Raw genomic sequence first — 72,089 nt, 5'->3', positions numbered from 1 at the left:
GAAAATAGTGTTCTTCTGGAAGATCCTAAAAATAATACTAATATAAGACGTTGTCATGTAGATCAACTGAAACCATATATTGAATGTAATTAGTTAGAAACCAAAATGCCATTTGTAATTTCTTCTTCTTGGGGAATAAATAAAAGAAACAAATTGAGTTTTTGTAAGAAATTAAAGGAGGAAGAAGTTACAAATTAAAATTAAATGGGTATTATAATTTTGTAATATCAAATGATGCTGGTAATTTATTTTGTTTCCTTCAGGAATATATCCTGGAGATTCCAATTGTGAAATGGAAGAAGGAAGACCGTAGCCATAAAGCCTTACTCCAAAATCGACAGACATGGAAAAGTCGACACCTACCATCTATTATACCATCTGTCTGCGATCAACAATAAGGGCTGGCAAGAAACGATTTACACTTCCAATGTTATCCTTCCATTATTAAGTTTTCATTTGTGTTTGTATATTTTTTTTTGTTTGAGGGTCTCGCCCGCACTGAGTCCATGTTTTTCTGATTTCACATTTATTTATTTATTTATTTATTTATTGAACTCAACAGGTACATACCTAATTACAGAGCCCATATGAAGGGGGGGAGGGGGAAGTGTATGGACCGTAGTGCGCGCGGAGCCGTCATTTTGTTTATTTGTGTGCCAGATGGATGGAATCTTCTTAATTTTGCCACCAGAGGGCAATAGCATCGGTTACGCATTTTGGATTCTGGCCCAGGGAGAGGAAGTAGTCTTTCCTCTAGACAGACACCAAGGCTCCTTCATACATTGACGAAAACGCGCAGTGCAGACGTTCCGTTTTAAACAGATTTTTCAGTTACGAGCAAAGATAGGATCTCGGGGTTTGTTTTCTATCCTTCAGAAAATATGGCTGCGTAATTCCTACAAAGCAGAAATTTAAAAAAAGACCCTGCTTAATAAGTAAATTGGGCATAAAAATGGGAAAAACCGTAATTTTCACATGCAATTATCTCGTTAACCACACAAGCTTATGGAAAACTGTTTTGTTGGGGCCATGCAATGTTCATTGTACTTGACATTAACATCATCACTCTAGAAGTCAGTTTTTCTATTTTGAGACTGTTTGAGGAAAACGAAACCCTTGCAATACGTAAAAGTGTCCCTGCACTGTGGCGACATCTCGTGCAGATAGTTAGAAGCGTTCTAAACCCCACCCACATTAGAACGCGGAGGGATACAACAAAATAGCTCGTGAAGACAAAACACGATCGCAAGAGACAGGGAAATGTGCTTGCGTCAACTGGACGTGTTCAATTGCAAAATATGGGTGACGGCAGCAAGTGTGTTTGGCGTAAGATGTGGGCTCCGAGAAAATCGTCTGCTGCAGAAACAACAATGAAGTTTCAAGCGCTACAAAATCGCCGGCAAAATAAGGGTTCAGAATGAAATATAAATAATACCTATCCGTTTACTACATCATCAAATGGGGAAGTATTTATCGGTTTCCATTAGACGTTTACATTGTACGTACGTAAACCAGTAACGTTATTTTGAGTAATTCAATTAAACCGGTGTCCTTGGCAAATATTACGCTATAATACGCAGAACAAGTTTGCTGGGGGTCCGGACCCCCCGAAAGGATTATGAAGTACTAAAATTAAATAATGTAAATATACTCCTTTAGCAATTTTTGCATATTCGATGGATAATTTCCTCTGAACGCGTATTGGAGGGAAGGATTATAGCTATAAATATAATACGGCTTTGAAGTATAGCACCCAAAATACTTATCAAGTACTACTAATTTTACTCTGAATATTTTGGAAGGCAATGATTAGGATTGAGATCATAAGGCTTTGAAAGACATGAAGGATTTATTTAGGGCGTCTGGACAACCTCCCCCAAACGAAAAGATTACCAAGTAATAAAATAATAACAATACTCGTTTAGCATTTGTTGTATATGATGGTTGTTAGCTTTATCTGAAGAGATTGAACTTATTGGAAGGCAAGGATTATATTGGGATAGCACGGCTTTGAATGATATTACAAAGAAGGTTTATGCATACTACAACTCATAACAATATGTATACAATATCTATCAGAAACTTCACTGTATCTAACATTTATTTCGTTATGCAATTATCGAAATTAAGTGTCCCTTTTCTGTCAAACATGTAACACCTGCACATGCCATCAAGACGAAGAGAGTAACTTTCTGGAAATTTGACGAAGAGCTTAACGCCAATATCGTGAACACCACACATAATTACTATTACCACGTGTAGGGTAATAGTAATTATTACACGGAGAAGGTACTGTATCTTTGGTCTGTGGACACAGAAAGGTGTTAAAATAGAATACATCCAGAGAGATGATCAATTCTGGAAGAAGAATATGGAAACGCAGCTACAACATTTCTATGTTGAGTGTCTACTACCAAAACTTGTCTATCCACGGCACACATTTTCAATGCAGATCCGAAATCCCACGAGAATAATCCAAGCCCAAAATAGAAGGGAAGAAAAAAAAACCAGCGGCAAACTGATCAAGAAGGAGAATCTTTCTAAATGAGGTAACCTTTGTAGGTAACGTATGCACTCTTTGTGGCATAGTTGGAAGTAGTTATTTCTGGGAGGCCTACACATAACGTACAGCAACAGATTTTACTATAGTAAGTATTTAGAGGCTAATTTATTCATGAATTTGATCTTATTTATGTATTGCAGTGCACAGGAGGCGTTTTGTATAGCAACAGAGAATATGTTTACCTTTGAGACTGATTTTGTCATATAAATTGTTCGCAAAGTATTATTAGCTTATGTAACGTAATGTACAGAAACACAGGGCGCTTTCCAATTATTGTGAGAATTTCGTTGTCATGTATTTGTTCTTATTGTATTACATAGTGTATCTACGTGCACTGCTGTTCATGAATATTTAAGAAGCTCATTGTTTGTGTCCGTGTATGATTTTTTTTATTTTTTGTAGCCCAGTAATTTTTTACCTGTTTGTCCGATTTTTTTCTTTTCTTGTTATTTGTACTTCAAATAAGCAAAAATTGGAATAGTATACAGGGTGGGCCAGATTCAATTGGGCAGTTTTCGAACATCAGTAACCAATAAATCCAACAGCATACGGAAAAATTGGAAAGTACATTTTGTTGTCGATAGATGGCTGCATCATACGGTATGCTGTGAACGAGGTTGATCGCTGGATTGGTCGTCGAGGGCCTGTGGACTGGCCAGCCCGATCACCCGACATCAACCCACCAGATTTTTTCCATTGGGGTTACCTCAAACACAAGGTGTACGCTAATCCCATTGACAGTGAGCAACATATGCGTGAGGTAATTGTTCAGGAGTTCAAGAATGTTCAGGTTAACATGTGTAGGAAGGCGTGTGAAAATGTTGCTTTGCGTCTACAAGCCTGTGTTGACTTAGATGGTGCCCAGGTCGACCACTATCTTAAAAATCAATGACTTATGTGTGTGTGATTCCATTTTTGTAACAATTTTGTAGCCGTTGGAATTGTTAACATTTGTCAATAAAAATAAAATGAAGAAAAAATAAAAATAACATCTAATCAAAAGCTGCCTAATTGAGTCTGGCCCACACGGTATATCTACATAAGAAACTGTTACTTAAGCAAGAAAAATAAATGTACCTCGAGAAAAACCAGTCTCCTCCGTTCCCTGCGATGTAGATGGCAATGTCTGTTCTCATCATCCCATTCATTACTCTTCACCACGAAATAAACTTTATCTGCAGAAAATAATACAGAAAGACTACTAATTCAGTAACGCACAACTTTGCTCTTCCAGTGTGAGCGTTGTTCGTTGTAAAAGCAAAGTTGTAAAACTACAATTTTAGCATACGTGTAGTTAATTGTACATGATCAGAATGATATGTGTATATCTTATGGAACACTGTCCATTCAATGAACCTGTTGTGATCACTGACTGGGCAAACTGAAGAAATGTTTAATTCGTGCTCTGTTTTAAACTAACTAGTGTCACACGAAAATATAAACAGTTCATATTATTAGATTACTATTGTTAATAAATGTTATAATAAAAAAAATGTATTGCCGGCTCCCGTGGCGGAGTGGTTAGCACATCGCGCTACGACGCCAGGGGTCCCGGGTTCGAATCCTAGCCTGGGCATCGTTGTATGTGAGCAGTGGCGCAGGAACATTTTGCATTTGGGGGGTACAAATTTCACCCTCCCCCATATATATATATATATATATATATATATATATATATATATATATATACACACACACACACACACACGCACGCACGCACACACACACATACTACTTCAAACCAAGTGTCACAATAATAATTATTATTATTATATTTAATTAAATTAAAATATTAATTAAATATGTAAATTAATTAATAATGAATTATTATTACATGAATAGGTAAAATATAGTAAAATAATATAGATATAACAGCACGTATTCATTATCTAGCTTACGTGTAGTTAAGATCAACAAGATTTGCATAAAAACAAGTGCCCTGGCAAGGAATTTAATGTCAAATAGAAAAATAATAGAATATTTATTAAATAACAAAAAAGGAGTTGGATCCAATTAATGAAAAGTAAAGTTCCTGATTAATATTTTATGGATGATATTAGTAGTGTCCATAAATGTTTGGAACCCTTCAAAGCTGTATGCGTCAAATTCCTTGCCTTCCAATAAGTTCAGCGGAAATAATCATCGAACAAAATCTAAACAATATTTTGATTATTTACTTTTACTACTTGGTAAGTCTTTCGGGGAGGGGGATCAGGAACCCCCCCTTAAAAACGTCCTTGATATCTAAGTATAATGTGAAATATTATATTTTAGAACAACACACACGAATGTCCTGTTATTTAATGCATATTTTGCATAAATATTTTTTCTGTTTTTCTTAGAATTTAAAAAAAAAAACAGATTTTAAAACCAGATAAAAATTCTGAAACATATAAAGCTCTGGACCTCGTTCGGAGTTTGTTTTAATTTAACGGAACGGAAAATCAGGAGTTTTAACTGTGAAAATTGCGAACAAAGATACATCTATTCATTTTAATGCAGGTTGAGATTAAAGGGGATGAGGAGGATCTTGGGCCACCCCAACCAGAAATAATCATCTCCCACCCAATGGATATAGAAATTACATTATTAAATATATAATACTTATGGAGTTCCACTTCAGTTCTTTTCATTCTAATTTTAAAGTGCCATAGCTACGCATAAAAATATCTTAAACAATTTATGGCAGATGTGTACCACATCCAATGCCTTTTAGAAGCCATGTATTTGGTATTTTCTCAGACACCTATAGGGCGTTGTATTAAAAAAAGAAAATAAAACTCGAGTTGAGATGGTTCCCGATCAACTCGTAAGAAATTTGAAATATTTGTGAAACATTTGACAAAGCATTTATTTCTTATATAATTACAATTAGCTGTACCTAATGACACTCTACAAGCACTTTATCATTACATATACAAAACCGAAATCCTTCATATCTCAGAGGAAACAAGGAAAGTTATATGCTCAAGACTTTTTTTCTTCTTTTCAATCGTTGGTGGACAATATGAAGAGCCGGGCAAGGTTTCTTTTCGTATGTAATGGTATTAAATGCAGGTACATGCGTGTGTTTTTGGGTGACATGTCAATTTCTCGTTTATGTGAAAAGGTAAACTTTAATGTAAGCAAAAGCATGAGCGCGTCACAGTTAAAAATTTTCGCATCTACAGAGAAAATCCAAAACGCATTCCCACCTCGCCGGCCTCCGTGACGATGGGGGTTAGCATAGCGCGCTATGACGTCAGAGAACCCAGGTTTGAATCCCGGCCTGGGCATGGGTGTTATTTGTGAGTGTACATCAATTTCATCATATCATCACTCATCCTCATCTTCGCGATTAGCCAAAAGTGGCAGAAATGCGAAGTAAAATAAATAAAATAAATGAATCAAACACCTTGTGAATCCATCCAATCCAAAATATACCAATAGAACCTGCAGTGAATCTCATTTATGTCGTTCATTCATCTGACTAATGTAATGTACAGTTTGACTTTAGGGTTTAACTTAAAATGGCGTTGTGTTTGTGTTGCATTCGATATCACAATTAGATTATAAGCAATTAATATCCAATTATAAGTATACCCTAATACATAGGTAAAAATAAGTCCCCCCTGATAAAGTAGCAAATTTCATCCTGTTTAAATGTCTAGGAAAAATTTAATTTCACCTAGGAATGATATCGCTATGCGATGAGTCGAGAATTGTCACAGCCTCATCTCATCTCCTGTGTGGTGAGGTCCTTCTCGTTCTTGTTTGTGCTTATTTTTGTTTCGGTTTCCACTCTGAAGTTATTAAAACTTATTCTAGATTCACTTCATGCTCAAATAGGCTAATCGGGACTATATTTCCAAAAAAATATCTTAAAATATAGGTTTAAGTATAGTTTTCCGTACACCATCTTACAAAGTTATGAAAAATATGGGTGAGGTACAGGAGTACATTGTACCCCCCAAGTTGGTCTGTCGTGTCTCGTCTCGTTTATGTAAATATTTCGTTTCGAAAAATTACATTTTAAACATTCAAAAGAAAATGGAGTCAGTCATATACTCTTCTGATGAAGATTTGTATCTTATCTTCGAATCGACAAGACCACTTCTTTAGAATTCGTCTGCAGCATGATTTTCTGAGAGCAAATATGGTTCCATCGTTCCACACACATTTTAAACAATTTTCATCTCCTTAAGGAGGTTACCAAGAACACAGGTCAATGAACTAACTAGTAGCAAGCACAATGTAGTAGAATAAGTTTGCAATGAATTGAATTTCTGTGGTAAGAAAGATAATGCTCATAAATTATAAATAATATACACTTTTTTTATTGGGTGAATTGAAAATAGGTTCTTTTAACAGTAGCACCTTCCGTCTGCTGTAAAATTACCAAAAGGGGGTACAACTCGATTTACTAGGGTACAGTACCCCCTTTAAAAATTTGGGGGTACAATGTACCCCTGTACCCCCACCCCCGTTCCTGTGCCACTGTATGTGAGTGTTCATTCATCATATCATCACCATCTTCGCAAATTAGCCAAAAGTGGCACAAAAGGCGAGGTAAAATAAAGCAAATCAATCAAAAAACAATGTATTGTTATTATTACTATAAATACTAAAATCTTAACAAACTTGAAACACCTCGCGACAAAATTCTGCGTACGCCAATTATAGTTACAAAAATTGTCATTTCTATTTAGGAACTGTAGGTACAAAATAGGAACAGTTTTCTATTTGTCTTTCATTGCTCTTTATGGAAGATTAAAAAGAGAGAGAGAAAGAGAAAGAGAGAGAGAGAAAGTGCCTTTTCCCCTCCCTGCCTCTCACACACAATGATATATCCAAGATTCAAGACATGAAAGCGCGGCTGTGTTTACTATTCCATTTCATGAATGTTTGAGAATCTTTTGTCATCAAATTACGGATTTACTATCCATGAAAAATTCGTTACGTGTTAAAAGAACGATAATTCATGTTTGCTTTCTTCGCTCGCCTGCGCGCCAGATTGTCAACTGCTTCACAACAAACAAATTCTCGTCCTTCCACCCTTGCAAGCGATTGTGTTTGTTTCTCCTCAGGTACCCCCACCCCACCCCAACTGCTCTCCCGTCAGCCGTGAACAGTAAACAACGAATGACTACCTTCAACGATCTCATATGAAGATCTGTTTCCATGTGTAGGTAATCTTTTATACTTTTTTAAAATCATTTCGCTGTTTCTTTAACATAACTTGTGTAGGTTCGTTAGGGACCATTTACTGTGTCGGAGCTCTACGAGGAAGTAGAAGCTGAGACCCAAGCAAACTGTGAAGACTGTCAATCTCGTGACGTCCGAGATACGTTACAGATTAAGCCACGCAAAAACCAACCCACATGACCCTCCTTTTTTCTTCTTCTTCCTCAGATTCGACTTTCGTCAAATGTATGAAGGAGCCTTAAGAAGGGGTCCGAGAAACCACGACATGGGAGGAGAAGGATAAGTACTTTTAAGTTTCGAATTGGCACTCACACACCCAAATTATATTTGTTCATCTTTCTCGTCCGTTAAACTCCGTGGAGAATTGACTTGACTGTAAAGGAATAGATTTAGTTCATCATTATTAATTATTTAGTTAAATTAATATCCATCCAACTGGCACAAGTGATACGACATGAAAATGTTTAGTTCAGCGAGTTTAACACCGACGATCTTTCTTTATGTAGACTAATGGTGCTTGCACATTATGTGAAAATGAATAAACTCGCATATTTTGGAAAAGGTGTTTTATCTGTACTTTCTAATAGCATAGCTGCCCCATAGCAAAATAAGTAGACCTATAAGGCGGAAATTTCCACTGCGCGCTTTCTAAAGGTTTGTATGCATTAAACAATCAAGTTTAACGTGCATACTGTGAAACATGAATACCACTCACTCAGGCACATAGTGGTTCTGGTAATTTACAATGCATTACAGAGAACAATGACGCGAGCAAGAACATTTTTGGATCCAATTTTTTTGCAGGCTGTAATCAATATTGATTTAATAAAGCGCAAATAATTTCACGGGACGCCAATGCATTCTTTCTTTTACAACTTTTGTGCCTCCTCGATGGTTTTTGATTGATTGATTTGTTGTTTTAAGTCCACTTTATGCACAATAAGGCTAATCGGGACTGGACCTACAGTTTTTAAAGTGGGATCCGAACCACTGTGCCTTCACCGGGTATCGAACACGGGACCCGTTGATCACAAGGCGACGACGTTACCTCTACGCTCCTCCTCGATGGTGTAGTGGTAACATCGTCGCCTTATGATCAAGGGGTCCCGGGTTCCAAACCCAGTTGAGGCACAGTGGTTCGGACCCCACTTTAAACTGTAGGTCCAGTCCCGATTACCCTTACTGTGCATAAAGTGGACTTCAAACACCAACTCAATCAATCAATCAATGAATACCACTCAGAATTGTCACGAGACGATTTTTAAACATAAACGCCTACATTATCTGGCCAAGGAACAAGAAAAGGAATTTTATGGCAAATCGAGCCTATTATTGCATAAAATTTAAAACGAATGTCCGGGATCAGCCCACAAATTTCCTAAAACCGTGCCAAAAACGAGTGGATGCACGAGGACAACATTTCCAACATCCCCCGTCAGGCACGTACCCAGAGGGGGGGCTTAGGGGGCTCGAGCCCCCCCGAAAGTTTTAGGTTTACACTAGATAAAATAAGTTTTTTGGTTTCTTGTGGTGTGAAATAAAATAATGTGACAATAATTTAAGGAGATAAATAATTATCGAGGCAAGACGGAGAATGTTCTGTAACCCTTTTATTGATAATAGCACATATCCAAGATGGGGCACAGGGGGCTCGACCCTCTCCCCAGGAAATTTTTCAGTTTACGTTAGATAAAATTAGGTTTTTGGCTTCTTGAATAATGTGAAAATAATGTAAGCAGAGAAATAATTATCGAGGCAAGACGGAGCATGTTTTATACCCCTGTTATTGTTAATAGCACGTATCCAAGGTGGGGATGAGGTGGTTCGAGCCCCCCCTCCCCAGGAAATTTTTCAATTCACACTAGATAAAATTAGATTTTTGGCGTTTGAATAATGTGAAGATAATAAATTTATAAATCTGAGAGAAATAATTATCGAGACAAGACGGAGAGTGTTCTATAACCTTATTATTGTCAATAGCACGTATCCAAGGTGGGAATCAGGAGACTCGAGCCCCCTTTCAGGATTTTTTTCTGTTTACACTAGATAAAATTAGGATTTTGGCATCTTGAATAATGTGATGATAATTTGGGAGAAATAATTATCGAGACAAGACGGAGAATGTTCTATAACCCTGTTATTGTTAATAGCACGTATCCAAGGTGTGGTTGAGGTGGCTCGAGCCCCCCCCCCCCTTTCAGGATTTTTTTTATTTTACACTAGATAGAATTAGGTTTTTGGCTTTTTGAATAATGTGACGATGATTTAAGGAGATAGACAATTATCGAGGCAAGATGGAGAATGTTCTATAACCCTGTTGTTAATATTTCACGTAAACTTTGATTGCGCTTTCGGTGTTGTCGCAGCGCACTTGAGCACTATGTAGAGTCAGCATTTGGAAGCTGCAAAACAAAGGTAGCGCCACACGTAGGACGATTCGTTGTAATTTCTAATCTCTGGAAGTCGGGAGAGGGTACGTTCTTGAATGAGAGAAGGAGTCAACTACTGGCAAAAATTAAGGAATCATTTTACCTGCGGAACGTTCTAGAATATAATGAGGATATAAATACGCGGATTCAATTTTTCGGTTGATCTGTACACAGAATCGTTTAATGATATTTCAGAGGTAAGTGTGACAATTTATACAGTCGATTGGTGATCAGATCAGTCAGCGTCCTCTGGTTGCTTTATAAGATATAGTGATTCGAAAATAAGGACATTGACGACAGCAGAACTTCCGGGGCCTCAGTGTGGTGCTAGTTCGGTTCGAGGGCCGAAGAAATCAAGGCCTGCCTCTCTCTCTCTCTCTCTCTCTCTCTCTCTCTCTCTCTCTCTCTCTCTCTCTCTCTCTCTCTCTCTCTCTCTCTCTCTCAGAACTAAATTCCGTATATGCAGTCCGAGAATTTCATGGTATAAAAAATACTTTTTTTTAAGCCTACTGGGTTCGAAACACATTCAAACACTTAACTACCATAAAGAGACAGCCGAAAATTTTATGAATGTTGAGAAGAGAAAGCAAGAAGATGTTGCATATGTAGATATTTTAAGCGGAAATTGCAGGCTCTACCAGGACCCAAATCAGGGTTCTACCAACTGAGCCACCTAGCCATCCTTGACTTCAACCGATTTTTCGTTGAATCTACATAGTACATGTCCTGTGTATATCAAATCGTAAGGTGTTGCCTGTATAGTGAACAAGCACAGAAAATATAGGAGAGAGAAGAAAACTGAGGAGCATTTCCACCGGTTGAGGAGATTTTTTTTCTTCTGTGGTCAACAAGAGCTACTACTTCGAGGTTAGAATGACAGTGGCCTAATAAGGGAGATTTCACACCGTGTCGCCTGAGGATTTCACAAGTCGAAATTAGGTTTGTGCGGCCTTTTGTGTCGCTACAGTGTGAAACGTTGCTGTTGATTGGCCCATTCCAATCGACATGTATCGCATGTACCTTCGGTCTGAAACCTTCCTAAGTCTTGAAAATCCAAGTCACAAGGATGGAAAATTAGGGCCTTTTTAAGGTTAGGTGTGAAGGCAGGCAGACGACAGCACCCTAAAGGATCATATCCAAACCTGCAGGAAGAACGCATCTCACTTCAATCTCCAATACGGAATGATAAAAACTTCTGGTGAGTTGATTTTAAAAAATGTGTCCGAGGTAAAGAGAGGCATGCCAAGGATTTTCGGAAGGGAGAGGGGTTACGCAAACTATTTTTGGTGGTCAGTCCTGATTTTGTCATTTTTTTCCTGTCTTCGACGTTCCTCTTTTTTCTTTTTTTCTTTTTAAAAAAAGGAATACTGGGTCAAATGGGGTTATGACCTCACCAACCCTCCCTTGGGCACGTCACTGGAGGTCAATGAGTAAGCATTTGATCATACTGGGAGACGAAACATTAGATGTGTTGGGAACGGAAGTGTTTTCACTGTGCATTAATTGTTTCGTGATCCACCTGTATTCGAATAGACTTCCTTTGTTTTGTGCCGATATATGACAAGACAGCGGAAGTTGTGACAGGCATTTTTGAACACTTGTGAGTGCTAAGGTCTGAATCTGAACAATTTGGTGGGTTTCGGCTTTTATAAGAGCTGCAAACATGCGAGGACAAGACACATTAGTGGTGTTCAGGCGCGAATTCAGAGAGATGTCTGCGTCCAGTTCGCAGCCCACAGTTTGAATCTCGCATTGTCGAGTGGATTATCCATCCCGTGTAGTGTAACAGCTTCGTAAAAACACTCAAAGATACCATAGATGTTTTTATGTCTGATGAGAAGAAATGGACAAACACACAATGTTAATGCATGGAAACAGAGGAGTCGAGTGGTAAAAGATGTTTCACGTTCTGATTAAAATGACAGCCTTACAGTGGCGACGATTTAAGGGATAGTTGCTCCCCATTTCTTATTTTCTTGCCTCAACATTATGGCCTCTTAATGTTAAGCCTTGTCTACCAAGAGAAAGTAAACTTTCCTTGCAACGCCCTCCGCACCCCCCTCCCCCCGTTTTGAAACCCAATTGCCACCACTGGTCTTGAACATACAATTGTGAGGTTCTTACTATACCCCTTAAAAATGGTGTTGAGCCCCCCCCGAAAGGAATTCCTGGATACGTGCCTGTCCCCCGTGACAATTAACGTGCTTATTTCGAATGTAATTGTAACTATAATTCTGAGAACTTGAAATCATTTCGAAGCTAGCGGCTTTCATAGCGGTGATATCGCACGGGATTGGACGGGAGTTGGTGTCCGGGCGGCCGTTAAGCGTAACGCCGTCAAGGCGCTCAAGGCTGAACGGACCCTGTACAATTTCTGTACAATCGAACTCTCTTTGTTGACAATTTATGTAATTTAATATTTACAAATTTAGAAATTCATTCATTGAATAAAAACAATGTCGTAATAAGAATTTTGTTAATTTCCTCTTAAATTGCGTACTTTATTCCATTGTTTTCATGTGATCAGGTAATTTATTATACAGGTGGATACCTACGAATTTAGGACCTTTTTCAAGGAGAGTGGTATTATGAGTTTGTATAACCAGATTGTGATTTTGCTTGTGTTGTATTGATGAACTTCCTTGATACGTTTGAAGAAATATACATATCTTGTTTTACATAGCACAGTAAATGTAATATATAGACCGCGTTAAAAATGTAAACATAAACATTGGTGAGGTCTTGCCCGGTCCCCTCGGAACTTCCGGTTTAGGCCAGTGCAGATTCATCGGCATACGAAGTAAGAAATGGGCGCTTGATTGATTGATTTATTTATTTATAAGCATCCATTCAACTTTACAAAAGTTTGGAATTGTCACATTGTACATGTACATTTAGAATACATTTATAAAATTATAGGCATAATATAATATAAAATACAATAGATAGTATGAGATACAAGATATCGTATAAAGAGAATAAATGCATGCTCAATGTTATTTTCTTGAGACAAATTGGCTAAAAATATGTTTTCTATATTCAATGTTCGCTTCATTTGCTATGACACTATGTACACACACACACACACACATACACACACACACACATACACACACACACACATATATATATATATATATATATATATATATACACAAACATAAATTGAGCATAAGATTGTCACATATACTTACATCTAGATAAATGAAATCGAACAGCAAAGGAAAAATAAAAAATAATGATAGGGCAGTTCTACTTTGTTACATTATTGTTGTTATTCCTGTCACTTACGGTGTCAATGTACTCCTGCACTGTGTAAAAACAATGTTCCTTTAGGAATCTTTTTACATGTAACTCGTATACTGGCAATGACTTTATGTTTTTGAATGCATTTGGTAACATGTTAAATAAGCGTATACCATTACTATATGTTAACCCTTTTTGGTAGAATGTGGTATTGTGTAATTCCATATGTAAGTCATTCTTTCTCCTGGTGTTGTAGTTGTGATAGTCCTTATTTGCTGTGTGTGTATTTTGACAAATTTTCATGCCTGTTAGGATTGTTTTCATTAGTTGTGCGATGATAGTCAAGAAAGGTATTTGTTAAAGTTCTACTATGAAGGAGTGGACGTCAAGAATCCGTCGGATGATCAACTGCAGAGCAGATTATTAAAATATGACGTGTCTTTGTGGCCGCCAGTTGTATAGCATACTACATACTACATACAAGTATCTCATGTACACGTACGAAAGTTTTGATTTATTCAATTATTTTATAAATGGAAAAGTGAGGGAAAGATAATTCTACAAAACTAGTGATATTAAGTGAATCTTTGCCAACAAATCTGCAGAATTAATGAAATGAAACGTAACAAATGCTAGTAAATATATGTACTTTCAATGTCGCCTTTCCGCCTGAGAGATTTAGGGAAAACCTATGATATGGCATGCCATTTTCACTTATTCGAATTTATTTCAAACAACAATGGAGGCTGTGTCCGAAATCTGCAAGACCATACTTGAAGCGAGCATACTTCGAGAGCATACTCGCAGTGCGGTCTTGAAGCCTGGAAGCGGAAAGCTTTCGAACTGCACTTCGACTGCAGCGCCAACACAAGTGAGGAATGCAACAAAAGTTGCTTCGAAACTAAAATTATCAAACATCGACTGTATGTGCCACTCTTGTTTTCCGTGAACAACACACACATGACTCTGCGTGCAGTTTATATAACACAGCACGTTATTAATTATAGAAATATGAAAGAAATTTGCTCTTTCAAATTAATTTTCACACATTCCGCAACATGGTTTACGATCGCGGGAATTCTTTTCTCACTTTTAAACACCTTCTCACTATAGAAGAAAGAAACCACGCATATATGAATAAAACCAATAAATAAAATTACGTAGTATTTTAAAAACTTGTTTACTTACATTTCCACACAATGGAAGAACTACAACTACCAGCTGATTGACTTCAGACGTCCATTTTTTTAACAAATGAAAAGCAAGCACAGATCGCAAGTGTGCACCGCTCGTGTCCTGCGTCCTCTGGTCTTGTACACTCGTTTGCTTGGCGCTTTCGAACTGTACTGGGTGACGTCACTTCCGTCAAGACTGTACTTCAAGTATGTACTTTGTACCTTTTGGACACAGCCGGAGTTTTCAGACTGAAGGGACAAGCGATATCGAGATTTGGCACAGAAGCATTCGATCTAACGCAAACCATTCATTCACCAGTCACGCTTGAGCAAATAACAGGCCCGGTGCAACACAATGCACGGTATTGAAAAGACGGCTCATTCCGAGCGACACCTGCAATTTGTCGTGTCTCTTTAATTCGGAAGGTGTTGTTTATTCTTGAATGTTGGTTCCAAGAGACACGTATCGCTGCGGTCTGAAAGCTTCCTTTCGAACCAATTCACCACGAGAAAATGCACGTGTCGCTTGGACTGGACTGTTGTTTTCTCAGTACCATGCATCGTGTCGCCTCGGTCTGTTGTACTCGTATGCAAGGAGAATTGTTTCCTCTAGAGTAAAGGGGCTGCTGCTTGTCGCTTCGATGTGTAATGTCCGTGCCACTTAAAAGTGAATCCTCAGTGATCAATGAAATTTTTCGAACCGAAGCGAAACGACAAGCTGCACGTGTTGCTCAGATTTCCAATGGCGTGTATTGTGCCGCCTGAGACTTGATTTCCCATGAGCGGTAAATGCTTATTTATAGACTAAATGGGCCTGTGTCGGTTGTCACTTCGGTACGAACCACTGCTGTCGCGTGTCGCTTCGCTCTGAAACCTCACTAAGAGGCGTGCTTTTCACCTCAACACAATACGCAGATATATAATCAACATGTTTGTAACAAAATGCAAGTCGTACAAATCCTTTCTTCGTTCTGCTTGTACCAATAGGTTTCGTCTCTCTACGTCCTTCGGAAACCTACGAAGTGATACTTGACTCAATAAATTTGTTCCCGATCGAACTGTACAATCATATGCTACACAGCTGACACCCTATTGCCTTGTAAAATAATCTCCACTTTGCCCTTTCATATTAACGCCCGTAGCACCGTAAGCGTAACCGGATGTTCGAGGGGGACCAGACGATTTCGCATGCTATGCAGTAGCTCCGCCTTTAACACCGTCTATATAGGCAAGGTAATGGTAGAATGCCAAGATCCCTGAATATTTTCCTACATGGTTCATTTATTTTCTTTTCTGCCGTAATTCGTACTACTGGCTTCTGCAAAATATTTTTTTAAAAACTGTTTCTACGTAGCATTCCCCCAAAATACAATTCCGTATGTTAGTTGTGGCTGGAAAATACTGAAATATGTTGTTCTTTTTGTCTCCCTGTTTATTATGGTTCTTAAGGTTCGTATACTATATATGGTGTTGCTTAATTTCCCTGCTAGGTGCTCTATATGTATGTCCCAGTTGAGATTTTCCTGTATCCAAATACCCAGGAATTTTATGGAATTTGTATATTTGACGTGTTCATTTTCTAACATGGTGGTCAGGAAGAAGATGAAGAAAAATGGTTGCAGCAGCAACACCGATGTTTATGAAAATAAATAACAAAATATTATTCCGTTAATAATAAACCCGAACCAAGGATAATATATAATAGATTATCCTTGAGATGGGTGCATAACATGGCAACGTTGTGAACAATTTGACAACATGATGACGAGAGGATTTGGTAGGAAACACGTATCGCACAATTTCCAAACACCTTTTCTTTAAAGTGAAGCCCCGCCCTTCGTCTTTTGACGTCATGGAATATTGTCTCTTTGTTAGGTTAGGCATGTTAAGTTTAGATCTCTTTAGCATAAATAGTACAGTTTCGATCAATCCGGGAATAATTTCAGTGAGTTTATGGAAAGTGTTAGAAACCTAAAATGCCTAACGTAACAAAGAAAAGATAATTTCATGTACGTTAGAAGGCGAAGAGCGGGCCTTGGCCCACAAGGTGTTTGTGAAGTGTGCGATAAGTGAGACCCTGCTGACTCCTGAGAGCCGTCTGCTTCGCTAGGTTGCTGTGTTTGGTTTCCCCGAGTGTGGTCTAGCTTGTTTTGTGTTCTGCCTGTTAATGAAGTTTTCCTGGTAGGGGGCATAAAAGATCAAAGGACAATGTGTTTAAAAATATCCTCCGGCGGAAAACAGATTGTAGATAAGAAGCAAAGCTGAAGTCAAGTATATTTCCTTATTTTAGTGGTATGAGTAAGTGTGGGGACAAGAACGGTAGAGCTGTAGTGCCTCGCTGTTATCCAGTATCGAGGACATTTCTCTTCGGCTTCTCCAAAATGTTTGCCCGATTAACATTCTATCCTTCTTTATTTTATAATGTTGTTATGGAGAGAGTGTCGAGCAGGCGATGGTATGACCGAATTGACGAAACCGTTTTACTGGGTGCACTGCCTTTTACAGGGATGACAAGTCAGGTGAGTGACCTACATTATTTTGCCGCAGGGAAATCGAGATTTCTACAATTAATGTAAGTCGTGATAATGACACGTGTCATAGTATATTTAAGTCAAAACATTGATGTATTCTTCATTGAAAAAAATAGTAACAACGCAAAACAGACGTATCCATTTTACTGTGTGTTAGTTTAATCGGTTAGTAGGTTAAATAAAATTGCCCGTCAACTTGGTACATGCAAGGGAATCGAAGTTGCCAGTTTTCGATGTAATGAATTGCGTAGAATCTTTGTTACGAAGTTAAAATAAATATTTGGTAAAAATTTACTATTCGTCGAACACCTATAACTCCGGCTACCCGGCTTTCTCTATAGAGTCCCTGTTAAAGGCATGTTAGAAATTGGCCGCCGGGGTAAATATGCGATATCGCCCGAACGGATTTCTTCAAATTTACAGGAGAAACTACTTACTGAAATCAGTTTCTGTAGCATTGTCGAAGTTCTTCGAGGTATTTTCTTTCGCGGAAACTGAAAACTTCACCAATGAATGCTGCAGAACGAGAAATAATCACTTTTTATGTAAGGAACTTGCATTTTCTGATATGCCGTTGTTTCCATTATGTACCTGCAGATGGCGCGAGCGTCGAAAGTCACGCGGTCTCGCCAGTTTTTCCAAACGTGCCTTTTTCTTAAGAGAATATATATTTTTTAACTGCTTACCTAACCTAACGTTGCCGGAAATGGTCCGTGGGGCTATCCTGAATGTTTTTTTGGGGCTATCGTGAATGGTTTGTGGGGCTATCTGTCAATGGTTTGTGGGGCTATCTGTCAATGGTTTGTGGGGCTATCTGTCAATGGTTTGTGGGGCTATCCGTCAATGGTTTGTGATGACATAATGAATACGAAAGTAGGTATTTTTTGGTGAAGAAGGTTGAAACACTGCATACCCACTCCAAATCGACAAAACACAAGCACAACGCGTGATGATTCATGACGAGTGCACGCCATATTGTCTGTTATCCAAGGGGAACAAGGAATACAAATAATGACTCGTAATATGAAAAGTTGACAATATTTTATGGAAAAAGGCATAACTTCACCTTAAAGAATCTTCCGCAATGCAGAATAGGTAAGTATCAATGCTAAAATTAACGAAATAAACGAGTGAGAGGTGTTCAGGCGATATCGCATATTTACCATTGGCCGGAGTCACCTGTCCCCAAATGAGCCCAAAGTTGTAAATTTCAAGAAATCCCTTTCCAGGATACGGAAAATTTACTTGAATTTCACCACGCATCCATGACACGTCAAGTTTCTAACTTTCGTTGCAAACACAGACTGCTCGAGACACTGGATATCCAATGAGCATGATCAAAACATAATCACGACGCCTGATGATGTACGAAGGTGTACGCGCCAAAGGCTATTCTCCATCGGAGAATTAATTTTCAACAAAGAACATGAATTTCCCCTATCATACATTCACACATCACACAAAACACCTTCCCGATGTTAGACAATGCTACAGGAACTTATTACGGTAAGTAGTTTCTTCTGTAAGAATGAAGAAATCTGTCCGAAGCATAGTAAATTAGTACCGCTTCGGCTTCGTGATCTCGTTAACACATCTAAGTGACATGTAACAGTATTTGTCATTACTCTTTAACTTCATTATTATTTTTTTCTTTCAGCTAATACAAGATGAAAATGTCAAGGGTGTAGTATCAATGAATGAAGATTATGAATTGTGGCTGTTTGCAAATAGTGGAGAAGTAAGTATATTAAATGTGTTTATAGAATTTTTTAACATTTGGATTTGCTTTAATTTTCTTTGTAGCCATAGTATCCAAGATTTAAAAATTACACGTCCCCAACAAAATGATATAGTAAATGACACTGAATTTGAGTTTAAAGAGTTCAGAATCTATGTAGTATATATAAAAAAATGCAATAAACTCATTGCTGCTTCCAAAATAGTCAAACCAAATAGAAACTGTTGCTGATTAATATTAAACTATCTAGTGTTGCATAAATAAAGCATGTGATGGTATGAACGAATTGACGAAACTGTGTTTTGTTAGTGCTGTAGTGTAGTGAAGATTCACAGCTGCAATATCATCCCACTTAAAATCAGAAGTTTGTTTTGGAGTTTATTTTCATTTGGTAAAAGTTCGGTATATCGGAGACACATTAAAATCGGATATTTTGTGTTTCGCATGGTTCGTACTTACCAATTGTGTATTGCAGTATAGTTCAAGGTGCCATTATGCTTTTTACACAAAGACAAAGGCAATTTTTCACATACAGTGATTTTTTTGATTCCTTTCTTCGCTTCTGTAACATACGTTATGACGGGCACATTTTGACTCAAGTTGTGGGTATGCAGTGTTTCCAACCTTCTTCACCGAAAGATATCTACTATCGTGTCAGTCACGTGTGAAAATTTTACATTATGCATGGGTAGCTGACTGATAACCTCACGAACCATTCACTGATAGCTCCACGAACCATTTCAGATAAGGTTAGGTTAGGCAAGCTTTGGCTAGTTAAAAAAAAAAAAAAAAAGGTTGGAAACTCTGCGAGGAGTTACGTCATCAACGTATGGAGCTTCCAGTTCACGTAGGAAAGCAATGGCAATTGTGCTTCGGTGAGATATTTTTGTTGGAAAATACATGATTTCCCCAGTCAAATAGATTCCACGATGAAAGAAAATTATAAGAATGTTATAAACCTTAGATAAACTCATTTCCGTAAGTAGTTTCTTGTGTAAAAATGAAGAAATGTGTCTCCGATATACCGAACTTTTACCTTTCATTTGCTCTTGCATGAAGTTATGTATTCCAACCTAATTTAAATCAATAAAGATGACATCAATTAGTGTCCATTTTACAACAATTTGCAATATACTATTATTATAAAAACAGTCTTATTGTTTATGATAATATACCTGGTACTCTTCCTTCATAAATGCCGAGTCTATTGAAATGAATTTAAAACCATCAGCAACATGGTCCAGATTTCCGATTTTCATCATGGTACACAGACATTTCTTTCATTGTTCAATTTCTATTTGTCTGTTAACACATACTTCGGACTTTTAGCGATTACTTACTGCATACTGCATGTTTGTTTGAGATTGGTTTTTCACTTCCATTTACTCCTATATGATTCTTCTCTTGCAACTAGCCATTCTTTTATTGTCACCCTGGTTATGGTTTGCTGCTGCCTGCCATATAGGTCACATTTGTGTGGTGCAAAAAGATTTCATAGTTAGGCGAGTCACGTTTAGGGCTCTTGGTGTTTAAATAATTCCCATAAAGGCTTTCTACACCTCATCATGTTAGTGCTGGTCTCAAGCATGACACCACCTTGTGTAAGCAATAGTCTGTGGAATGCCTTATCGATGGGACATGGGAATATTTGCGTGACGTATCTCTTACACCTTCTCGCCAATAAATAGTACTTTTTAGAACTGCAAACTTACACAATCATTTCCACTATTCTGCGATACTTTCTGTCTACCTTGAACAAAAATGACTTGTCATTTGGGAGCATAGATGCTTGGGTAAGGTATTTTTGTGTCTCACAAAAAAGATTGCACTTTTTGGATCTCCAAACAGTGATCTTTACTACGTAGACATTTTCAGCGAAAAGTGCAGACTCGAACCTGGGTCTCTGGCATACCGTGCCATTGCTCTAACCACTGAGCTACCGAGCCAGCCTGGCCTCACCTGATCTTTCGCTATCGCTGTTTTACCTGCATGGCCAGGTGAGGCCAGGCTGGCTCGGTAGCTCAGTGGTTAGAGCAATGGCACGGTATGCCAGAGTCCTGGCCGAGCCTGCATTTTTCGCTTAAAATTTCTACGTAGTACAACTCCTGTGTGTGCCTAATCTACAAGCGATATTTCCGTTCATCAAGGTTCAGTTTTTTCTGTAACAGTCATTTCTGCAACACACTGTCGTTCTCGTAGGAAACATTGAAAAATCATTAAACATGTCAAAAATACATGTTTCAAACAATATTATAATGTATGCATAACAATAAGGTGATACAATAGATTTTGTGTAGAGTTATTGTTATAAATTAACTTATGTTTTTTTTATTTCTTGAACTGATTGCAACACAATGTCTTTCTGATGGTTCCATCATAGGGCCTGTGGCTTTGTAGAACACTACAATGATCACTCTGCCATGGAGCCTGGCATTACATAATTATCATACTCTCAATTTGTAATTTCTATTGTTTCCCATTTTTGCGTATATTGGTGTTATGTCTAAGGTTCTGTAGTAAATTATCAAGGTAATGAAAGTTTTTATGCAAACGCATTAGTTGTAGTTACTATCTTTACCTTGTACAACCTGCCTCCATTTTTGTTTTTAAATAATGATTTCTCGTTAATTGTTCTAGGAGTGGAAACAACACGGAGTTGAATTTCTTCAATTAAGTACAACTGATATATTTGAAACCCCATGCCAAGAGAAGTTGAAAAAGGGAGTGAATTTTATTAATAAATTTAGACAGTATGGAGGCAGCGTTTATGTGCACTGCAAAGCTGGTCGTACGAGAAGTGCAACACTGGTCGGGTGCTACTTGATGATGGTAATGATCATTTTATTTTTGTATCATTATGCAAGGTATTCCATCCATCATTTCTCGAATAATGTAGTGGAGTTTCTGTTGCCTTGTAATCGCAGGGTCCCTGGTTCTATCCTTGGCAAGTGCCTTTTGAAAAAGTACTTTGCTCCCCTTAGTTACCTGATAATATTATGGGATAGAAAATTGAATTCTATATGCAAGGATGAGTAAAAAGCAACATTTTAAGCAATGTCTGACAATTAAGGGTCCAGGAGGGATGCGGATGCAAAGGCCCGATGTTCGAAATTTGCTTGGACCACTTGGCTGAATTAACACACCATATCTTGAAAACTATACACTATATTTCAGTTCTGTCTCTTTTGTTCATTAGTATATCTCTAAAGATATTAACATACTCGAATTACAAAACAATATATCTATTGTTTATATTATTAATAGAGGCATGCATATTTCACACAGTGATTTTAATTGTTCACGTTTCTGAAAGGTGTCAGGTGCATTTTCCTATCCTGTTTGTCATGAAATGATGCAAAATAAATTGCAAAATGCGAAATAGTCTCTTAAACACAAAGTTTAGGGTTTATTTACCGATGCGACACTTTCTGAATTTTGAATTATCCTATGAGTTATGCAATTCACGGAAAATTAATTAATTCTACTGTAAATATTTGAGAAGTAACCATGGAACCTTTTATACAGGAATAATCTTAATATTCTGGTAACTAAAAGGGATATGTTGTAATAAGTGCAGTTTTTAAATCAAATTTAGTAATATTCGCAATTTTGAAACCAAAATGTTATTTTATACCACTGCTTTTTCACTGCTATAACAGCAAAATTTTATTTTATTTACCGCTTTTGAACCCAAAATTGACTGTTTTTGCACTGAAATTTTGCTTTTTTATTTACCAAAAATATGTGCCTCTAGTCATTATGCATTCTGCTTTAAATAGAAACCCAACAAAGACTCGCTATGTCATCAAGATAACCTGAAATGATTCAGTGCCTCAGATAAAATGCTGACAAATATTCACGATTTGGATCTCTGGAAAGGTCAACATTGAGATATAAGTGCCATTTCTGTAAAGCAGTGTTTGTCATGCTGATTTCTTTTCTTACGTAAAGTAGTATTCAGAGTGGTTCATTATCATGGTGTCTTCTGTGTTATTACTCTTTGACTTTCATAAATGTTTTCGAACCTTTTTTCCTGCATGGAAGACAAAGCTGTCTTGCAGCGGTCCCCATTGCTTATTTGATTTAACCTGTACAGTGGCTGAGTACATTAAAGTGTTGGCTTTCGATCGCTCCACCAAAGTTCTCTAGTTTGAATCCTGGCGTGGATGTTCTTTGTGTGTCCAACAGTTTCATTTAATCATCTTTGTCATTATGATAACAAATACAGGGTGGCTACTCACCGGGAATTCTGCGTGAATTATTGGCTCCGGGAATTATGTGTGAATTCTACTTGAATTTTTTTCAGTAGACATGAAAAATTACAACTTTTATTAATCCAAATTCCATTGAGTTTATACATATTTATAAATACCCTGAGGGCGAGTTTTTCACAGTTTATAATTCTTACACAATTTCTCGCAGATAAAAATATATACTGTAATATTTACGACTTGTGTTTGTAGATGTATTTGGAGTCTGAGCATGTGAAATGGCAAATCTAAACTACGGACCTCAAATTAAATGTTTTAAATATATGGTATAATTAAATTAAATTTTGGATACATTGGAATTGCACAGACCCATTATATTGTTACTATATTTGGGTGTGCTTATGTGTGGGTGTTGAGAGGTGGTAATACATAAGGTGAAATAGAGAAAACATTGCTTGTAGCCTTGAATTTTTGGAAAGTTCACTTTGAAAACTGGGAATGATTCTTGAATTTTATCATGGTCGTAGAGGGGCCACCCTGAAATAACAAAAATAACGTGTCATTCGTGCATAAGAAGAAATGCTTATGAATAGGCCTCGGAAGTTAATGAAAAGTCATATATATTTCTGAACCACATAGAGAATGCTAAACCTGATAGTAGTCTGTTTTCCTTCAGTAAGAATTAGAAAACATTGCTTTTATTTTGCATTTTTTGGCTTTTGGGTCATTTTTCAGTATTTTTTTGCAGTCTTTGTAGCATTTTTAATAATTTTTTAGGTTTATTTTTGCGGTTTCCCTGTTCCATGAATTTTAAATCCATTTGCTACAATAACTTACATATTTAACTTTCCTAACATGGTCTTTTTAGCAAGTAGGCCATTAATCAGGAATATGGCCAATGCAAGAACACAATATTATTTTTAAGTGAAATCTGTGGCAGTGGATCCAGCAAACTTAAAATATTTTGGGTGAAGACTGCTTTGAAGTTCCTTTGCTGGCCACTATTATCGCCTAATTCCTGATGCTTGTTGAACAAGCATGATGATGACTAACTACTCTGTCATGCATGGCCCACTGTGAGAAGATGAGTGACTCGTACAGTAAACCTTGAAGTAGAAATATACAAAAACTACACCAGCCTTAACTGCTTCTTTCGCTTTGTTTCTGTAGTTTAAATCACCATGGGTTATTTTTTATTTATTAAACTACTTTCTTGTAATTTTTAATTTTAAGAGCAAAAGTATTTTTTTGTAATTTTTTTTTTTTTACTAATGTTAGGGTCATTCTTTTGAGATTTTTTAGGTCATCTATTTCCGAGCCCTACTTATAAATGTAGCTCATGGTTTCATACATATACCCATAAAACATGGTGAAAATGGAGTTAAGCCAAATTTAGTCTATCCAGAATCCTCTGGAAATGTATATGAATCAGTGGCATGTTTTACATGTGGTAAACCAACTTTGGCCATATGTGTTTTATTCATTTAGCTTTAATATATGGGTAATTGTGCATTATATACAAGGGACAGTCAAATGAAATTTTGGTTTGGTTTTTTTATCTAGTAGATTCCTGCATGTAGAGTTGCTGAATTTTAGTATATATCCATTGCTGATCCACATATATTTTCAAGTCTTGAGATAGTGCCTGTATGTCTCAGGAAGAGTAATCTTTGGGATGCATGCGCAGTCACTTATGACTAGAGTGAAAAGTCATATTGATAAGCGAAATGCATATTCTTTTCCAGACTTCTAGTGATAAGAAGAAGGGTTATACTTCATATTACATACCTTGAAGAGCTATTTAACTAAGGTTGAAAGTGCTTGTACATGCTTATTTCTGCAGGAGACGGATTTGTTTGCTTATTGTGTGATTTCGATTTAAAATAGCATATTTTACCCAAATCTGTCATATTTTAATCCTATTTCAGTCACACGACTGAATGGGAATGACTAGATCAATGCTTCTAAATAGCAGCATGGGAATTTCCCGGCCTCTTTTCCTCGTATGCCAGCTGACGCGATCCAAGTCATGCCATTCCAAGTGGTGCTTGGTGAATCCGCAAGTTCTCAGCTATTAGCTCACCCAGTTGCAGAGTTGCATAATGCATTGCATTGTGTTAGTTAAAGATCACGCGTTGTTTCGATGCTGTAATTAAGTTATGTAATGCCACCCACAAAAATATCTCAATTAGCATTGTTACGCAAATATGTAAACGAGTTTGAAAATAATATTTTTAGTGAGGACGGCAACATGTTATTTTGTTTTGTGTGTGAAAAGAGTGTTTCTGTAAAGAAGAAATATATGGCATTGTGCAACATATTAATACAACACGTCTTAAGGAGAGGCTTAAGAGGGAGGTGGAGTTTGGCGAAGGTCGCCGTGGAAAGCTCTTAAATTTAACGTGGCTTTTTTGCATTTTGTTGAATATAACATTTTAGGACAAAAAATTTCCGGAAAACCTGAAGTAGATGTGAACTTACTGTATGGAACTTTGGGTACGACACATTTATGCAATTTCAGTTCGATAAATGTGCACAAATTGCATTATTTTTTTCAATTTCCTAGAAGGAAATGCGTAAATAAGCACAGAATGGTTATTAATATTATTATTTTGAGACATTACGTTAGGATGCCCCTCCGAAATATATATCTAGATATGTGCCTCGTGTTCGATTTGAATAAAATGTAGAAAAGGCAGGGAGGGTGGTAACGCTTCCTCTTTTTACATTTCGATAGTTTTACCTGACATGTAGTACTTCGTGAGTCAATGGTGCAGGTAGGAAATACGTACACACACAGATGCATACATAATTGATGATTCGCAAAGGAAATTCGTTAAATTCCCATGCTTGTTCCGCTCACAAATCACATACTGTGCAAATTACAATATCCTACTATTGTTGTTGCTTACATATATGTGTGTGTGTGGTTCCTAGAACTTCACTACTTCCAAGCATAAACTTGATGTGACTCTTACAAAACATTTATTTTTGGAATGGAAGGATCATGAAAAGGTCTACTGTTTCTTTGCAAATCTTCAATTAATGTGAAATTTAGTATAAAAACATAATTTTGGCTGACTTGCTAACTTGAGATTTATAGACAAATTATTAATTTGAATTCTTCATTAACAATAACAAAAGTGACATAAAATGTAGGACAAAATTCTTGGCTTGGTTGAGAATTACATTAGAGATGTACAGGTTAGGAAAGGGGAGGGAGAATTCAGTCTTCTTCCTCTTCAGCGCGAACCCTGCCTCCTACATTCTACATGTCCATTCAAAATGTCTTCTTAGTTTCAGATATTTTTGCCTCCCCTTTAGCGTAATGGTAAAGATGACCCTCGAAATGTCAAAAGGTCCAGAGTTCGGTACCTGGTGGACGCCCAATAGTTCAATCCCACTATAAATGTAGGTCCAGTCCCGATTAGCCTATCTATACACAAAGTAGACTTACAGAAACTCAAACTCAAGATACTCAAACCACCGGCATAGGGTTGACGGCTCTTGGTGCAGTGAGAGAGCTCCTTTTGCCAAATCAAAATTAGGAAACAAAAACTCATCTTCAGGGGTTCCCTCACTTTTTCACCCTTAGATGGCAGCTGCTGATAAGGGATGAGCATTCCCTCCCAAATAAAATTCTGGCTACGGACCTACTGTCCTGCATCGTGACCGTACGGTCTAAGGCGTCATGCTTTGGGCTCCAGCTACGGGATGCGTGCAGGTTCGAGTCTCCTGGAAGAAGCGTAACAACTTTTCTCCTGATATTTCGGCCAGTCAAACTCACGAGTCCATAATTACCACAGCATCAGGTCTTACAAGATATATACATACAGGTGAGTCACTATTCTGTGACATCATCAGTAATAGGTCTTAATATTAAATAACACAAAAATCACGCAGAAAATTAAAGATATTATGAATAACATTAAAAGTATTTCTAGAACTGGAAAGAGCAATAAACATTTGTGCAACAAGAAAGGAAATTAACAACAATAAATATTAGTCCGAGGGAAACACGTGTCATAATGATGCAAAATAACATGTAGAAAGTTTCAAATACGTTTGAGCTGTTTTTAAGATGGGTAATACATAAAATGTAAGTTCAATGTTTACCCATTCGTTTCCTTACATCATTGCTACTACTGTAGTTGTACATTTTGTTCCATTGGTTTGTCTTTCGCATCTTCTGATTATCCTTAGATCATTCCGCATGTCCGAGACTTTTTTCTTTAAATTCAAAATAGTCTCGCTGCCGTCCATCTCGAATTATTATCAGCACTGTTCGTAGTAGTTAAAATAATAACTGTTACTATTTTTTTGTGCTTATTACTATTAGATACAAATTTTGTATCCACAAGGAACCCCCTACAAAAAAAATGCATCTGCCTCGTTATTACTGCCACTGGTATGCTATACATTTACACCTTATATAGACGGTGTTAAAGGTGGAGCTATTGTGGAGCATGTGCACTCGTCTGGCTCCCCTGGAACATCCGGTTACGCTTACGGTGCTATGGACGATAATATGATACGGCAAAGGGGAGATTCTTTTACAAGGAAATAGCATGTCAGCTGCATAGCATATGGTTGCACAGTTCGATCGGAAACAAATTTTTTGAGTCAAGTATCACTTCGTAGGTTTCCGAAGGACGTAGAGAGACGAAACCTGTGGATACAAGCAGAACGAAAAGAGGATTGGTACCCGGAAAGGATTTGTTCGACTTGCATTTTGTTTCAAGCATGTTGATCGCTTATCTGCGTATTGTGTTGTGGTGAAAAGAACGGCTCTTAGTAGGGTTTCAAACTGAAGCGACACGGAACAGCAGTGGTTCACACCGAAGTCACAAGCAACACAGACCCATTTAGTCTATAAATAAGCATTTACCGTGCATGGGAAATCAAGTCTCAGGTGGCACAATACACGCCATTGAGAATCTGAGCGACAAGTGCAGCTTGTCGCGTCCCTTCGGTTCGATACATTTTTTTGATCACTGAGGATTCACTTTCAAGTAGCACGGACATTACACACCGAAGCGACAAGCAACGGCCCCTTATTCTTAAGAAAACAATCCACCTTGCATACGAGTACAACAGACCGAAGCGACATGATGCATAGTACTGAGAAAACAGACCAGTCCAAGCGACACGTGCATTTTCTCGTGGTGAATTGGTTCAAAAGGAAGCTTTCAGACTGAAGCGATACGTGTCTCTTGGAAACCAACATTAAAAAAATAAACAACACCTTCCCAATTAAAGCGACATGACAAATTGTAGGTGTCGCTTCTTGCTTTCATGTTGCTCGGACTGGGCCGTCTTTTCAATACTGTGCATTGTGTTGCCCCAGTCTGTTATTTGCGCAAGCGTGATGAATGGTTTTCTTCAGATCGAATGCTTCTGTGTGAAATCTCGATGTCGCTTCAGTCTGAAAACTCCCTTGTTGTTTGAAGTAAATCCATGCAATTGAAAATGGCATGTCATATCATAGGTTCTCCCGGTGAAGTTGAAAGCACACATATTTACTAGCATTTGCATGTGTCATTACTTCTGCAGATTTGTTGGCAAAGATTCACTTAAGCATACTTTATAATATAATAATATCACTAGTTTTATAGAATTCTCTTTCCCTCACTTTTCCATTTACAAAATAATTGAATATATCTAAACTTTCGTACATTTTCAATTCGTCGTGCGTGTACATGAGATACGTAGTGGTAGTATGCTATACAACTGGCGGCCACAAAGACACGTCATGTTTTAATAATCTGCTCTGCAGTTGATCATCCGACGGATTCTTGACGTCCACTCTTTCATAGTAGAACTTTACGTCGCACAATTGATGAAAACAAGCACTCATTTCTTACTCCATATGCCGATGAATCTGTACTGGAAACTACGGGAACTGGCCTAAACTGGAAGTTCCGGGGGGACCGGGCAAGACCTCACCAATGTTTATGTTTACATTTTTAACACGGTTCATTAGCAAGACTACACAGCCACAGCGTACTTCCAATTAGTTATTCTTACTTGATTCGTCGTTACTTTCAACTGATAATCTCTACCTCCTTCTTTACTCTCAATTTATAATCTCAACCGCACTAAGAGAAATTCCACATAATTATAGCAGCCACTGTAATCAACAAAATTTATTCAATCCAAATCTCATTTGTGAAGGTCCTGACTATTTGCCGTGGCCACTTTCCACGCAAGGGCCAGCTGTGAATATTTTGCCAGTGGAGAAATCTTGAAAGAAGCCAGAACCAGAATGAAATGAAACAGGTGGTGACCTTTTGCAGCGGTCATGGAAGGGAGGGGGTGGTGAAGGCAGGGGGAGGCATGGTGGAAAGTCTTTCCACCATGAGGGGGAGGTCCTCTGGCCACGGCCTGTGCTCTGGCCTCTGGTTTAGGACACAACCGAAAAGAATTCCTAGTTCCCTGATATGTCGCTAGGTGTCTCTGTATCGCACCGGGGCAGGAAAACTCTTTTGATGCCAACCTCCAGGGCACTCTTAAGAAGAACTTAAGTTAAATCAGCAACTGATTACAAGCAATGTAGGTGAACAATCGAGTTCAAGTTATACATTTTCCAAAGACTTGTGTTTAGTATTAGTGAGTGCCGGCATTCCGTTGTGAAAATTGAATAATGCGCAGCTTCCTAAGTTTTAGAAAAATACACAAACAAAGGGGTGCCAGATGAATCCACATTGTGCAAAACCTATGTACCACTCTTTTCAAGTTGTAATTCGTAATATTCGTGATGAACTGAAGCATGAAAACATACTGTAATAGCTTTGAATAATAATAATCTAATAAACAAATATTTTTTCAGATTTTCCTGTATTTGTTTATACTTATTTTTGTGCTTATTTTTTTCATTTTTTTGTGCTTATTAACTTGCTTATTTTACTGTTTGATTGTGCTTATAAATCTGGGATCTGCTTATGACCTATTGCAAAGGTCTTTCCACCCATCTGCCCGCAAACTGAAGCCATTGTCGTACTTCTCCCTCCATTCATAAAATTGCTGGCATGGTAATCGTGCATAGATACATTGAATTTTCATTTGCCAGAGAATTTTTGTAAGTTTTTGGCTTCCAGAGGGCAAGAGGCCACTGCTCTTCACTGGTGCAAGTTTGTGAAGGAGGCGCCATCTTTAAAAATGAAGGAAATGGTGTTGTGAAGCTCACTTTTTCACCATGGTTGTATGTGGGGATGGGGAGGGTGAAGGAGATGAGAAGAAAGTGGGGAATGGCTGTTGAAAAACATGTTGCAAACAATGTTAGTGGGAGATAACTGCTTGTTTCTTCCTGCTTTCTGTTCCATGCTTGGCAGAGGCAGTGTTGCTGCATGAAAGCAAACTTCCCTTGATGAAGGAAAGTCTAGGTCCAGTTTTCAGTGAAAAGGGAAATAATATGAAAATTATCCGAAAGTTTGAAGTTGTCCGACTCTGAGTTTTTCTTTAATTGCATGCCTGCATTGTTGTTTTGTTTATATTGTATGTAATTAATCTAGATGGGGGTATACAGGTCAATTTTCAGGATACCCCACTGATCTGAATAAACTTAGAAAATCCAGGAGTCTGTGGGAACCCCATGAATGATCCTTTCATATTGATTCAGTGTAATTGCACGTTATGTAGTAACAATTAAATGACAAGTATAGTAACTATGGCTGAGCCAATACTGGTGACAATCGGCCGATACTTCTCTGGAGTCTTCAATAATATAACAAGACAGTCCTGGAAATTATGCAAAATACATGTGCAACAACATTATGGAGAGAAATGGAAATGTATGTAACTTAATAATTATCTCAGTTGAAATTATGAATAATATCAAGTAAAACTGGTATATTGCTGTGGTTGGTTCCAATGATTTATCTTCAAATAGTTTAGTTTTTACAACCACATAAACACAATTTTCGTGGCCGCGGTGGCTTAGTCGGTAACGCGTCTGACTACCATGCTAAAGGTCCCGGGTTCAATCCCCGGCCGGTTCAAATCCGGGAACTTTTCTAACTATGGAAGCGGCTCCGGTGCCCACCCAGCGTCGAATAACATGGGTACCTGGGGGAAACCCTGGGGGGTAAAGGCGGTCAGGGGCGTGATGCTGATCACATCACCCCCACTCACGACCGGATCAAGAAAGTGTGGGGCGTTACCCCCACACCCCCTATACGCCTTCATGGCATGGTGCTAGGCACAGGGGAACACTTTACCTTTACATAAACACAATTTTCAATGTAACATTTCAGGAATCACACGTTCCCAAAATGCCACATTGAAAATTTTGTTCATGTTCTTGTTAGAACCGTAAACTTTTCGAATTGTTACAATTTTCAACTATCAGTATTGGTGGCTGCTCCACCGTAGTAGTATCATGCATAATTACAAAGAATTTACTCATTGTATTTTAACTTTCTGTACAGAAGAACGGCTGGAGCCCAGAACAGGCAGTGGAGTGGATTAAAAACAGAAGGCCACACATCCTGTTGCGATCGAAGCAGTGGGAAGCACTACAGATCTTCTACGAGTCAAACGTGACCAGATGACAGGAAGAGATACCTGGTGAGGAGATTGTGAACACCCTGCACCAGGAGCGCACAATTAATTAACTTCTAATTGGGTACTAATGCATGAGCTAGTCACCACCCGGGATGGTCTCTGAACACAAAATGTGCTTTTGTAACGGTTAACATCAAACCTAACAGTAGTCGTAATATTTCTTTCATAGCACTATTAATGCACTAGCACTTTGTATAAATTATTTCAAAATAATATTTTTCTTATGACAGTATGATGTTTATAAGGAGTGATTTGATGTACATAATTTGTTTTTATTTCTTTTAATGGGAGGTAGATTTGGTATAGCTGCAGTATACAGCACTACTTATTTTTTTTTTTTTTTGTTTTTGCACTAGTAATGCACAAATTATTTTGATTCAGTATTGTTAGTCTTATATAATTCATGTTTTACATTCTGTATATAATATGAAAATATCCTTCTGTATTGTAAGCAGTGGAGTTATTTTTTAATCTGCACTTGTCGCTAGGAGTTCCAAATTTTCTCTACTAAGCGTTTTGTGAATGAATTTCATGTCATAAAACATTTTTTTTATTATTAGAAATGCATTTTTAAAAAAATAAGTTATGTTGTATATAGGGTGTCCAACCGAAAGGTACCAAAAATAACATTTTTTCCACATAACTGATTTCATTGGATAATCTTTATGAAACTGTGCATCTCTATCTTATTATTTTTTAACTCCTGTCCCAACTGTTTTATAGCATGTTGAGCCTGACTGTAGCCACAGCATGTATTTTGCATTGTTAAGCCTTACAGATGTCTACATTATTCCAGGTTAAATAACCAATCGACTAGACATATGCTGCTGAATGTTCTTGGTTAAATACCTGGCTAGATAATGTGTGTTAAGTTCTCTTGTTTATAATATCAAATTACCTTTCATGTTCACCACAAAGCACTGTTAAATAACTAATAAAATATAAATACATTCTGTGTCTAGCTAAATATGATATGCACATCAGGCCTCTAAACAGCTGAGAGGATAGTTGGATGGTTTGCCTTGTTAATATGGCAAAGTGCATGATTTTGTGATGCATAGTTTTGGATTATTTTTAGGTGCCTGTCACTAGGACACCCTATGTATGTGTGTGTGTATATATATTCATAAATAAATGCTTTGTTATATTTTTTGAGCATTTGTTAAAACTGTTAAAGAAAGGTGATTTATTTTTTACCTTTTGATCTGTTGATTTGCTTCATTTCGATCTCTGTCTGTGTCCACGTATATCTGTATATGTATTAGGGATTGGACAGATTGATCGGTACTCTACCAGATTTGGCTGATATCGGTGTATATATTTTATTGGTAAAATTGCTGATAATTTTACCAATATGATATATCTATAAATACCTTATACTTTATTTCAATATTCTGCCATTTTGTTGTTATTTTTATGAATATAAGCATGTAATCTCAGTTCCCTACTTTAAAAAAAATTAAATGTCTAAACATGTAGCTTCTTTTACATTGTAGTCATCTTGTATTACATTTGAAGGGCTCTGATGTAAAACATGGTAAGTGACGTTTTGGTGATTTCTGAAGTTCATTAAGAAAGAAGGTTATTAGAAGCTATACTGTAGATAAATTGTTTTCGTGTTGTTTTTTCCAATTCCACATAGCTTCACTGAGTCCAATGCAAGTTGTATGACATGGCAATTACACTCGAAAATTGAAGAATGGCACATTTTACTTTGTAAATCAAAAAATTATGAAAATGTCACCATGTTTTACACCCAAGCCCTTCATTTATTAAGGAGGTAAGTGAACCATTCAGGTCATCAAGAACTATTTGGAATTTTATTGGTATCAGCCAAAATTACATATATCCATCCCTAATATACGGGGTTGGGCACAAAAAACCCTGTATTTCGTTTGGTCTGAAGCTAAACTTTCTCCTAAATTAATGTGCTTCAAAATCAAGAACAGGTGCAGATATGGCAGGAGGGGTGATGTGGCCAGATGGAGAGAGTAGTGGAATGGGTGAATGTAGAAGAAATAATACTTTGAGAATGTCTGAGAAGATGAGGCAGGCCGGTATTTCATGCCCAGCCCTGTATAATATTCTTCTTCTATAATGTTTCATTATCCTGTTACTTCAATTATGCTCTTAAGACTTGGATCGGCCTTTGTCTGACACCAGGGCAGCTTTTCTTTCATTTTTTTCTCCTTTCGGAAAACTGATATGCCAAAATCTGAAAAGTTCCATAAGCTTAGAACTCCTTCCAAAGAGTTTATGTGAATCTTCATGTGGTTTGCATTTCTGTTGTCTAGATATTCTCAATAATTTCAAGTTGATAATTATTGATAATATCTAGATGACGAAAGATTTTGGAATATCATGGCAGTTTTTGGAAAGCACCCTGGTGTCGACTGAAGGTCCAGTCAGACCTTAACAATAGTTTTCTTCTGTGATGGTTATGCATGCCATGATATAAACTCTAAAATGCATTTAAAGGAACATGATTGGTCAAAAGCCACAAGGAATGTGGGGTATTTCCAAAATATGGAAACCGCTGCCTGGCAAGTATATATGTCAATTATAATCATGTAGATACTACATAGGCCTATCTTCAATTGGGATGCTGCTAAATATAGAGCTTGCATTGTGCAAAATCTATTTGCATTGAATGTGTGAAATAATGCAGCATTTGTTGCAACGATATACTATGCACATTTTGTGATTCTGTTTTTGAGGTGAAGTCACAATCGTGAAATTTAATATACAATGTTGATGAATTTTTTGCTGCCGAATTATTGTGTGTAAAGACTTGCAGAATGCCTATGTTTATGTATTTTGCCAAGTAGGGAAGAAAGTATAGCATAGTCAATTGCTCTGCAAATGAATTGTATGTAGTCAAACAATCAGTGTGGTTGAAGTTATGTAGTTCGTGGCGATATTCAGATTTGAAAGAAAACACCAAACTTTTTGGTAAACAATCATGAGGTTTCTTTGTAGCAGTTGTGCTACTTGAATTTTGCTGAATAAGTTTAATTTAAAGATTTTACGTGTAGAGATAACTGTATTAAGTTAGTTGTGAATTCTGTAACACAAACATGATCATGTTAATCCTTATCGAAGAATATTTCAATGTAAGTATTAATGGCATTATTCTTAGTTTCGCAAGCTTTGAGTGAACTTTGAAAGATATCTTTGAAATTAGTTCAAGTCGTTTGTGGTTAGCAGAATTCTGCAAAACCAGGATGTTCTGAATAGTCCCTTTATACACACAAGAATGTGTAGAGCAGTGGTTTTCAACCTTCGTGAGCATGTGGCCTGGTAAATTCGTGTTTTAAAAGTCTATGCCCCGATCCCAATAAGTTTACTCGTAAATACCTTTCAATTTTTTTTAACTTTATATGTTAATTAATAGGTACGCGTGGAATTTAATATTAATGAAAATTATGGCATAACAAGAGAGCATTCGTTCAATTATGTCTAGGCTTGTTGACAAGTATAACATTTTGTTTAAATTAATTTAAGAGTGGATCGAATAAAATCTTTTAATTTCCTCTGGCCAATATCATGCACTTCATTTGGTAAATGCTGATTCTCATTGGCATGTTCCACTTCAGATACCGAAGAATTCCAATTAATCAGAATATTTCCACTTAACAATTCTTTTATTAATGAAAATTCCTGCACAATCTAAATTGACTGTGGTGCCAGTCTGTCAACCTCCAAATTTGGAGGCAGGATGCAACGTGCACCCCAGTTACCGTTCGATCGTTCAGTCACTGTCACGAAAACATTTCCTGTTATTGCAGTGGAAACTCGAACGAATGGCCAACTTTCCACATGGTTGCCAGCTTGGGCTGCAAGTTGCTTCACCCTTGTAGCTCTAACTCGAGAAAGCCCAACCATCAACCTCCAAATTTGGAGGCGGGAAGCAATGCACAACCTGGTTAGATTGTTTTGTCAATCACCTCCGCTTTTGCAAAAGCATTTCCTCTTATCGCAGTAGAAACACAAATGAAAGACCATTTTTCCAGGTGATTGCCAGCTCAGGCTGCAAGTTGCAAACTTCAAGAGAACCTCTTGGAGCCCGGTATAATTGATGCCAGGGCCTAATGGTTGAGAAACACTGGTTTAGAGGACAACATTTATCAGTGACGTTTTGCTGATTGAGGTCTTCTTCACTGCTATGAGTCCTTAGTAAAAACTCCATCCTGTATGTACTAGTATACCATACGACAGAGTTTGTGCTGGCACTTCCATAACAATAGTATGCACTAAGTGAAAGTGCCAGCAGACACTCCCATCAGTGCGAAGTTACTTCTCTTACTGTGTTCAATCAAGTTGTACTTTTATCAACATGCACTAGATTGAAGTCATTATCTGTCCATATCATACCAAAAATTTTGTCACTTTGACATAAAAAGAATGTAGTCAGTGGTAACCATGAATATGTAAGCACATGGACAGAAAATGTTGGGACTCGTAGCATTGAAAAATCCTGAAGAAGCAAAACATGATTAGGAAGAATTCATACTTGCTATTCATGCACTTTGAAATTTTATTGCAATACCCTCGTTGTGTCCAGAATTCATAATTAATTTAACATAGTTATTTTACACTGAATTTTAAATTGTTTGTAATGCATTGTGTAGTTGTATTATAGAAGAAGAGAAACAAAATGCATTATTTTTTTGTAGGTTTTTAAAACCAAATACATTATTTTCTTATGTGTGAATGTTCTCATATTTAGTCATCTAATTGTAATTTTTTTCTTCATATCGTATCTTTGTGTTCGACGATTAATGTTAACTAGAAATTATAATTGACTTTCAATCCTTTTGTAGTGTTCAAAGTAAGGTAGAGCAGTTAACATAGAAATATTTGGAAAATACAAATTAAAAAATATTTACATTATAATTCTGGTACTCCTGTTTCATACGTGTAGTATTGTTATGTATGTATAATTTGTATGACCCCTATTACATGATAGACTTTTAAGTAGAGTTGATATTTCCAGTATGAGAATTATATAAAGATTAGGAAGTAATAGGTCACTATAGAACTGAAAATAGGTTCTACATTTATAATAATGTGGATTCAAGATTGTAGCACTCGTGAAACGATAGTTTTTTATTCATTAAATATTAATCTAAAATAGGAGAAGGTAGATGTGGTTGCATACTTGGTTGCTTTCAGTGATTCCAATGAAATGAGTGTTGCTTCTTTAATAAGAAATATTGTCTGTATTGTTGCAGCTAAGTAAAAGTGATTGTTTGCATAAGACAATTAATAATGGTAGACAAATTGTCTCTACCAAACTGCTGATTACCAAAAAGAGCTTACATGTTATACAATTGGTAAATTGTTGTTATTAACAATGTGAAATCTTAGTGAAAGATCTCATGTGTTCAACAATGGTCAATATTTGCTCAATATTTTCATTTTTATGAGTTTTTGGGAGATGAACCTCAGCTTTGCAAAAATGCGAAGTATTATTGTATCACATGCAGTTCTAATGTTTTTATTTGGTTTCTAGTTGCATGATTTGCTTCCTTTCAACAGAAGTTTTCTAGTTCAATTTGTACTACAGCTACAATTGGATATTTCATTTATCGTGAGTAGAGTTGAGCCGATATCACTTTGAACCGATACTCTTACAGATTCCCATCAATACAAATACCTGAAAATTGCAAATAATTAATTTTTGATCAATATTGGTACGTAAATATTATTTTCCAATTATATGTATTAATTTACCAAAAAATTTAGTTTAGAATATTCAAGGATTTCATCAGAATATGAAAATAGATAGTATGTAATCACAAAATAAAGTTTTTCGTGCAACATTAGTGCAAAATAAAAAAGAAAGTTTGAATTTTGCAAAATTTCCAAAATAATTAGACACTGTTGCGTACCATTTTTGCGGTCCCCGTGAAAGACCAATATATCGGAAAAGTATCGGCTGGTATTGGTCGATGAATTCCAACTGATACTTTCCGATATCGATACCACTGGTATCGGCTCAGCCCTAATCGTGAGGCCATTGAAATAGATTTGACATTCTTTTCTCATAGGATTGCTTTGTCTCATGTTGTTATGAAGTAGAGCTATCAGGCTAAGGCTGTATTGAACCTGCAAATAACCATGTATTGTTAAACCTTAATTGAGCCCTAGCAAACCTCCTGTGTATGTGAAACAGTGCTCTTCTATGCTATGTGGACTGCAGAGCGAGCAACGTTGTAAACAGGAGATGATTCTGAAAAAGAGGAGCTGTATGTAAATAGAAAGGTTGGTGCTGTTTTACCCATCAACACATTGCACTGATTAGATTAAAGAAATTTGAGATTATTCACCAATTATCATATTTAAGATGAAAATAGACACTTTATGTACTGTAGATGGTAACACTATCAAGTTATCTACAAGGAATTCTCATTTTAGGCTCTGAGTTGGCAACACATTTTAAGGCTACAGCTTTATTATTCATATTCTCTGGTCAAAATTCCATACACTTATTAGTTCAACTTTCTACACATACTTTATACACTCGTAAAATAATGAACATATAATATTTCAAATGGTCTCACGATAAATGAGTCACCCTGAATCATTCTTCCAGATAAATTTAATTGACCATAAATGTGACCTAAATGTTGACTTTGTTTCACAAACTACAGCTTTCATTACATCTTGTCATATTTTAATGTAAAAACAAAAATTACTGTTGCAAAGAAAACATGGGTGATATATATTGTTACACAGCCTTTTCAATGTTTATAAGGTGGATGTCAACATTGATATATACTTTTACTGTGTATGTTTAAAAATGACTATTGGACTGTTAATTCTCTAACATTTTTACAAGCATTTAATATGTTGCTGAAATCAGCACTGGAGGTAAAATAGTGAAGCAATGGCATGTGTTTGTGTTTCTTTTAATAGAAAGAGAGCAGTATTCAATAGCATGAAGAATGCGTTTCAACGACGTCAATGTCAAAGCTAATGGCAATCTTTTGTTGAAGCAAATTGAAGGTGAAATTGTGTCTACATATTTCTGCTAGCAGGTGGGCCTCCTCGATGGCGCAGTGGTAGCGTCGTTGCCTTGTAATCAAGGGGTCCCGGGTTCGATACCTGGTGGAGGCACATAGTGGTTCGGATCCCACTTTAAACTGTAGGTCCAGTCCCGTTTAGCCTTTCTGTGCATAAAGTGGACTTAAAACAACAAATCAATCAATGCTAGCAGGTGTAGGAGTATAGATACAATTTGCTTGCCAGCTGCACATTGTTCTTTCCACTTGTTCTTTCCACTTGAGTATTAGCTATACTCAATTGGCCATTGCTAACGAGGTGGCAAAATGAAGTGATTATGCCAATATAATATTTGGAATTCTATTCAGATATAATCAGAGATTGTAAATGAACTTTCGATGCACAGTACCTCAATTATGTTATGTTTGTTACGGGTGAGGATTTGCATCAAAATTTACATGTGCTCTTATGGGGCTGTATTGCATACTATTTCTGCCGCAGAGACTAAATTTGCTTCATGCAGTTAACTTGGAGACTAAATTTGCTTCATGCAGGTAACTTGGAGACTAAATTTGCTTCATGCAGGTAACTTGGATACTAAATTTGCTTCATGCCGGTAACTTGGAGACTAAATTTGCTTCATGCAGGTAACTTGGAGACTAAATTTGCTTCATGCAGGTAACTTGGAGACTACATTTGCTTCATGCAGGTAACTTGGAGACTACATTTGCTTCATGCAGGTAACTTGGAGATTAAATAGGCTGGGATTTTGATGATTTGCACTTTTGTTTGTTTTTTTAAAAAAAGTGCAATACATTGCTCAATTAAATGTTCATGGATTTCATTACAAAAGGAACCAAACAAGGAACATCTTTGATGGTGCATTTTTTTTTCTTATTTTTGCAGAATAATGCGTATTTAGGGAGTTTCATAGCATTTTAGTGCATTTTTAATGTTTTTTTTTTTTAAAAAAAACATTGTCTTGGTTTTTATGGTTTCAAGATAGACATCTCTTCGTGCTTTTCTTAAAGAAGCAACCCACTTGTTTATTGCCAGTATGAAAATTTCAGAAAACTTTTGGTTTCAGGAAATCTGGTAAATCCTTCCTTCTGGATCTAGTAAAAAAGTGACTTAGAAAACGTTCATGTGCAAATAAGTAGCCAAGAAAATGAGTTTGGTTTAGAACCAAAATTAAGGGTTCAGTATGTTCAATTGCTGATGTTTTGTTTGGAGATTTTTTTCTTATATTCGGGAGAATTACTAGGGTCTTGGTTTTTATGGTTTCAAGATAGACATCTCTTCGTGCTTTTCTTAAAGAAGCAACCCACTTGTTTATTGCCAGTATGAAAATTTCAGAAAACTTTTGGTTTCAGGAAATCTGGTAAATCCTTCCTTCTGGATCTAGTAAAAAAGTGACTTAGAAAACGTTCATGTGCAAATAAGTAGCCAAGAAAATGAGTTTGGTTTAGAACCAAAATTAAGGGTTCAGTATGTTCAATTGCTGATGTTTTGTTTGGAGATTTTTTTCTTATATTCGGGAGAATTACTAGGGTTTTTGCAAGGTGGTGACGTTCTTTGCTTCAAGTATGTGCCTATATAGTGGAACCACGAGCAAAACAACCTGCGCAGACCCGCGAGTCCTGTGCACCGTACCCCCGTGAGTAGGGGAGGGGGAGAGTTGACCATGCTTCCTTATAGCCCGAGGTGGAGGGAAGAAGGGAAAGCTGCGTGGGTACTTTTCGTCCCAAGGTTTTTTTTCCTTGTGGTCGATCTATAGTATCAATAGGGGTGAAAAGGAACTTTTCATTGTTACGGTTTGTTAAGAGACAATCGTCAGTCACTTTGCTTTGACATCCTGCGTATGTTAGTAATGCATTGCAATCCAGGGCTGGTGAAATGAGCACTTGAGTTTGTCATAGAGCATTTTTTTGTGGCATCATTGCATTTTTTATTGTGCATTGAAATCCTAGTTTTATAGATTAAATTTGCTTCATGCAGGAAACTATCTGCCATTCTAGTGACATGTACAGACTGGTCGTCACCCTTGAATGTGTGTAGCTTTCCAAAGTCTGTATATGATCATTATACAAACAGGCATTGTGGTAATATACCTGCTTCAACGAGGTTGAAGCTTTCAGCAGGAAACAATATGAAATCATGATACAACAGCCTTGCTTCACTATTCCTCTCTCAACGATTCATTGTCACTGTAGACTCACTCTACACCTTATACAGTTAAAAGATCATTGACAATAACTACTTATTGTGTCTGTATATTGTGTGTAAAACTATGAAAGGAAATCTTATACAAATGCTTTTGCGCACAAAATGCTGCTTGGTTAACATTATGGTGCTCGGGTTCACATTGTATTTACAATATTTGCTGCAGTAATGTTTTTATTGACAATACAACTTTAATCTTTGTCTGATATGGTCTTCCGCTGACGACAATAACAATATCTGTGTTATTCAGACCAGATAATTACAATGACAATATATGGTTGCTGAAATGTAGATTTGTAAAGTATGAGAGTATTTTTTGCTTGTGCATATTCACTGATTCATGCCAAAGTGTCAATATGCTCTCTGCTTCAATTTACTCGTAAACTTAATTGTGTTATTTAGTAGTTTACATAAGCTTTGGATGTAAGATCTTTTGACAATTGGCTAAGAATATCCAACAGTTGTGGTATGTTTGAATGTTTGGTAAGGATTGCACAGAATGGTCAACTTGAATTTTTGCTTATAACCACGGCAGGAAAATAATTTGATGTTATGGAGGTATTTTTGGTTGTAGGGAAGGATCGTTAGAAATTTAGCGTTTGTCTTGCTACATTCGTATTTTTAGAGCATGAAATCAGGACTTGTGTGTGTTTGTAAGGGAGGTGTCACTGACTAAAATGTAGGGGTCAATCTGTAGGTGTAGTTGGAATAATGGACCAATTCAAGGAGGGGTACTCATTACTCTCTGACTGCAGTTTTTTTTAGCCCATGCAGGATGATATATGTATATCCTTGTGCTTCGTAAAACTTTCCTGGAATTTACCAATCTCTACTCCCATTTCCCTGTTATAACTGCCCCAAATGAAATAAACTTTCAGATGTCACGAGAATTTTTCAATTCAATAGAGTTTTTTTTTTTGCTTATTTCAAAGTTGTCCTAACTAAGGAAACGAGAGCAAAGATGGGGTTCAATTTATTTTAAAAAACTGCCTTGATTATTAATCAACAACGTTGCTGCTAGTAAAAAGCAAGATGCATGATCGAAAGTGGAAATAATAATAAACAATAATACAAGTTAACTTTATTACTTAAAGATTTAAACCTTCTTCTGGATTTAGGAGTATTTGTGTAGCATGGTATTATCCAAATATCTTCACTAGCATACACATGCTGCTTTTTGGCAGATAAATATTATATCCTTACAACCTGATGCATCTTTTATATTTTTGCAACCATGAAATTATAAAATTGATAGTTTTTTATAATGTGCTCCCGTTAAAGGTTATAGGGGATTTGATCCTAATGTTAAGATTTCTCATAAAGCTTGCAGTGTAAGTAATTTCTGTAAATGCTAAAAGGAGGTAACACAGCAAGTGAATATAAAGTTGACGATCGTTAATCTTTCAAACTCTGTAAAAATACTTTCTGTGCAAGGAAATGTACATATATCTTAAACTTTTGGATATTCTTGCCACATATTTAATAGGTAACATGAGTATTCAGTGTCTGTAAAAGCTTTACTTACAACTTGTAACAGTTAGTGTTAAAAAAATATATATTTATAAATCATGAAATCAGGGTTCCATAGATTTATAGCAATTTGAAAATATATATGGTTAGAAATATATATATAAAAATATAATCTTTCGACATATTTTTCTGAAATTTTTACCAATATACATATATATGTGAATGCAGCTATATTGCATTTTATATTGACATACTTACAAGTAGTTCCTAGATACGTTATATGAGAAAAGTCAAGTGATAGAGTTGAGATCTTATATTATATAGTGAGGTATTGATATATAAGTGTTTTCCTTCATTCGTGTGTTTTGTAGCAGTATTTGCTATATACATGCCAACAAGACAATTTTCAATCTGCGTGCTGGTAATCTTGTATGGATTTTTGCATGTTGAATTTTGTGGTTAAATATGTATATTTGTTGTCTTGTATGGTTTTAGCTATGTATGTATGAGCAGGTTTTGCTGCCATTTGTGATTTTAAAAAGAGGCTTTTAACAACTTGTATGCTGAAATGTTTGTTCCGTTGTGTGAATAGAGACAAAAAAAACAGTTGCTCAAATCGATGTGTAGTCCAGTTGCTGTATTGTGTATGGATCTAGCAATTTTATTTCTTGCAGTCATTGTTGAATTAGCTGTCCCAAATGGAAATTTGTTGTGGTTGAACGTTGCTGAATTGATACAAGTTTCACTCATTGTTCCCTAAACGCTTTTTATTTTTTTGAAAGAAAAAGATTTTCTGAAATTTCAAGTCACCTTTCAAAGTTCTCCAGTACATTAATTATGCAATGACTATTCAAAAACTTAAGAATATGCAAGTTTCTGAATTTTTACATTGCTTTTACAGTGTTTTTTACATAAACTTTTTCCCTATAAAATTTGTCTTTTTACAGTAAAATGGTTAATTAACCAGAAATATCTGAAAGGAGTTATGAATATATAGTAACATGATATAATATTTCAGATATAATGGAGGAAGTAAGAAAAATAATAACTATTTATAGTGCATGAATAAATTACATATGCTGGCCACAGGACAAATACTCCCAATAATCTTGAAACTTGTGTTATATATATGTAACATTTAGTGATTTTGAGAATGTCAAATTATCAGTAACGGAATTGTGTAAAAAGTATTGTGGTACGTTTCATATTACCATACTTGTCTGCAGAGCTAATTTCTTGATATTCAAAAACATTATGGAAACAAATACCAAAATACTCTATTTTTTAATTGGATGCTGTATCGTAAAGAAGTCAGTTCTTGTTATTTTATGATGTGTAAAAATTGCTGTGCAGTGAAACACACTTGATGCTTTACTAATATAAAACAATTTGCCTCTAGTAAATTAAAAATATAATTCATGTGAATGTATATTGTGTCTGTATGCAATTACATGCAACTGCAAAAAGAAATGTGATTCTACAGTACAAATTTTCAAAATAAGGACAATATTGAATGTTGTGCACTTTTTTTGAAAATTACAGTAAAGCAATTTTATGAAAGGTTCTATATCTGTGTATTCAGTGTATTTACACCTCAAGAGCATGTACATTGTAACAAATTCCTTGGATTTACAGTATTCATTGCGCATTAAAAAAATCTTCCTGCAACAGTGTACAAAGGTCTTCCAAAGTGTGATAAATGCAATGAAGCAAATTATTTCTACAACAAAGGCTTTGTGATTGTCGATGTAAAGTTTCAATTTTTGTATTCATTCTGTAAATCTATTTTACTGAAGCCATTGAGATATTCGAGCCTAAACCATCTATCATTATGTTTTATGTAATGTGATAAAAAATTTGTGTGTGAAAAAAATTGTGGTTGTGCTGTTCACCGTAACATAGTTGTAAAGGAGTTTGAATCTCTATTGAGGCATTGTTTCTGTGTCCTTCAAATTGACTAAATTGACAGAAATGCAATACAGTCATGGTGGTGTTGTACAAAATTACGAATCATTATTAAATCAAGTGAATACTTACAGCGCGATATGATCTGAGTTATAACTCTTGTAAGGGGGAAGGGCCTCTGAAGGAAATTGTTGAATCTGTGTTTTTCTATAAATGATATTTCACATCTTGTATGACAGCTCTTTTCTGCTGGTGCTGTTAATGTAGATTTTATCTTTGGCAACTTTCCAAGTCTTGCTGTATATAGGGTGGTGTTGTACATGAACAAACTTTCACAGTCCTTGGAGGACATTAAGGTAAACAAATTTTCTTTGTAATGTTTCTTTCCAAGGAGGCCTTGTTTTGCAGCTACAAAACCTCGAAAAACAACAGTTTCTATCCTGCATGTTTGCAACCATGCAGCACAGATTCATGGTTCCCACTGCCAGTTATATTTTTTGTCAGATTTTTTTTCCACACACTACAGATAGATTTGTAACTAGTAGAGTGTCAATACTTCTGGACCAAACATATTGTCATGTGAGAACCAGGAGAGGTGGAATATGTCGGACTCTTAAAAGGAGTCAGTGAATTGGAGATACATGACTCCACCGTACTGCTAAGGATTAGAAGTGAAGACACGTCGATGTGACTCTTCAGAGGTTCAGAGGAGCTGAATTTTATTAGTTATGTTTCTCTGTTTCTCATACGACTCTATGAAATCCATCTTTACACTACAGTATTGGCCATATTATTGGACTCATTAGTAGAAAAAATGAAACTCAGATTAACTCACTGTATGTAGAGAAATTTGACAGGTTTAATGTTTTGTGATGCACATTGCATTGCTATACACACTGCAAGCACTGTCAGTACTTCGTATGACCACCTTTGGCTCTTTTTGAGCCAATTTTAATCATTGTTTGTGTACAATTCCTTTTCACTTTTTTTTCCTAAACTTCAAACCTTGTGTTTTATGAAATTGCATGTGGCTCCGAAGATACAAATAAAGACCACCCTTAGAACAACCAGAATTAATATTACTTCCTTTTTTATAACCAAAAAATTGCATAAATAACACAATAAACAATGTACATATTGTTCCAGGCATTTTTGCGAATATGCAAAGAATCATGCTGCCGTCTGTTCTTGGGACAGTAAAAGAAAGGATTGTGGGAAAGAAGATTATATCGAAGCAGACAAACAGTTTAATCCCATAAAAAGTTATAACAATCGTCATATATATTTAGTTAGAACACTTTCAAAACAAGGAAATGTGCTTCTTTTTTACAATGAGTCCAATTATTTGGCCAATACTGTATTAATGATTTTAGGATGAGCGGTTGAACACAGAAACTTCAGCCTGCAGAGTCTCTGCTGTTTGTTCAGGACATTTTGTCTTTCAAGAAAAGAATAAATGTTCATGACAACCACAAATTTGTATTGCAAGGTTACATATATACAGGATAGAAAATGCAATTTTTTGACATATTGGATCACCGTAGTGAGACCTAAAAGAGCAAAACATCACATACTGTAAATGGTGTTGTAAAGACTCACCCTGTATATCTGTAGATATATTGCATAAGCGTGTTGAATAGGATTGTCAGTTGTCTGATGCGAAGTGATGTTATACATACTACATACTTTTGTATTTAGCTTCTGTGCCAATTCGAACTGGCGTAAGTGATTGAACCAGTCATGTAGTCAGCACGATATTTATCAAGTTGCATTCTCTCATTTCTAGATCTAACCAAACTGTTCTTTCAAAAAATCTTATGGTAGATTCATACATAATTGCATGCACGTTCCTAAAACATCTCTTAGTTTGGACTGTTGTACGTACTATTTGTGACAGTGGTGGTTATCTCTTGGAGGTTGTTTTCAGTACATAACACTTTGATTTGGCTCTGTCTAGCTTCAGAACTGATACATGCGAGTATCATTGCCAGTTGATAAAGTAAAAATATATTGTCAGAGTTGTTCAAATCTTTTATTTCGTATGGAAATTAATTGAATAATATTGCCAGATGTCGGCGCACCTGGCACTGCACTCTTGACATGGCCAATGTTGCCAGTACACTTCGCATACGTACACTAATTTTAATTTGAGGGAGTTCAAGAATGTGAACAACTTACAGCAATTTATCCGCACCCCCTTGTCTTGTAATCAAGGAGTCCCAGGTTCGATACCCAGTGGAGGCACATAGTGGTTAGGATCTCACTTTAAACTGTAGGTCCAGTCCCAATTAGCCTATCTGTGCATAAAGTAGACTTAACACAAAAACGACTGTCGTCCGCAAATCAACCCCCCCCTCTGCACTACATAATTTTCATGGAGGCCAAATTCCTTTTAAAATTTTGCTCCCCACCACCACAGATAAAAAATCGTGGATAAGCCTCAGCTCACTGCAATGAATAGAAAAAAATGTTCAAATTCTTTTCACAAAATAAATCAACCACGGAAGTTATAGCTGTGATTGTCCAGTCAGTAAGTAGGTCATATGGCTACCATGCAAGAGACCTACTTTTGATTACCAGGGTGGGTGATGTAAGGTTGGAACTTTTCTCACCTCGAAGTGACTCTGAGGTTCACCTATAATAAATGGGTACCTGGGGGCAGGGGAGTGAAGGTGTCTAGAGCATGGTGTTGATCACATCACCTCCAAAAATGACAGCAATCATGAATGTGTGGGGCCCCTATTTCCACATCCCTGTACATGCCTTCTTGGCATGGGGAACTTTCATTTTTTTTACTCACATTGTAACCTTAAATGCAATATATTTAATACAACTGGTAACTTTTATTATTGCTAGTAAACAATAAAAAAGAATTGCTACTCTTTCAGATGTACGAAATTCCTCTGTCCACTTGCATAAAAACTTAAAACCAACCTAAGAGCAGTGAAAGGAGTAATTATTGTAATGTAAACAAAAATAGTTAATAAAAGTGTAATTTCATAAGGCTCATTTTGAATTACTTTCTGTTGTATTGTTTGCTTTCAGTTACCTATGCATGTAGTAGTGGAATGTGTAATTTTGTAGATTTTGTTTGACTGCTTTTCAGTAAGGCTTGTAAAATATTGCATACCATTTTTTCTTTGTAGGTCCTTCTCTACTTTCGCCTGTGATCCAAACTGCTAGTTGTAAAAGGCATACTGGCTAGTTGTGAAATGTAAAGTAGCATTTGATGTTGGTAAGTCTTAGAACAATATTGCACATGTTTCAGAGAAAGAAACTAAAATTATTCTCTGTAACATTCAAATTGCATTGGTTAAGGTAGATTTTTTTTACAGTCATTACAATGGACACATACAGTTGGCAATGAGTATTTTATGTACTTACAAGTTTATTTTTTTTGTGCAAAATATGGTGAGGGAATATTGACATAATATAATTTTTCCAGGTCTGTTTAAACTTGCAAGAACAGTACTGCAGTATTTTAACAGTATTGATGTAATATATAAATATACAATAGATGTAACCTGAAATATATCCATTTTTATAACAAAAGTGAATGAAGTGGAGAACTTGTAACATTAATTGAAAAATAAAGCTAGGCAATCGCAAATAACATAAAAAATATTGACATTTTAACTAAAGCAAAAATTATAAGTGTTTGCTTTTGTCTACTAGCTTAAGTATATTTTTATTGACTTTCTTACCTCGTTAAAAACCTACAGTTGTAAAATCAGAATACCCTTATTCTGGTACTGAAAAATGCAAATATTCAGTCTCATTATCACTCTGTACAATTCCAAAAAGGAAAACTTGTGCCAAATAAGCTTGCTGCTTGTGCTTGAACATGTAATCATGTGAATAATAATTGCATTGTGTATGACAAAACCTTAGGAACGGTGAACTTATCACTGAAAACTGATACAGAAATCTTTGCACCAATATGGAATCTATTTTAGATGATCTTATTTGTATATTGCAACACTGATATTTTCTTGGTAAGTCCAGTACAGTATTATTCTGTAAAGCAAACTTTCCATGTCTGTTCCTTGGGGTGCAGGTCACAGTCAAAGCTGACAGCATATTATTGGGGGGGGGATACAAACCTGACATCCTAATGTGACTTCTGTGCAATATTATTCAGAGCTAGAATGTTAGAATTCTCTTAATGTTAGTGACTATGGTTCTTTATTAGCATGTTAGATTAATTGAAGATTATCCATTGTGTAGTGGGTGGGGAATGAATGACAGACCTGCCCCACCAAGGGTAAAAATAAATTTGTCCACCTGAAAATGAGATCTCTAGAAATATAGTCATAGAATAATATAAATAAACAACACTAGACAATGGGTAATGTCCAATTGGCCTTGCTGGCTAGCTAGAATGTAACCAACTTTATTATATATTTTTATTCAATTTAATCATGTACTTAAGTTTTTATATAGAAGATGCATTTAAAGAGAGAGCAACTTGTTAAGATGCACTGTTGATTATGTATTTTTATACTCATTTTTTCTTTCAAAACAAATAAGATTTAAAGCTTGGTGGTACAAAGTACAGAATGAATTTTAAACTGGTGTAAGTATATATTAATTTCTGTATAATTTACAATTTTTTTAGTAGGCAAAATATGCATATATTTTTTTTTTGACAGAATGTGTTATAATGATGCATGTTAAGTCCTGTACAAGTATTCAGCTGCAGAAATTTTCATTGTCAGCATGTTCAATATGGCTGCCAAAATATTCATTAAAGTGGATAATTGCTTTATGGTGAATATATATTTATGGTGGTGTAGCAGTAATTGTAATTTTTTATTGCATGGTTGTGTACAAAGTTCACTTAGTTTGAAGTAAAGTTCCATTAATTGTTTATGAAATGGCTCATTTTACCAATAGATATGTTATTTATATTTATTGTGTGAAAAAAAACTTTTTTCCTTATAAAGCTGCCATCGTTTCTTTTATCAGTAGCATTTTAAAATGGTATTTACCAAATATTGTGGTTACAAATGATGTGTTGCTGAATTCTGGCCAAGTTAACACTAATTTGTTTCATAAATGAAAAATAGAAATTATATTATGCTGCTTACTTCACAGAGTAAGTTATTGTACATTTCCTGCATGCTTGTGATTGACGGAAAAGAATCATAACACCACAAGCAGTAGACATTAAAACAATGTTGTTTGGAATAACAAACTAAGTGTACTTTGTGCATTCCATATGGGGTGTTGTAATTATTTTCATCATGATGATGTTGTGTAGGTGCAGTGGACAATAATTTATTATATTGTAAAAGTATATGGGAATAATTGTATTTTAATCAGTAATTGGACCTTCTCATATTTATACCTTTTCACATGACTGAAAAATAAACCATTTAGATGTGGAATGGAACCTGTGTATTTTTATTGTTATTCAATGAGTATTCTCTTCTACCCTAACCACAGAAATAAGGTAGGTTGAAAATTTTGTTCATGTACAGGGTGTCGCAAGAAGTCCTGTACCCCTAGATTATGCAGGGTGATTCTCTTGCCAGAAGCCTCAAGCTGTTGCCTATAAAAAATTGTTATTGAGATAATGGTGTGGAAATTTATATTCACATAACAGCATGAACCCCCTGCAACATATTGGACTCATCCAGTGACTTTCCTCTGCCTTTGCTCCACATTCCCCATCTTGGCAGTTGTGAGTGAAATGTCACATGAGTAACAATGTAAAGACGAGTGGGCCGTGTGCTGTGGAACTTCATACATTCCACATAGTTGGATGGGATATGGGTGTTGTGCATCCACTGTTGTATTGGTCCTGTAATTCCCGGACACTGATGGTGCTTGCATCTGTCGCAAGCCATTTGACTCCCCATGGTGTCACCTTCCGTACACCCTAGCAATTCTGCGTATTGGTGGTCGTTGCCCCATTATCTTGCCACTCTCTGTACACCTTCACTACAATGGAGTGGAAGGGGTGCATCCGACTAGTGTTGCTGTCTGTGTTATTGACGCACCTGATGTTCGGGCACCCACAATCATGCCCTTTCGAAACAACGTTAAATCCTGACCACCTCTCATTTTTACGTGTGTTGTTCGACTAACATGTAACATTGTCTATACTAGAGCACTGCATTGGACCACTTTCGCTCGAAAATACTCAATCGGATCTCCCATGCTTGAGCATGATACACTCGGATATATAGAATATCAAATATAATTTCAATGGGACAATAATCATACAAATATATGTGTAAAAATTCGACCTTGTCATTGCAGCCCATCTATTCATTTTTTTATATCGCTATGTATTGATAAGATAGACTAAATTACATTTTAACATGAAGGAGATGACTATGTTCACTTCAGTTTCAATTTCACTGCGTCTTTCACTTTACGATTCATATTTGAAGGCGCACTAACACAGACAAATTACGGTTATACTTGAACTACTGGACTTGGAGCATATGCCGATCGTTTGAATGTTCGAGCGAAGGAACTGTCCATTCCGGAAGCCATCAAGCGTCATCCGTGCGAACTTAGACGATCGAGCAAAGACCATGCAGCACTCTAGTCTACACATTCACCACAATACTTCCATTCAGGGTGGTCATGTGATCAGAGCAGCTGCTGGGCTGTTCCTTGTTTGGAGGGGTGGTCGCAATTCAGTGAGCACTCAGTGTATACTGTCTGGCTGCCTTAGCCGAGACCATGGACAGAAATGCGCATGCACCAACCGGACGTGTTCAATGGCTGAATAGGGGTGACGGCACTTTGGACAGGAAGCGGGTTCCTTGAAAATCGTCTGCTATGGAAACAAGTTTCAACATAGTATACGCGAAAATACATAGAGAGATGTTTATGAATTATGTAAGGGTTCAGAAAGAAACATAACAGGAAAGTATTCATCACGTGACATTAGTAGAAAAACTTGTTTGTAAACCAGTAACTTTATTTTGATCATTCAATCAAATTGATCTCCTTAGTAAATATTATAATTAGCAGAATGGTAGTGTGCATAACATTAATCAGGATAGTATTCACTAATAATAGTGTTATTGTACATATATTATAAATATAAATGTAGTAACTGAATGGTTTGCGACATTTTCTAGTACAACGAGGGTGCTTTGTACAATGTGCAACAGGGGCCAAAATGTCCCAGTTTTCTTTATTCCACTTCGAAAGGATTTCTTGCGAATTGTAAGAGCCATCACAAATCCAACACAGCAAGTGGTAATAAACACAACAAGCGATATAACACAGAGTACTTTGACGAGTGCTTCTCCCTGCTTCCCCTCTCGCGTTTGGAATCGTTCTTTCCAGGCAGTTTCGTCTTCCTTGGCCGGACTGTATATGATTCCAGCGCCATCATCGGGAAATTTCTGAACTAGAGCTAATTGACCTCCCTTTGGAAAACATTGGATATCATAGGCAGATACTGTGAGCAGACCCTCTGATTAGGGGGCGGGGCAAAGGCCTTCATGAAAATTTAGTCTGGAAAGATAAACCTCATTTCATCTCACTGGTTTATTGTATTGATGGTTATGAAACAGGTGCATATAGTGTGTCCGGATGCACCGAAAATTACCATAGTGTAATTTTAGACGTAATATTGCACAGAGGCAGTATGAAAATTTCCCAGAGTACAACGATTGATAGTTCAATGGTCTAGGAGCAGCACCTTAGTTGCTTTGAAGTTTCATCGGCTTGAAAATACTTCATATCCATTGTTTAATAATAACAATAAGATTCCTCTAAACTAAATTTCTAGGTGAAAGTATAATAATATAAGTATAATAAAGTATAATATAATAATAATGGCCACACCTCCCCTTTGAAAAATAAATGTCAACCTAAAAGTATATATTTTACACATATTGATTTGTTAGTAATTTACATTAATTCCGAAGTAACCAAAAGTGGTTGGGCCAACCGTTGTGGTTGTCTAAACATAACATACCATTGGGCAACCAGAGGCCTGCACAAGACTTGGAGCATACCCGTTCGCAAGACATCGCTCCTGAAATGCCATGCAACCTGCGCAACACCCTCGCTTGAGCACCTTGCCTGACCATCTGCCCAGATCGTTCTTGGCAGGTATTGAAAACCCACCGGGTACCCGCAGTCGTAAGATACCTAGTAGGTCTCAGTGTTTTCATTCAATCAACTGCACGCCCCTCCCTCTGCATGATGTAGTTGCTTCGAGCAGAGACTGCACCGGGCGCACACCTGCCTGCAATGTTGCCAACTGCAATAGATTTTCACTACTTAAAAAAGGGAACTCGAAGCTTAGTAAGCCACATCGCCAATGAAATGAGATTTACGAATGTTGCTGATCCCCTGCCCCTCCCCCCATTGAAATAGGTTTTCCGTGGCACAGGATCCATAAATATATGTCGTAAATATATATAGGGATATAAGGCAGGACTGAAACATGTCACGTTCGGCGCTGAGGTCGCGAGTCGAATAACACACTGTTCTACTGCGAACACTACGCCATAGCCAGCCAGAGGCCAGGGGCATTGCCGTTACCCTCGTTTGGGGGAGCAAGTACCTGGATAAACGTGCCAACAATAATAGTAATAAAGTAGCATGAAAGGCATTATTATCCTCATAAATCATGCAAAAGGGGGGTAGAAGTCGGTTCTCACGCATTTGTGTTGAAACAGAGGATTATAAATATTTTTTTCAACACGTCAATTTCACATTAGCTAATAATGGAAAACAAGCACACAAACTATTTTTGAATGAAAGAAAGTGCATGATAAATGCATTCCGAATGTACATACATATAGCATGTAAATTTCCATCTGCAATATTTTCTCTTCACATGGAACGACGTAAGATAAGAAATATATATGCTAACACAAAATTGTGTACATATTCAAAATTTCATTAAAGCATATATATTATTTAAATACATTACATAATCAATTCATCTAACTCGTAACAAACCAACATTAATAGCAAATAATATCACGGGCCGCCATGGCATTCTCTGTTTTAAAACTTTTCTCACTTAGATCATTCGGTGCCCAGGGCTGACTCCCGCTACCCCCTTGCTACGGCATTGAACTTGAGACTGTATACCTAGTCTTACCATAAATACTGTCCCAAAATTGTAAGTAAATAGACACAAAATGGTGAGAGATATTGTAATATCAGAATAACATGAGATGCATGGATGCATTATGAACCAAAATCACAAATAATTATTCGAAATGGCCACCTTTAGCACTGACACACTTCTGAAGTCTTCGTGGCCACTCATCAATGGAATTACGCAACACATCAAGTGGAAACTCCGCAGCTGCCTTCTGAAGAGACCGCTTTAAACTGTCAATATTGGGATGTCTCTTCTTGCAAGCCATCTCCTGAAGCTTGGACCACAATTTGTAGTCCGAAGGGTTTAAGTCTGGACTGGCAGAGGGCCAATCTGACGTGGAAATGAAGTCAGGAACATTTGCCTCCAACCACTGCTGGGTGGTGCGTTCTTTGTGTGCTGGGGCTGAGTCCTGCTGGAAGCTCCAGTTCTCTCCATGGAAGATGGTGTCGGTAAGATTCTTGCATAGTGTCTCAAGCACTGTCTGCTGGTACACTTTGGCTGATGTTTTTACCCCTTTTTCACAGAAATGGAGCGTGTCTTCATAGCAAATGTTCCAGACTTCATTTCCACTTCAGATTGGCCTTCTGCAAGTCCGGACTTATACCCTTTGGACTACAAATTGTGGTCCAAGCTTCAGGAGATGGCTTGCAAGAAGAGACATCCCAATATTGAAAGTTTAAAGCGGTCGGTCTCTTCAGAAGGCAGCTGCGGAGTTTCCACTTGATGTGTTGCGTAATTCCATTGATGAGTGGCCACGAAGACTTCAGAAGTGTGTCAGTGCTAAAGGTGGCCATTTCGAATAATTATTTGTGATTTTGGTTCATAATGCATCCATGCATCTCATGTTATTCTGATATTACAATATCTCTCACCATTTTGTTTCTATTTACTTACAACTTTGGGACAGTATTTATGGTAAGACTATGTAGTATATTATAATATATTTCTACTTTCGTAAAATTTGAAATCCAGGGGTTGCAATTGCCCCTCCGTTCCCACTCTGCAGCTGCCCTTGGCCGTCTGGAAGGAAAATGCAAGAACAATATGAAAATTAATTTCATCTTGAGTATCCTTTAGCCCTGCTACTCTTAAACTCTGCTAGCCAGGTTTTTCTTGTGCTTTATTGTTTTACCCCCACCCTGGACCCTCCGCTAGACTTAATTTCCATCCAAGGTTGTGAGCAATGCCCCCCTGCCCCCCCCCCCCTCTGGTTGCGCCACTGCATGCCTGGTTAAGGCACCATGCAATGAAAAACAATTAGTTTTCAGTAAGGAGATGTTTGTTTGCTCGATCATTCATTTAGTTAAATGAAGCTGTAATATTGCGTGCATGTCCTGGCAATAAGATAACTGAAATCGCTAAGTATATAAATTCTCCTTGGAGCAGAGAGCTCCTCCTAGGACTTCGTAGGATTTAGGAGCTACGTAAGTAGGTAACACTGGCTGCAGCTGTCCACGTGGTGATGAAACGCCTGGAGCGACACGCTGCCGGAGGGCTGTTTCCTTCCAGCAGGTTTTGCAGAGGCCCGGGTCTTGTTGAATGCCCAGTTACCTTGTAAGCGCAGAGTGCCTTGAAGACGAAGAACCCGGGTAAAGATGCAAGTCGACTCGTTGCCGTGGGTACGCGAGCAGGTATACCTGTTCTCGCGGGTAAGCGGGCAGTGGGTAGGCAAAAGCCAGACTATGCAGCCCTCTATGGGCAACGGTACTTTTGGACGTGGTTTCAACGTTGGCCCAATGTATGGTTTTACTTGTTTACTGAAAACTAAAGAATGGGTAGGTTTGTATTCTGATATATACATAATTTATTGTGAGGCCAAATGGAAGCAATAGTACAAATTATTTATGAAAATAAAAAATACAGCACTTTCTCAGTCATGTGGTATCATTGTTTTCAAGGCACCGTACCTTCAAGTGGTAGCACAAACACTTTCTAAATAAATGTCAACCTAAAAGTATATATTTTACACATATGTAATTTGATTTGTCAGTAATTTACATTAATTCCGAAGTAACCAAAAGTGGTTGGGCCAACCGTAATGAAAATTGTTTTCAAAACTTAAGAATATACCATTGGGCAACGTTGGCCCAAATTGTGTTGGCCTTTCTCCAGAGATTTCCAGGATAGAGTATATGTGTACACAAGTATTTAGAAGGCCATTCCAGTGTAAAAGACAACAATTTACAAAAGAACGATAGGAGAGAGAGAGAGAGAGAATACATTGATATTATGTGTAATGACAACATCTCCCCCCACCCCTTTTTTTTGTGCCACAGTTTGATGCTTATACCTTTGGAAATTTTTTGGCATTGTGCTCATATTAACCTTTACTGTGGAAGAAATATAATCCAAGATATGTGCTACTTATTGAGAGGGGACATATCATGCTATATATGTATTAAAAGATCCCATGGTGGCCAACAAAAATCCACATGTTTCATGCAATGCATTATACTTATTTTAATTTTTACTCGTGTCAATGCTAAAAGTGGTCAAGGTACAACACGGCTCAAGGCCGAGCTGTGCAGTCTTAAATTTGCGACTGGTGCAAATATTGGATGGCATGGTGTATTAGGTGCTAGATCTAGTGTTGTAACATGTTTACATGAAAAATTAAATCTGGAGTTCATTGAATAGCAAGGGAAGGGGGACTCCTCACGTGTGATCTCAACCAGACGTGGGCAGGGGGTGAGGGGAGATAAGGGAGACTAGAGTGCGAACGCTGGCCCAAGAGCAGCTCTAGTAGCAGTAAACGTTATTTTTAATTGCATAAGCTTGGCTATTTGTTCTATAGAGTTGGATTTGTGTAGACAATAATTATTTGGAGTTCCTGCTACATGACATATTGTCAAATCATGTAGCAGGAGATTAGGGTGGACAAATATCCACTTTGCCCAGGTGAAAATTTTATTTTCAGACGCATCTGGCTTCACCAATGTACCTGGGTGAGATAATGATATACTCTGCACCAGCATAACATTAGAGAAAGGGGAGAAGGCAAGTGGGCAGTTTGTGCTGCTGGAAATGGCTGGTAGCTGCAGCTGCATTGCTCCCTCTGTGCGTTACCTTTTCCTTGCGCAGACTTCTAGGACAGAGGGTAATCAATTGCTGGGAGGTTTCTGGCTGCACGACTAGTCAACTAAAGTGGTATCACTTTAGAAGAAGGTTGGGGGGAAGGTTGTAAGAATACTTCACAGATGCAGTGACAAAGGCACCAATCAAATGCAACCTTTCTCACAGGAGGAGTGTGGCACCTTGCATATGTGTGCATTGGATTGGTTCGCTTCAAGCGAAATGCTGCGTCACCCTGTGAAGGTTTGGAAATCACATGCTGAGGTAGTTCAAGGTAAAGATTGAGATAAATTTTAACTAAAGTTGGTGGCAGGAGGGGAGAAAGCCATTGAAATGGATTACACTTGTATTTTCTAAGATCTGTATCGTTAAGTTCAATTGGCATTGAAGAATTCAGGTGAGAAGGCAATCCTCAAAAATATGTTACACCACCTACCAACATTGGGAAAGCTAATAGCATAACATCAAAATGAAATTTTATCTCCTACACACAGAACTCGAAATGCTTCAAATCAAAGTTGATGCAGTTTTCATGCAGCGATAGATACAGTTAAATGTGTAATTTTAGTTTCTTCGAAAAAGAAATCTGTCTGATCAAATGTAACGCTCTGGGGATACAAACGTTACTTAAAAGGAATCTTACTCGCTAGAACATAACACAACAGAGGTAGATTAAATATGGTTTATTGTATACTGCATTAAACATTGGTCATGTTGCGTCGTACAACAATCTAAGGCCTGACTCTAGCTAAATAAATAACCAGTTATATTAGAGAAAGAAAGGAACGTCGTCTTACCCACTTAAGGTAGAGAGGAGCGAGGTAGACTGGCAGCGTCTCGGTATCGATGTAGGTGAACTCCCCCTCGGCTGACTGGATTATCAGGACTGCACTCTCGACTCTCTGGACTCTCAGAATCAACTGACCCTTTCCATTCTATATCCTGCCCTTTTTATATTTGTGTATGTCCTTTGTCTCACCCTCAGTTCTCCCTTAGGGACACTTGCACTGAGTGGCTTGTGTACTTAGTTAGTCCTTTCTAGGAATTAAGGATGTGCAGGTGCCTCTGCACCTACGAAGGAAGTGATGGGTACTTTTGTACCCATCTGGTGCATCCTTCCCAGAACAGATGCACCTATGACATCCTGTTGTGTTCAAAGTTCATTCCCAGAATCGCCAGGGCCATATAGCACTCCTGGCATCGCAAAAGCCACAATGATATCCTGTTTGGTGGTTTTCCTAGTTCACTTGCACCGACCATAGGAAGTAGTAGATCCTTGACCAAGTTCCAAGAACTGAGGATGAGATAAATGTACGTGTGTGTGTGTGTGCATGTGTGTGTCTTTTTCTTGTCTTTCCTTAGTTCGAAACAATGCCAGTATTATGTAACTACCAGGTTTCTGTACGTTACATTACGCCCCACCCTAGCTTAGATGGTCTCCATCTAATCATATTAAGAATTGGAGTATCCTTGCGTAAGGAACTATTGACTGTGCTATATTGCAGTTCATTATTCTTATCTTACTCTGGTCACTTATTTATCCGGAATCTAGTATACTAGAAGTATTATACTTGAATACAATTATATATATATATATATGGTGAGTTACATTGCTCTATCGGAATAGTCTTTATGTATTTGAGCGTCTATTATTTTCCATTATTTTGCACTTGAACTTCCACTTCCTTGTTCATCTTGACCTGGAGTCCACTTCCTCTTCCTGATGTCCATTGGAATGGTACTGCGGCTGGTTTACTGCCGGATCCCCGGAGAGGCTGGCTTCGATTTTTATAGTTGTCCCAGGCTCTGAAACTAACATATCTTTAGCAATTGATACATACGTTATTCTAAAATACTTTCGTAGATTGGGCATCGTGGAGCTTCATAATTAGGTGCCTGATCTAATTTAGTTCTTATGGCCACAGGAACAGAAGTGGTTCTTTGTGCCCTATGCTTTCTACAATTGATCCTATAAGAGATCCATGCCGTGAGAAAGATATACAGGCATGTCACTAGACTAAGCCATACATGAATATGTACCAAGGACGTCACATTTTGTATAGACGTTTCGGTAGGTTGATTCACTACTTTGCATATAGGCTTTTCAATAATATTGGCAGTACATTCGTATTCGGTATCATTGGTGTTGTTCTGATCTATCCAATGTATGGGCAGAAACTGCGAGATCTGCGCTTTTGTAGGATTTGGTAAAATACATGGAAATTGTGCTCGATAGCATTGCGAAGCAATACACATAACACACTGGCATCCTAGTTGTACTACTAAAGTGCCATGAGGGGAATTACGTTTAAAACTAAAGAGTATACTTTCACATTTTACTGTGATCTCAACATCTGAAGATGGTAATACTAAATAAGTTGAAACATTCAATAATACAGGTAAGTTTAATATCGGTTCATCATGACATTGTAGTGGGCAGTGTTGCACTACTGATTGAACTTCTTGTTTAACTATAGAGTCAATACATCGATATTCCGATGTAAAAGTGTTTCTGACAGGCGTGATAAAGCATAAAATATCAGTTGATATGGAACAAAAGTGTTCGTAATAAGTATGTTCGTGTTCGTCGAATAATATTACGTCTGTTGTCAATTGTATTTGACAAACACGCTGGTCAAATTGATAAGGTAAAGGTCTCAAGTTATATGCTTGTATAGTAGAGTGTTTCCTGATAAGAGGTATTTTTAGTGCGAGTAAGGTGTAGTTGGGTCCAATAGTACATTCTAAAATCGGTACGTTATAATACTGTCCTAAGTTATTGGACGATATAGCCAGAGAGTAATTATACTTGGTTACCTTACTTTCCAGCGTCTGAATATGTTGTGCTAGCGTGTGGAAGGATATTATCGCTGGATGTATCTTTCGTTTTTGACAAGCAGTAATTAGGATATGCATTACGTGGGGTGCATTAGCAAGATCAAGACGTTGGATATTAATCCAGTCTGTTGCTGGGAATTGTAGGATTCGATATCGAATTTTAGTGATATCTTGTTCTTTTAAAAATAGAGTTCGGATATGGGTTTTCGTAATAAGGAAATAGCTCCATCCTTGAAGTGAAGGGTCGGTGGTAATAGGAGTGTTTCCTATAGATGAAGGTAGATTTTCCCAGTCTATAATTTCAGAAGATGCCTCACTATAATGAAGTTGGTATAGTAGAGGTACTGAAGTTTCATACAAGATAGGGGGTTCAATTTCGGTCATATATATTCCAGATGTAACGAATGTTCTCATGGTTAAGCTTTCAACTTTTACAATAGAAGACTGAAAGATAGGAATCAACACGACTAGTCATGCGGTCATTGAGAGGTGCACAGGTTTATGTGCCGTATTGAGTTTACGTGGTAGAGGTTTAGGTCTTGTTTTGATTCCAGGGTTTATCTGTACATTAGAGGAAGTGTCGTTCTGAAATAACACTTGAGTAGACGGAACAGTCTGTCTTGATCTTATTATGGTTATATGTCTGCAACACTGTCTCACATATTTCTTAAATATCCAATACATAAAAATAATTACCAAGAGCATCATTAACGTAATAGTTGAGTAACTTATAATATCCTGAATTAATTCTGGTGATGTTTCCAATGCATCTGCGGGTTGTACTTGCTTAAGTGCCATTAATTGAGCTGTTATCATACGATATTTATAAACTATCCATACTACAGTGAGAGTAAGGATAACATTCCACACGAGACCAAAAGATATTTTAATTAAATTTCCGTCTGAGATATCGGTATCGATATCCTGTAAGCTGTCAGTATAATCCTCATTATCTTTAACTGATTCGGTTTGTGTTGTTATCTTTAGAAATGGTATTTTCTTAGGCCAATCAGCGTCTAAACAATCGTTAAAGTGATTAAATTCTGCCGCTTTACTCCCTGCGAATAATACGTCTATTTTCATTGTTGGTATTTTACCCCAGGAGGCGGGTAGAATATGATAGCTGTGTAGATTATCACTAGTCTGACTAGCACAAGGGAATGTTCTTGGAATAGCCGTAGTATCGGTTATTGTTAGTGAACAACTGCATGGAAGAGTGATTTCCAGAGCTCCTGGCTCTGTATCGTAAGTTTCTAAAGTGACTGCCTTATCGCTACATTCGCCGTGAATCTGAGGTGGTGGATTTGTGACGACATAATGGTCTTGAGCAACTTCCGTAATGATAACATTATTTCCTTCATAACATTGAAACATGCAATGTCCTGCTAGTTCCTTAATCGTAGCGCCTAATCGTATCTTCTGGGCGCAAGAACTGCCAAGTGTAGCGTCGTGACCAAAACGAGGTAAATAACACATTGGTGAATTGTGTGGGTCACAAGTGGCGAGAAATGTACCTGATAAAAGTCGAACGGAATTTGTACTAGTGGCTGAAAATAACGGTGGGTGAATTATGTTGCAAGTGTTATTTTGCCAGCGGAAAGGTAGAGTGAGAAATTCTTCAAGAATAGGATTATCTCCCATTTTCGTGATTGGGATTTTTAACGTAACAACTATTTGCTTAGGAGAAAACAAGCAGTGAGCCAATGGTACAGTATAATATTTCATTAAATTAGAAGTTGGTATGGCCAACTGATATCCATTTTTTGCTAGTGTAAATTTTAATTGTTTAAGGTCTCGTCTCAGTGTTTGAGGCGTAATTAAATACAATGGAATCTTGTTTGCGAAACATGCGGTTCGTAATTCTCTCATTTCGGAATTAATTGTAGAACTCATTAATAATTGATGCAAAACAACTGATTTTAAAGCCATTAAATTTACCTTGTGATTTGTGTTATTTGCTTTCGCAGTTAGCGTCTTAAGATGTTCTCCGAAGTTTGCTTTTAAAATATTAACTTGTGTTTCAATAGTATATAAAGAACTATTTGTTTGCTGAATTAAATCGCGTATTTGTGACTTTAATAAATGCACTTCCTGATGTTCATTTTTCAAGCTAGAAGTGACCTTGTGTATTTCTGAATTCAGTGTACGTTCGTTCACGAGGATATCATGGAATTGGTTTTCACTTAATATCCCACAGCACCAATTTGCAAAATTACCAATAAAATTTAAACCTAATCCCCGCTTAGCTCTTGGAAACTCATCAGGTGGTGATGGAAATTCTATATCAGTATTATTTAAATGTAACACAAAAAGTTGCTGAAAATTACCTACCATTTGATCCAATGAGTTGAAGATTTCGTCCTCGGGATTCGTCAATAGAATATTTACCTTTTCCTGTTTTGCCAAATCGAGAAGAGATTGATCGACCACATCCTTATGGGGAAGATTCTCCTTGTAGGTGAGCGGAACACTTCCTTCGTAGAGGATCACTTTGGGAAGCTGTCTCCAATAGGCCCCCGGCATGAGTCTAATTGTTGGAATAGCCCAACCAACATTTACGCATAATAGTACTATTAGGAAGTTCATGGTTCTGAAACTAGAGAACGTATAAGCAACTGCAATCTCACATTTTATTTTCCCCTCTAGAAAAGGCGCTTCGTCCCGAAGCGTGGCGAATAAGAAAATGTAACAATATAAAGTAAAACGAAATAATCGCTAAATTGAGTACACTGTATGCAGATGCTGGGTGAACATACGACATCACACAGGAAAAGAAAATTTCCCATCCCAGTTATCAGCGAGGTGGTGGGAGGCCGAACGGTCTATTAAACTATGTACAATTAAAAATATGAATTGTGTGCGCCCAATAGTACTAACAAAGTGTACTTATGAACCTAATAAGAGTAATCCCCAATACTAAACTAATACTATTAATGATATCGATCAAAAACTAGTAATGCTCGCGATATGAAACATGAACTGTACAAAAACAGAGGTAAGTTAATCTTTTAGTTAAAATTCCAAGGTTAGTGGAATTGTAAATACAATATATCCTTAATCCTACTAAAAAAATATATATATATATATATATATTAATAATACCCGAAGCTATGTACATCATGAAGAAGACATGAAGGTATTAGTCTTCATAGAGACCAATAAATGCTTCCAGAAAGCAGGGCCAGTAATACAAATAACCCGTGCTTGGGTCATAATGTGAATGTAGCGTCCATAGATCTCCCGCCAAATTGATGACGGAAGTTACAAACGTCCTCAATTCTGAGGAACATTCATTAAGCCACGAAACACGTTCTTGTGGGGAAGATAACATATCAAGCCCATTACGTAAGAATTTCACAAAGTCATGAGTTACATACACATATGCAATTGAACTACGATTTAGGACCATAGGTAAAATATTGACTCCCTCGTCAATGAAAGGATTTTCACCTGAAATGAATGCCTGGATAAAATCGACATTCATAAAAACAAAAATAAGTAGCTCAATTTCTTCATTAGGCATTGGAAGAAGAAAACAGGCCTGAATATCCATGGCGTTGGGATAATTCCACTGAAAAGGGAGAGAAGGGTATTCTGGAAGAATATCCGACTCAAAATCATGCGTTGATAGTATACGTCCATATGCTTCAAAAGGACTATCGTCTGCAATAGACATATTATCGTCTGATGATACATAGGGTAACGTAGTGATACTTGAAAAAGAATCTTGACTTTCATCGCCCATCTTAAGGAAAAAATATTCACTAATAAGCCTTTTAATAAGCAATTAATTCAAGCGTGCCTGTTCTAGCCTGAAATTCACAGTCGAACATGAAATCTAAATCGTAGTTGCGATAGCACCTAGCTACAAAATGTTTGATTCTCTGCAACGAATCTTGCAAAAAGTTGTCTTTAATGTGAGCCTCTACTTCACATCCATTAACAAACTTGACAAATAAAAACAACTCGGAAAATATGACTAACTCACATACGTGGTCACGAATATCTCCTATAGGAGGAATAAAAAATGGTTCAGTACTTAACCTATGGAACCAATGATCAACGTTGATACTCATGACTGCATATTATTTCTTCCTAAACATAATGTACTAGTGAAGAAAACTTAATCTGCCTTGAAATAATCATATATTTAGGTGTAAATCTTGGTCAATGATATATTAACCATGGAATAGAGTTCTGCAACTATATTTCTTACGGCGCCTTGTAAGGTAAGAGCTCGTCGAATTGGGTATACAAATCAACGGCGTCCCTGTCGTCCTTTCTAGTATCTATGGTACTTGGAAAATTCTTGTATATACCTGCTTTAATGTGGAGCCTTACGAAATTGTTGACAATTTCTGCACAATCGGCAAAGAATTTATCTGCCGTCTGTGTTTTATAAAGAATGAGCAATTGCTTATTTATTGATTCAACCTTAGACTGTTCTAGGACTCGCGGTGTGCAAACATGTAGGCGAGAGGCTAAACCGTCTACAATAGATTGAAATTGAGGGCCGTCTTGCGTAATTGCCAGATCTAATCCTTCCACTGTGATTTTCCCTATCACTTTAGGCGACATAGAGCGAAAGCTTTAAAAATTATTGTAGTAAAAAAAAATTAATAAGGATAAGAATCCCATATACAGTTTGTTAAAAGATATGCTAATAGCTCGAGCAAAATAAAGCGTTCCAACTGCGCGTAAATTTGTAATATAATGTTATACCTGAAGTCTATTGAGAATCGTGGTATAAACGCCTGAAATAAGGAAAAGAGAAAAAAAAATTAATAAGAATGGTAAAAATTCGCACTCCTTTTGTATTGTATATTCAGAAAAGAAGTAATTTATTTTCATATTCACGTTAATAGAGAATATCCGAAAGATTGATAACAATTGTGTGTTCTTTCGGAGCTACTCAGGCTGTCGACCGGAAATCAGATAACGCGTCAACCGCAGTATTCAGATAACTCATAAGGAAGAGGGATTTTGTTTTCGCTTCTTAATAGTGTTGACGGAAAACGAATTCTGCAGGATAGGTGTTAGTGTCATGACAATAAAATAGTTTCGTCTATTCCATCTTTCCTATTTTCGCGTAACAAAACCACCGAAGAGTCTAAAGTAAATGAAGAAAAGAGTTATCCCGACGAAGAATCACGTGAATATTTAAAACGAGTTGTGCATTGCCTTTACTCGAGCTGTACATCCGTGATATCCTGACGGAAACAATTGACTGGTAATCAAGAGAGAGACGGGTTTGTTATCCGGACAACCTGAATTAAATTCTCTCACAGTACTTTGCGTGCTTACGTTATTTTGAATAGTGTATGTAATGTAATCGGCGTCCCGATTAATCACACTGCTTAATTAATCACCTCTTTTCATTTATTCTGTCTACTGACCTGCCTATATGAAAGAATTTCCTCGTTCGTTAATTTAGATGATTAAAATGAAATTCCCTTGATATCTCTTCTGTCGAATTTCGCTATGTTAAGCCCGTCTGTTAAAAATACGTTTCTCTTTGTTGAGTTCGTATAATGGAAGGATAAGTTAATCGTATCTAATCTATCGATTGACCTGGTCGAGGCCAATACTTTTTCAACCGAGAAATATTAACCCGTAGTGTTTTCTGTCCTCTGACTTTCTGTAAATCATAAACATTATTTCCTCTGACATCTGTAATGCGATAAGGACCGTCGTATTTTCTGCGCAGTTTATCCGAAAGTCCTTTTTTCTTTGCAGGCATGTAAACCATTACTAAATCATCTACCTGATACGTAGGTTCTATTCTGTTGCTATCGTAACGTCGCTTAGAGGCTAGATGTCTTTTGTCGTGTAGTTTTCTTACCAATTCTTGGATATCTTTTGCCTTTTCTCTAAATTTCATGGAAAAAGGGTCCGTCGGATTAAAATTTAATCCTACCTCCAAAGGAAATGTTGGCTTCCTACCGTACATTATCTCGTATGGAGAAATATTTATGCCTTCTAGTGGACTTACGTTATATGCATATACGACTAGATTCAAAAATGTGGACCAATCCTTTTGGTTACGTGCCGTATATTTACTTAAAATATTGGCGAAACTTCTGTTAATGCGTTCTGCTTTCCCATTACATTGCGGATGGTACCCTGAGGTGTTTAGATGCTTTATTTTAAGTTCATCCAATATGTTCTCTACCAAAGCAGCCTTATAAACTGAACCTCTATCGGTGAGCAAAGTGTTAATGGGTCCGTGCACCGTGTAAACCTTATTTACCAAAAAGTTAGCGACATTTTTCGCTGATATGTTTTTTAACGGTTGTGCAACGACCCACGAGGATAGTGCATCTATTGCAAATAGGATATATTTATACCCATGTGAAGAAGTAACCGGTCCAAATATGTCTGATGACCAATTTTCACAAATAGTACCCGTAGGTATGGGATGTAGTAACCCCTGTTTGACACCCGTAGGAGAGTTCTTCTCCTGGCATAATTGACACGTACGGACGTAATTGTGAACATCCCGTCGAGCTGTCTTCCAATAAAATCGTTCATTTACTTTTTGCAAAGTTTTACTTTGGCCTGTATGCGCTCCGGTATATGGCGAGTCATGCACTTCGGACATCACGTCCTGTATCATATTGTTTGGAATGACAAGTAGATTTCTGTCATTATGACGTTTATATAGGACACCATTGATTAAGTCATAATAACGGACAGACAGATGTGTTGGGTCCCTTTCTTTTAATTCAATTAGAGTTTTTACCTTTGAATCTAGCAATTGGCGTTCACGAATTTCTTGAGAGCGCATACTTGATGTTGTACCGATCTGCTGATCGATAATACAGATTGCGTCTCCATGATCAATAAAATCGCGCTCTTGGTCTGTGAGTGGTTCTTTAGCTGAGCGGGAGAGACAGTCCGGTACGCAATGTACTTTTCCTGGACGATGTCGGATAGTAAAGTTAAACGTACTAAGCCGAATACTCCATCGAGCCAAACGATTTGTCAAATCTTTCGCTGTGCGTAGCCAGCACGCACCGGCGCTATCGACGACAGCCGTGAACGGCGTATCCGTTAAATATTGCCTAAAGTGTAGAACACTAAATACTAAACAGTAGGCCTCTTTCTCACAGATACTATAGTTTATCTGCGCTCCTGTGAACAATCTTGACACAAAAGCAATTGGTTGTGTGATATGCCGTTTTGGATTATTTTGGTCAATTGTGACGTGACAGAGCATTGCTCCAAAGGCAAGCTGAGATGCATCGCAATGTAATTCAATCGCTAATTTAGGATCGAAATGTCGTAAAATGGGTGCACTTGATAGACGGTGCTTAAGCTCATTAAATGCAGCAATTTGTTTTTCTCCCATGTTAAATGGTACACCTTTCTTTGTTAGGTCTGTTAACGGTTTAGCTATCAGAGAAAAGTTGTGGATGAAACGGCGAAAAAAATTCGCGCATCCCAAAAAGGAACGAACTTGTTTTAAATTAGTTGGGATTGCTATATCGTGAATTGCTGAAACCTTACGCGGATCGGTGGCTATCCCATCTCTACTGATAATATGACCCAGAATCTCTGTTTCTGCAAAGGCGAAGTGACATTTTGATGGCTTTGCCTTGAGATTAGACTTCCTTAGAGCAAGGAACGTCTTTTCTAACCTTTCCATGTGTTGTTCCCATGTATCACTGAAGACTATAATGTCATCTAAGAATACGCATAAACTGTTCCATTTTAGTCCAGCAAAAACTTTGTCAATACATCGCTGAAATGCAGCTGGTGCATTTGCAAGGCCAAAAGGGAGTCTAGTGAACTCATACGTTCCTACCGGACTAACTAAAGCGGTTTTATATTGATCTTCCTCGGCAATTTTCAATTGATGGTACGCGGAATACAAATCCAACGTAGAAAGATATTTTACACCACTCAAATAGTGTATTATATCCGAAATTAATGGAAGAGGGTAATTTGGGACCTTCATCTTCGCATTCAATCCTCGAAAATCCACACACAATCTACAATTGCCATCTTTTTTTGCTACTAAAATAATTGGGGCTCCATATTCAGATTCGGATTCTTTGATAATCCCGAGACTAAGCATTTTGTCTAATTCCGACTTAATAAAGTCACGTTGCTTTGGGGACACCCTGTAGGGAGTACGTCGGACTGGGATATCATCTACAAGTGGAATAGTAACCTCGTATGCATTTGTAACACCTAATTGTTCGGGAGATGACGCAAAACAATCCTTGAATTGTTCCAATAATTGTAACAATTCGTTTTTCTGCTCATCAGTTATATCTTTTGAAATATCCAAATCTGTCTTCACGTTGAACTCTTTGTTTGAAAACGTGAATGCGCTCTTTAATTTATCGTCACGAATTGCGTTGATAAATTCAAGTGACGTTTCTTCCGGAGGAGAAGAAATAACTTCCGGTTTAAACAAAACACCTAGAACATAGTTTTGTGGAAAGGGGACTTGAAAATTGTTCATATTTATAATAGGAACTTGCAGTGTGGTTGATGAATTTATAAGCAATCTTGGCACTAAACAGCGATATTGGTCATAAAGACCATTATTTACCTCTAAAACAAAATCTTGATTAGATGGAACAGCTGGAGAAAAAGTCACTATCAGTTCCATATATTCATACGGTTTTAAAATTACTGAATGCGCTGAAAAAACCTTTAGTTTAGACGCTGCTCTTCCATTATTCTCGTTTTCCTTCTTGTCGCAGAACGGAAGCTCTCGAAAAAGAGTCTTATCTGTTACATCATTAGAATGCGGCAGTGTAAAACTCTTTCTTCCGGAAGGAAGATTGTCCGTGAGTGTTTCCGCGTCTTCGTCCGGATTATTTTCCTTTTGCCGAAATGTTGTTTCCTGCTGTGGAACTTCGTCGCGATTAGCTGGTAAAGCAAAAGAGATAAATTTACGCGGATGATTAAAAATACGTGGAATCATTATAGTATCTTTACTTTGTCTGGGATATTGACTGTCTGCAGCTAATACTGTCGTCTCTAGACTAAATTGATCGTCGTTTTTGTCCCGGTTTTGAATCTTGTTTGTACTCATTGGTAACTGAGTTTCGATTACGTTTGGTATGAATGAATCTCGTGATCTGCGTAACATTACGCCGGTTGGAGTCAAATACTTAACAAAACAGTTAAAGAAATCAGCCCCCAAAATAATACGATTACGCAATGAAGAATTACCACAGATAGCCAATGGCATTGTAAATTTATGTTGCCCGATTCTGAAATGGAAATTACAAACTGGAGTGTTTCTTGATGCAACTCCTGATAAAGTGGATAGGGTTACAGATCCAGTTTTTCGTGCATAAATCCTAAAATGTGGAGGTAACATTCCAAAATGTAATAGACTGCTAGTACTACCTGTGTCTATAAGAGCGGGTATATTTTTCCCGAAAATATTAACATTAATCATAGGTCTTTGAGAAGAGTGATCATTATTTGACAAGAATGACGAACAAGTTTCGGCGTGATACGCTCGTTTCCTCAGGGGTTTTCCTTCCCTTGGGCTAAAACGACCCCTGTTTCGCTGGCCCTTTAAATGTTTGGGGGTTTTGCATTTCCAGAGAAGGGAGAAGGACTTCGTGTTTCTCTACTGTAATTCCTGCTGAAATTTCCTCGCCGATTATTCTGTGAATTTCTGCCTTGAATAGAAAATGATCCACGACCACGATCAGTTGAATATCCTCCCCTCTGTGTAAATGAAACACGCCTAGGACAGTTTCTTGCAAAGTGACCGGTAGATCCGCACGTAAAGCATTGTCGCGACGTATTCCCACTGTTTTGTGCATTGTTTGACTTGCCCCTGTAAGACCCACGAAATGCTGACGAACCTTGATTATAACCCGTATTTCTTTGATTACTTTTCCCATGATTATCCTCCGTCTGCCTATTTTGATCCTGACGGTCAGTATGCCGTGATTGATCCATTGTATGGACATAACGGGTGTGATTGCTCGTGTTGGAATAAGATTCTCGTTGTCTGTCATTATTTCCTCTCACTACTTGTGCGTAAGTACGTGAAGAAATTTCGGATTGACGTTTCGCCCGTTCTAAAAGACGTAAATTGGCTAACAATTCGTCCAGCGTTTGTGCGTTCATAGTTACCAATTTTTCGGCGTCTTTTGCCGGTAACCCGTTACACATGAAGTTAATTTTCCCTTCGTCGTTCATATTAGGGTCGGCTTTCTTACACAGTTTCAATACGTCGTAGAAATAATTTTCTATCGATTCGTCTTGCAATTTCTTCCGCGCTGCGAGGTCAAGGTAGGCTTGGCCAACTGGTAAAACGGGTTGAAAGGCTTTGGTCAAAGCTTCTTCGACCTGCGAGAAATCTTCTAGATTTTCTAAGGTAGTTCGGTTCAAATCCCAGTATGCTAATGCGCTTTTCTTTAAGTAAGCAGGCAAAAATTTTACTTTTTGCGATCCCGTCCATCCCAATATGGAAGAAACTCTTCTATACGTATCAAAAAAATCTGTGATATTTTCACCCGTGTCAGCGGTAAATGTATCGGGTTGAATTGACGGTGTTCTGGAGGAAGTACACATCGTAGCGCCTGAAGTACTAGGATTTGACGCGGAGTCTGGCATTTCTAATGCTTCGCTATCAGCGGGTAATGGCGTGTTTATTGCTTCTCTTAAGCAACCAGGTAATGGACAAGTAACAACGTCAGTAAGGAGGGGTTTACGTTCACCAGTGGTTTGCTGACGTGTAAGAACCATTAAGAAAACATAGTGTAATGTCACAATCAGCATAAAATGGAACTTTCAACCAATCAGTTTGAATCCACAACATGAACATCATACGAAGCAGAGTTACCACAAAACGAACAATGAACAACCGACAACATTGAACGAAGGACAAAACGAGATTACCTATGCCTGTAACATTTTTAACAAGTACATAATGAAGTGGACAGGGGTCGAGCCTTTGCCGTTAGCAAAGTAACGCATCTCCACCAAACTGTAACGCTCTGGGGATACAAACGTTACTTAAAAGGAATCTTACTCGCTAGAACATAACACAACAGAGGTAGATTAAATATGGTTTATTGTATACTGCATTAAACATTGGTCATGTTGCGTCGTACAACAATCTAAGGCCTGACTCTAGCTAAATAAATGACCAGTTATATTAGAGAAAGAAAGGAACGTCGTCTTACCCACTTAAGGTAGAGAGGAGCGAGGTAGACTGGCAGCGTCTCGGTATCGATGTAGGTGAACTCCCCCTCGGCTGACTGGATTATCAGGACTGCACTCTCGACTCTCTGGACTCTCAGAATCAACTGACCCTTTCCATTCTATATCCTGCCCTTTTTATATTTGTGTATGTCCTTTGTCTCACCCTCAGTTCTCCCTTAGGGACACTTGCACTGAGTGGCTTGTGTACTTAGTTAGTCCTTTCTAGGAATTAAGGATGTGCAGGTGCCTCTGCACCTACGAAGGAAGTGATGGGTACTTTTGTACCCATCTGGTGCATCCTTCCCAGAACAGATGCACCTATGACATCCTGTTGTGTTCAAAGTTCATTCCCAGAATCGCCAGGGCCATATAGCACTCCTGGCATCGCAAAAGCCACAATGATATCCTGTTTGGTGGTTTTCCTAGTTCACTTGCACCGACCATAGGAAGTAGTAGATCCTTGACCAAGTTCCAAGAACTGAGGATGAGATAAATGTACGTGTGTGTGTGTGTGCATGTGTGTGTCTTTTTCTTGTCTTTCCTTAGTTCGAAACAATGCCAGTATTATGTAACTACCAGGTTTCTGTACGTTACACAAAGGAGCTGAAAAATGCATTGTGATGCATTTCTCTGTGTATTTTGATGCACCAAAAGTGAGTACTTTCATGTGTTACCGGAGTCAACATACTTGTCAGTTGACACATTTTGAGGTCCGCGTGTGAAAAGAAACTAAGTTTTCACTTAGTGAACGTACGTAATGTGATCTCGAATGGTCAGTCGCTGTGATGAAGTGTTCCAATAAGGTTTCAATAGATGACCGAAATGACCCTCTGTAGCAATGTATTTTAATGCATTTCTTTTAACCTTTACTTGTGAGGATGCTAATGGCGCAAGATGCACCCCTTCCCCATAAATGGATTTTTTTTCAGTGCTCAAGCATGGAAAAAGGTTTGTAGGGTCCGAGGAGAGAGTGCTCATATCTTACACGTAGTTCTGTTTGGTCCTCGAGGAACACCATACGAAGGTGGAGTATACTATTGCCAGCTAAAGTTGAAAACCTACACTGTGGGTTTTAACTTCGAATGGCCACTTTTGCCCTCGAAGAAAGTGTCCATTTCCTCAGGCTTCAAGGAATTTGCATTCTCCCTTTGATTTTTGATTTTCTTAATATTGAAGATGAAGGTTGCCGCATCCTTCATGATGACTGATGTGAGAAGCTTCAAGTGGCAAGGGAAAGTAAGGAGTTCAATATGCAGAAGGAAGAGTATAGAAACGTAATGGAAGGGGTGATGATCTGGCCTGAAGTTGAGGATGAACTCAAAGATGCTGTTCCAGTAACCAAAGGAATTGAAGAGGAGAATGCAGTGGACACTGAAAAATACAGGTAATGTTACTAAGAAAAAAGTAACACTTTGTAGTTACTGTTACTTTATCATACATTAGGGCAGTTGTTCCAAAGTGTGCACTGTGGCACCCTGGTGTGCCATGGGTGGGTTACAGGGGCACTGCGAAATGTTTCCATTATTTTCAAATGATATGATTGTTCGGTATTTTCTTATTTAATACTTTTGACTTGTAAAATGTTACTGAATTTGAAATATGTGTATATATTTTTTAACTAAGGCAAGCTACCTAACCACATTAACT

The 72,089-nt window shown here is 37.3% G+C and overlaps 1 protein-coding gene across 1 annotated transcript; it reads left to right on the top strand.

Annotated features, from left to right (window-relative positions):
* Positions 1–16,698: 16,698 nt before the first annotated feature.
* PTPMT1 (protein tyrosine phosphatase, mitochondrial 1) lies at positions 16,699–49,640 on the top strand. Its single transcript, XM_083137761.1, has 5 exons — positions 16,699–17,116; positions 18,786–18,866; positions 21,504–21,695; positions 31,504–31,642; positions 47,392–49,640. The coding sequence occupies exons 1-4, from the start codon at positions 16,892–16,894 to the stop codon at positions 31,624–31,626; spliced, it is 621 nt and encodes a 206-aa protein (XP_082993887.1). The 5' UTR covers positions 16,699–16,891; the 3' UTR covers positions 31,627–31,642; positions 47,392–49,640.
* The last annotated feature ends 22,449 nt before the right edge of the window (positions 49,641–72,089 follow it).

Source organism: Lepisma saccharinum, chromosome 16, assembly GCF_977018435.1.
Source record: "Lepisma saccharinum chromosome 16, izLepSacc3.1, whole genome shotgun sequence".
Taxonomy (NCBI): Eukaryota; Metazoa; Arthropoda; class Insecta; order Zygentoma; family Lepismatidae; genus Lepisma; species Lepisma saccharinum.
Note: the sequence above shows the minus strand (reverse complement) of the source record. Positions and strands in the feature narration are given on the sequence as shown.

Bases quoted from the DNA above. Each gene is read 5' to 3' on its own strand.
- PTPMT1 (XM_083137761.1), top strand. From the start codon at position 16,892: ATGAGTAAGTGTGGGGACAAGAACGGTAGAGCTGTAGTGCCTCGCTGT. The intron at 18,867-21,503 runs GTAAGTATATTA...TAATTGTTCTAG, and splicing joins TGTTTGCAAATAGTGGAGAA to GAGTGGAAACAACACGGAGT. The intron at 21,696-31,503 runs GTAATGATCATT...CTTTCTGTACAG, and splicing joins TCGGGTGCTACTTGATGATG to AAGAACGGCTGGAGCCCAGA.